Genomic DNA, 72,089 nt, shown 5'->3' with positions numbered 1-72,089 from the left:
ACAATTTTTAAATTTGGGAGGAAATGACTCAGTTAATCAATATGAATATAAAGGAGGCGTGTTATGTTTTTGCTGTAAAATACAATAAACGCAATGAAGAGTGCAGCTTCCTGCTTAAGTTTACACCTCCGAAACGTCCCGCAGTATTCCAGCTGCAGGAGAAGGAAGCTGCCAGTGTGTCCGATGATACCCATCACGGGGTTTTTGATTGATATTATTGATGGGAACAAATGCTGCTGGTTTTTAAATCTGTACAAGCACGACAGAAGTCTTTCCCCAAAGAAACTTTTGCTTCACTTGTTAAAAAAAAAACCCAAAAAACCCCACAAAGCTTTGTATCATATTTAAAAAGTGAGCGCTCTGCACATTTATTTAATGTTAAATGCACATTTTCAGCTCGATCTGACCCGTTTTCAGGCTTCGGTTGAGATCAGACTCCAGTTTTTTAGACTTCGTGGACAGATTTCAAAACCTGCCGGCACAGTTTCCTAAAATGTTTCATTTTCCCAGCCAGCTGCAGCGCGGGGACGTCTGTAGTTTCGTCTTTCAGTCGTCTCACTTTGAGCATCAAAGCTAATTCTGTGCAGAAACTACTGTTCATTACCAACAATGATCTAATGCTTCGATTCATCAGCATCAAAGCAGATGTTTGATTTCCAAACATATTTAGTAAAAGAACAGAAAAGGCCTTTGCTGACTGCTGCAAACACACCGAATAGGCCGCGCAGTTTCAATCTGAAGGGATGAGACAAAATGCTTTTACATTTATTTCAGATATTATATCTTTATACTCGTGAAAAGAGCAGAAAATTTACTGTCGAGGGCTGCGGGAAAAGCATAAAAGAGCCTAAAACTACAGAGATGCTGGAATTATCTTTTAATAGCAAGATGCAGTTCATGTTCTTTAGAAAACAAAATGTGGAGAGAAGTAGCACAAATAAGTGGTTTTAATGTAGATGGCCTCCGTTTTTGCCTAAACCTCAATGCAGTTTATTTCCATCCCCTCACACCTTCCTGATCACAGTGCAGTTACTAATGTGAAATGTAGTTAGTCATTAATTAAATGTATTTTTCGCCATCAGGTGCTAAAGCTCCAGAAAATGTCTTGAAATCCACAAGTTTGATCCTATCTGCTGTCCCAGTCTGAATGACACTCCCGAAAAATGTGTAAATGACAAAAAAGGGCAGTAACTCGACCTCTGACCCTGCTCCTCATCTCCAGTTCTTGTCCTGTTATGCCATGATAATGTGCCTTTTACACTGGCTGACTAGAATACTGAACTTGTGCTTTATGTTCATTTTTTTAACATGCGCTTAACCAAAACGCTGACGGGAAAAATCCGCCCCAAAATTTGCGTTCACGTGTTGCTGCTGTGATCTCAGCCATCGGCGGCTGTTCCTTCCCACGTTGCAAAGAGAAAAGTTGCAGCAATGTGACGTTGACACCCGTAACCGAGTCGAATCACAGGCGGCTGGTTTTAGAACGTGAAGCACGTCACGTGTTTAATTGGCCAATCAGCTTGTAGCAAAGCAGCTTTTCAGGTCAAAATGACCGCAGACGGCCTGTTTAGGGTGTGGCATTATGGGTCGCTGTATTGTGCACGCACATTCTTGTTGACTGTTTAACCCTTTGGAACCTGAACAAATTGGCCTGATTTCTTCAGAGAAATACAGAAAGAAAGAAATGAGCGACGGCAATGAGCGGAAATCCCAAGAAAATTTAATAAATAAATAAATACTTGTAAAAGGTAATCACTTGAAAATTAGCTTGGGCAACATAATTTGATATTAACAAAAAAGGAAACAAATGTCTAGAGAGCTATATTTATAGTTCTTGTAATTGTATTATATTTTCAAAATTATTTTACAGAAAAAAAAGAATTATTTTATTTTATTTTCACACTTTCTTAAGGTCATTTTCTTGCCTCTTTTGGTCTTTGTTTGTACTTTCTAAAATTAGTTTTTTGTAACTTTTTACTGATTTCTTGCTAATTTTTGGGCAATTTCTTGACTTGAAAATAAGTTTTGGGAAGATAATTTGATATTAACTCCCAAAACAGAAAAAATGTCTTGTAATTAGATATTTATAGATCATGTTACATAAAAAAATTAATTTATTTTTAATTAAAATTTAATTAATTTTTCTTTTTTGGTGTGCTTATTTTAATTTAATTTTAATTTATTCTCCTAACTTTCAGTAATTTCTTAGTAAAAAGTTGCTCACTGCCTTCTTCCCGTGTTTTTGGAAGAAATCAAGCCATTTTGCTCAGTTTTAAAGACTCCTTGAAGACATTTGGGGCCTTTAGCGTCTCACTTTTGGAGCTTTTTTTCAGTCCTACATTGGGCCATGATGAAAGAGAGACGTTAAAATTAAAACTCTTTTTCACTTCATGTGTAACTTCATTAGACGTCATACAAGTACTTCAAATTTCCACCTCTGTGTTAAATGTTTTGAAAATGGAAATGCGCTGTAACCATTGGTACCCGGCAGCGATGCTTGCATGAGTTGCACAGATTTGGTTGGTTTATGTTTCTGCTTCCGCAGTGCGATGCGTACGGCAGCGCACTCAGCGTCGCTGCTTTCAGCGCTCTTCCGCAGGTTTGAAAGAGCTGCGTTTGTTTTCAGGGGAATATTTTAATGCTGCGTGTTAACAAGAGCTGCTGGCTGATCCCACAGACACTGAGCTAAAGTGATTGGCTCTTATAAAATACCATCAAACAAATCAGCGAGACGAAACTAAAATTCCTCTGAAACCCAAACTCACTAACCGGCAAACTGAGGTCACAGCAGGAGCGTGCTGACGTCTGCGATGGGCGGGTTTTTCCTCCAGCAACACGTTTCCTCATTTTATTTAATAATCCTCCATGTGTTAAGAGTTTTGCTCTAAGTGTGTGTGTGTGTGTGTTTATCTGAAATTCATTATGCAGAGTTTGTACATTTAAAAAAGGCGCTACAGCTTTGCTGCAGCTCTGGAGTCTTTTTTTGTTGTTTGGAATTATTTATTTTTGTTTTTTTATTTGTTCCAGACCACAAAACCATCTTATCTCCGCTGTTCAAACAGGTTGTTTTTTTTTTAAATATTTGAGAGACATGGTATTAGCAGTGCGATTACACATAATGATGAGTCTTCCTAAAAATAAAATATTATTTAAAAAAAGAAAAACAACTGCTGGCTTTTGTGTGGTTTCTTCATGAAGCCCAGAAATACAAATTTAGATGAAAGTTGATGATGTTGAGAGTATTTTTGTTTCAGGAGGTTTCTGGGATTTTAGGTCATTTTTTAGTTTTTAGGACGCTTCCAGAATGTTAGAGCGTCTCTTGATTTTAGATGTTTCTGTTTTTTTGAAGTTTCTCAGATTTTAGAATTTCTCAGATTTTAGGACATATCTCAGATTTTAAGGACATTTCTCAATTTTAGGACATTTCTCAAATTTTAGGACATTTCTGAAATTTTAGGACATTTCTCAGATTTAGGACATATCTCAGATTTTAGGTCATTTCTAGGAGTTTAGGACATTTCTCTGATTCTAAGACATTCTTAGATTTTAGGACATTTCTCAGATTTTAGGGCGTTTCTAGATTTTAGGATGTTTCTAGGATTTTAGGACATTTCTCACATTTTAGGACATTTCTCAAATTTTAGGACATTTCTCAAATTTTAGGATATTTCTAGGATTTTAGGACATTTCTAACATTTTAGGACATTTCTGAAATTTTAGGACATTTCTCAGATTTTTGGACATTTCCCAGATGTGAAGACGTTTCTAGGATTTAAGGACATTTCTCAGATTTTAAGGACAATTCTCAAATTTAAGGACATTTCTCAGACATAGGACTTTTCTAGGATTTTAGGGCGTTTCTAGGATTTCAGGACATTTCTGTGATTCTACTCCCATTTCTCAATTTTTAGGACATTTCTAGGATTTGAGGACATTCGAGGGTTTAACTCATCTTTTTCACTCCTCTTCTTCACTCATTTCTTCCCCATCTCTATTTTCTCACCTGTTTTCTCCTCCTTTTTTATCCCATCGTTTTCCCACCTCTTCTTTCACCTCTCTCCCTCCTCACCCTCTTTTCTTTTCCAATCTTCTGTCCTCCTCCTTCCTCCTGCCTATTCTTCCACCTCCTCTCCCGTCCTCACCCCTGTTTTTCCTCCTTTTCCAATCTTTTCCTCATCTTCCAGCTCCGACTCCCCTCCTTCCCCTCCACACCTTCACATTCATTCCTATCTCGTTCTCTCCCCCTCCACCTCTCCTCCTCCCCCTCCCTCCATCTTTTTTTCCCAGCAGTCCCCTGCGGTGTTGCAATCACCTCTGCTGCTGTTGATTAAGCTGAGAGAGATTGGCTGTCCACGACCCAATAACCCCTGAGGGCGCCGGGCTGGGCGCCTCCTCCCCTTTTCTCCCTCCCCCTTGCATCTGAGCCAGCTGCAATCTCTCCTTTCATTTTAATTTCTTCTTTTTTTCTCTCCTCACCTTCTCTTTCCTCTCGTCCACCTCCCTGACCTTTTTTCTCCTTTCATCTCTTCCCTTTCCTCTCTTGTATCTTTGCCTCCTCTCCTCTTGTTTTCTTGTCTCTTTGTTTTTCCCTCCTGTTCTCGGTTTCCTCCGCAGAGATATTCTGTCATTTCCTACCTCTCCTCTTTTTGTCTCCTCCTCCAGATCTCATAGTATCTTCTCTCTCGCTGTCCCCTTTGAGCTTTTTCTTTTCTTTTTTATTTTTTTATGGACAGCTATTTATGCTACAGAACTTAAATCGAGGCAGTTAAATTTCACCTACTGTGTAGATTTTCTAAAATGTAAGAACTTTGTACAATTTGGGAGAGATAAAGTGTGCATGTAAAGGTTCTGTAAAATATTTTGGGAGGAGGAAAACAGAATAGCAGTAAGAATAAAACAACAAATTAAAGTCATTTATCCAATACCTACAAAATCTGTCCGTAAAGGTCTTACATATGTCGTACAGGATTATTTTCTATAACATAAATATCATTTATTATATCTATGCACTCCTGTAGTGTGGGAGGTTCAGGAAGTATCCAGCGCCTTCTGAGGGCTTTATTGCAAATCAAAATACCAAACATATATTTATCAAATCGCTTTGCCTGAAAATAAACACTCCTCTTTCATTTGCTCCTTATTTCCTCTTCTCTTCTCCTTTTCTCCTCTGATTTATTTCCTCTCCTCTCCTCTCCTCTCCTATTTTCCTCTTTTCTCTTCCTCACCCCTCCTCTGGTCTGCAGTCTTTGAGCTCTTGCGTGATCACACACCTGTACATTTATTGTGTGCTAAAACTGAAAATCAAAGGTCAGCTTGCTGCTTTTTTGGTCTGTTTGCGCTCACTGTGACCTCTGTTCAGTTACACTTCAAACAGTCTGCATGTCAAAGTCCAGGCATGTTTTAGATCTTTTTTTCAAATTTTAAATGCTTGTCCTCATGTTTTAAAAAATCAACGTTCATTTGATAACATTGTCAGAACGATCTTTGTGTTCATGGATCTGCAAAAACAACCGAAAACGCCGTACCACCATGCACACGTGCAAAGTGCAATCGTAACGTCACCGTACTCAAATGATTGGCGTGTTGCCAGTTTACACGGCGTCAGGAGGGGTTACGTATTCCAAAAATGACACTCTGGAACCCAAGCAGTCAGTGCATTTCCAGCTGCATTTGTGCCACCAAACAACGGTGCCTTTTAGTGAGCACAAGGCTGTTTTTTAGCCAGCCATTGCTGCATTTCAAGCTGTGTTTCTTCCCCAAACATTGGTGTATTTTAGTGAACTGTTGTTTTACAGCTGCGATTGTAGCACCAAATATGGGTGTTTTTTTTTTTCGGGAGCCGTTGCTGAGTTTCAAGTGACAAGTATGTCACCAAACTTAGATGTTCTTTCGTATGCCATTGCTGTGTTTCCTGCATTAATTGCACAACCAAACGTGGATGCTGTTATAACGTGTCATCACTTCATTTCTAGTAGTGAAAACCAAATTTTTATTTTTTATTTTTTCCTGAGCTGACTCTGTTTCCAGCTACGCTTTTAACTCCGTTTATACCACCAATCATGGGCGTTTAAAGCCAAAATATGATCTTTTCCTCACCATAACCAAGTGGTTTTTGTGCCTAAATGTGCTGACCAAAGCTTAAAGAAAGCAAAAGTTTCAACGTATCTGCTGCATAAAACCAAATGTTACATATCATCATTTACAAAAACACACCAGCGTTTATCCTGGTGATGGTTTGACCTCCAGGAACACAGACTGAGAAAGACCTCTGCTGTTGTCTCCTCTGTCTGAGCTCCTCCTCGTCCCGTCTCACCGCTCCTCTTCTCCTCTCTCGACCTCCTTATTCACTTCTTCCTTTCTCCTCTTTTTTATCCCTCCTGTTGTCTTCTCTCTATTCTGACTCTCACACCTCTCCTTTTTGCTTTTTTCATCTTCCAATTTGTTCTCGGATGATTTTGAAATATTTTCTTTTTACTGTCTTCTCCCTGTCTGGTGGCCCGCCAGCTCAGTGGGGGAAGGGCTGTTCAGGACGAACGGTGTGTGTGTGTGTGTGTGTGTGTGTGTGTGTGTGTGTGTGTGTGTGTGTGTGTGTGTGTGTGTGTGTGTGTGTGTGTGTGTGTGTGTGTGTGTGTGTGTGTGTGTGTGTGTGTGTGTTGTGGTGACTGCAGGCTGCTAGTAATTGAAAAGCCGGGACGCCAGCGCCTGCAACCCCGTGACCTCCTATTGAGAGAACGACCATTGATTTCTACACAGAAAGAGAGAGAGAGGGAGAGAGAGGAATGAATGAAAGAGAGAGAGACAGGACCCAAAAAAATTGGGAGAAAAAAGAGTGAGAAGAATGAATGTAAGAGGCCAGGGGGGAGAGGAGAGGCAGATAAAAATTAAAGGAATGCATCACGGTAAAACTGGGAAGGAGGAGAAAGACGAAAGGGTAGAGACAAAGGAACGGAGGAGGCAGACAAACAAGAGAGGAGGGGAGAGAGGAAATGGGGTAGAGAAAAAATTAAAAACTGAGGTAGGAGATAAAAGAGTAAGGAGAGATGATAGATGAGGGAGAGAGAGAGAAAAAGGGGTGAAAGGAAATAATTAAACAACAGCTGAGAAGAGAAAATTCAGGAGAGAAAAGGGAGAGAAAGAAGGAAAACATGCTAACTCAGCAAAAAAAACTGATAGGGAGCAGGAGAGAAAACTTTCATGAGGATACAAGGAAGGATTGAAGGAGGGAGGAATCAGTGTTGTAATAAATGAGGAAATTTTAGTTTAATGTCAACATGCATGAGGAAAGAAAACGGTGCCCGTTCAAAACGAGCCTGTTTGCCATTTTGCACTGTTTACATTTGCATGAAATTTTGTCATGTATGAATTCTTGACCTAATAATTTCATTGTTAAGTCCAAGTGGACGTTTGTGCCAAATTTGAAGAAATTCCCTCAAAGTGTTCTTAAGATATAGCCTTTACGAGAACAAGCTGAATGCGGTTGAGTGACCTGAGTGACGTTTGTGCCAAATTTGCAGAAATTCCTCTAAAATCTTATGCGATATTGGTTGAATTTGGCATTTAACAGCAATTTCAGTGTAACAACTTTTTAAAATTACAGTTTTCAATGTGAGGTTTACAAAAAGTGTCAAGATTTACAGGGTTTTACAATATTTTTTTTTTTTAAAAAAAACTGCACATTACTGTTAGAAATTGGCAGTATTTTTACAGCAATTTCAATGTTACAACTTTTCCCATAAAACAACAGTTTTCTACAGTTGACTGTGAGGTTTATATTGTAATATTGGCTGTAATATTGTAATAAGATTTACAGTGTTTTGCTGTATCTTTTTTTTTTTTTTTTTGCTGCAGTGCTGACCTGGATTTGTTTGTGTATGTCCCTGCAGATTTTGTTATGAGCGTACTCAGAGTAACCAGAATAATAGTTGTTTAGCAGTTTCCTCCGCGGGCTGATCTGTCACTGCAGGATCGTGTTAATGAACATTTTACAAACGTTTAACGCGAGTCGCTCTCTTGGTTCCCACCCTTTGTCCCCCTTATCAGGCATCTGACCCACAGGTAATAGAAAGACAATGTCACCAGATTAACGGCTACAGAATGGACTGCTGTTTCCATGGCAACGGAGGGAGGAAGAGAAGCGGGAGGATGGGATGGAGTGATTAAAAGAGGAGAGGGGGGAGGTTAAAGGGAGAGAGAAGTGACGAGGTGGATTGATGAGAGGAGATGGGTGCCGGGATGATTGCACAGAGAGAGGAGAAGAATGGAGGGACGAGAGACGTAGGAAGAGACGGGGAAGGTGATAGAGTCATTAAAGACAGAGACAGAAAAAACTAGATGGACTGACAGATGGAGAGGTTGAAAAGAAGAGAGGGAAAATGAGCAGGCGAGAGGAAAGACTGACCAGACTCAAAAAACAAAATACTGGATCACATTAAACTCAAAACATTCGTGTAGAACGTGTCTTGCTCGGGGGCCACTTATGCAAAATGACAGGAGGCTAGGGGCCAGTTGCAGTGGCCCCATACATGTTTTTGGATCTTAGGGCATTTATAGGGTTTTAGCATATTTCTAGGACTATTGAATATTTCTAGAATTATAGGATATTTACTGGACTTTAGGATGTTTCTTGTATTTTAGGAAATGTCTAGGATTTTGGGAAGTTTGCAGCACTTTAGGACGTTTATTGAATTTTAGGACCTATCTCGGATTTTAGGACATTTCTTGGATTTTAGGAAATGTCTAGGATTTTGGGATGTTTGTAGCACTTTAGGACATTTTTAGGAATTCCAAGATGTTTCTGTAGGATTTTGGGACATTTCTAGCATTTAGGACTTGTCTGCGATTTTAGGAAATATCCAGGATTTTGGGAAGTTTTAAGGACTTAAGGACATTTTTAGGAATTCCAAGATGTATCTGTAGGATTTTGGGACATTTCTAGGAGTTCAGGATGGTTTTAAATTTCCAGGATGTTAGGGCATGTCTATAGGATTTTCTGACATTAGATATATATGAAAGATCAATATATATATATATACTGTATATATCTTTTTTTTTATTGTAACATATTGGAGTATATGTGATTCTGAAAATGCTTCAATGTTTTGTGAATAAGCAACTAAAAAACTATTTAAAAAATGTTTTATATTTTATGTTTTGTAAGAACAGATGGACAGAGACAAAGGCTACAATTCAGCAAAAATGGTACAGCGACACTACAATACAATTAATAATACAATATAATAATTAATAAAAAACAAAAACAGAGGTAATAGAGACAAAAATAAGAATTTGAAAAAGATAAATTATCACATGGGCAAAATGGTCGGCATGTGATCGATGTTATTTACTTATTTTTGCTTGTAATATGTCAGTTTTAACTGTATTTTTGAACATGCTTTAATAAGCCAATGAAATCCCGTCATGACGTTATTACGTAATGACGTAGGCTCTGTTTCAAACGTGAAGCGCGTGATACGTTGGTCGGCGAAGCGTAAACACAAAACAGGAAGAGAAGCTAAAGGTGCCGCTTTACTGCAAATAATACCCTCTATTTCGACTTTTTTTCTCCAAAAAACAGGCGGAAATGTGCGGTTTTATTGTTGGGGGGCGCTGGGCGTTAATAAATGAGGAGCAAATGTCAACGGGGGACTCATTTAGATAAAACACCGGAGCTGCAGAGCTACCTGACCCCGATGCTAACTGCGGTGCTAACGTTAGCTCAAGTTCGCAGGAAGATGTTTTGGGAGAAAAATGCATTTGTGGACGGTTTTTGCGACTCGATACTCTTTTCTAAGATACCCAGGATTAAACACACAAAACACGGATGACGGAGAAACGCCAAAACCGAACCCTTGAATCCGACCTGGACCGGGATTTGGACTTTGAGGACTTGTCTTCGGAAAGAGCAGAAGAAAACCGGCGGTTCAGGTAGGACGTTTTTCACTGCTGTGTCGTGTATTTGTGGCTCTGTGCGATATTTTATGTTTATTTGGGAAGCTATTGTTTCATTTTTTGTTGTTTTTACGCTTTGCACGGTATGCACTTTTCATTATTTATTATTTCATTTAATCTTTGGGATTTCCAGCTCAGCTCCTAAAATAAAGCAAAAATACACAATGTAAACAAAATTGTTACTTTCACGCTGTTAAGTGCAAAAAATAAACAAGCAAACAAAAAAACTATTCTGCAATGTTTGATCCCATAACCATCAGAGGATAAAAACATGCATTATATAATTTTTTAGCGTCATTCTTGGCTTTGCCTCAGAGTTTGTCATTTTGACTATTTTCTGCCTGATAATATCTTTTATATTTATTATTGATTTTTTAATTATTATTATTTTTTATTTTTTTTTTTACCATATTTGGCATATGGAGAAAACAGATGCTATTTCCACAGTGTGCACTGTAACAATCAATGTTGCTGTAAATCATTGAAATCTCATAGGTTGTAATAATAATAATAATAATATTAATAACATTATGGTTATTATTATTATTATTATTATTATTATTATTATTATTATTATTATATTATCATAAATAATAATAATAGTAATAATAAAATAAAATAATTAATTTAAGTACAGAAATTAAATGTACACCAGAGGAATTCTTTCAAAATCTGATGAAACTGATGTTAGCTACCACCAACTTATCATTTGCAAGCTAACAAGTTACTCATTACAAAATAAAAGCAGCATGTCATTCTCCAAAAATGTATATGAATTTGTGATAGTGTAGGGAAACACTGAAGCAATGCCACTACAATAACTCAAGTACTGTATTAAAAATAAGTTCAGGTTTGAGATACTTCTACTTTAGTTTCAGTTTTATGCAATTTTCTATTTCCTTCCCACTACATATCAGAGGTAAAAGTTATACTTTTTACTCTCTATCAAAATATAAAAATCTGAAATCTAATCCTATGAACCTGCAATTTTGTTTCCCGTCAGGATATGCTTGTTAGAGAAAAAATAACAGGAGGATAAGTTGTACATGGATAAGACCATTGTGATTTCTTTATTGATTTTTTTTCTTCTTTTATACATAGAGTGGAACAACATTAATTCTCCAAATATCTCCTTCATGTTTGATCATTGTTTTATTCCACACCACAAGTTTTCAGTCACTTCTCTTTTTCTGTTCCAACCAAATGTCAAAAAATAAAAAACAAAATGCATCATTTGATTTTTGATTACTGTATGACAACCATGAAAAAATGGTTTAAAATAATAAAATAAAAACAAAAGAGAAAAAAGAAAGGGATGAAATATTGTTTTGGGTTATTTGAGCTTTTGGCAGGAGAGCGTATGATTAAATAAGTTCGTGTAGATGTTAAGCTCAAGGTTAGTGTGTTGTGAAGCCTCTGGAGGCCCTCACTAACTTATAACAGTGGACTGATTGTGAATTTGTTTGAAAACATGGATCTGCCGCTTTGACCTTTGACACCTAACTGTTGTTTTTGCTGATGTTGGAATCAAAACTTTTTTGATTTGTTCTGAATGTAACTCTTTCTACATGGAAAATACAGTAAAATAATGTTAATTTAATCAAATTGGTTTCGTATGGAGCCCCTGTACGTTCTGAAAGATACTGATGATGGTTTAAGTGTTGCAGCCGTGATGAGGCACCCCAAAAGCTGAATTACTGTCAACCTCAGTTTACAGAAAGCAAATTTTCAGTGTTTACTTCCTTAATCTTTGTGCCAAAACTCATCTGGAACATCTAAACTTAACCATTTGAAAAAGAAAACCTACAAAAGAAAAAAAAAGAAATTTGTAAGTTTTTAATTGTCAAAATATTTTCCAGTCAAAAAAAAAATTAGGCATTTCTGTTTTTAAAATTCAGATGGCTCTTGAGGCTCTTAAGCTAATGGGAACGGAAGACAAGTAGGACTGGAAGTGCTCTAAAATGTACTTTCCTTTAACGAACACTGAGTGGACTTAAATAAAAATAAAAAAACACTGAGACGTTTATTATGGCCTTTAAACACTGGAGTTCATATTATTTTTTTTAATACTCCTGTCTATTAAAACTCAATCTTGCTACAGGGTTCTGATGCTGAACCAACTCAAATCCACATAAAAACAAAATTATTGGTCATCCTGTTCATTGGGCAATTTGTTCTCTCACTCTTTCTGTTCAAAGATGGCGATCAGCTCATTTTTTTGGCCGGTTTCAACTGTATTTGTAGAATTCTGCATGATAAAACCCAGAGAATATTATTAGTCTGTCCAATTACAACTGAGATCTACGTTTTTCAACACATTCTCACTCCCAACTCTTCAAATACTGATGCTTCGTCATGACCTTAAAAATATAACGCCCTAGGTATCAGGTTTGCAGTGTCATACTGGGTTCAGGGTAAAGTATACCATGTTGCTAACTGAAAAACATCAGGTATATGAAAAACAATGAGTAAATCCTTCAAAACTTTAGCATTTTGGAGTGAACAAAAAGCTTCAACAGGCACAAATAAATGAATGTACATCAGAGCAGAGCCGAACTGCGGCTTTCGAGCGCATGTAATCACCGTCAGCCGTCGGCTTCCTCAACTCAATCAAAACCATCTGTACATCCTCGGCATCGTGTTGCATTTAACTGTCACCATCAAAGGAAAGGCTGGTGTCCAAATTATGTGGCATATTTACCCGTAAACTATCAGTAGCTCATGGAAAACCTCTTGATCTTTTCTCAGTGTGGACGCTGATGCTTCACCCTCTGAATTTAAACAGAAACATGGTTGCAGGTTTTGTATCAGCGAGTCAAAGGTCACACTAATGCGAGATGCAACGCAAAGTTGTGTGTGTGTGTGTTTATAGCATACAGTTTCGGAAATGAAATGAGAGGATGATAATGATAAGGTTAATAATAAGTATCACAATGCATTACACGGCTAGCTAATCGTAAATATACTCATGCATAAAATCTGGGCTATAGCACTGCTGTATGGATAATGTAACGGTGATGCTAGCATTAGAAAAGGAAAGGAAGGACACCAAAATAAAATGATGCATGAAAATGAACTTAAACGTGGCTGGATTTAAAACGAAACCCATGGATTTAAAAAAAGAAGCCGGTATTATTCTGGGCATCATCCAACAATGTTCCCAATCCCAAAAACTTGCACATAAGGGGACAATTTCCCCTTCAAAAGAACCAGAGACCAAAAAAAAAATAAAAATAAAAAATTAAATCCCTCAATCCTCGGCAGATGGGACAGAGAGAGAAAACCGCAATACATCAACAAGAAAGAGAGCATAGAAGAAGACAAGCATTTTTGGTTTTAGCGCACCTTTTTAACCATTACAAAAAAATCACAACTTAAAAATGTGTAAAGCTTTTTTCCCAACATTTTGTTTTAAAGTTACAGTTACCCAAAAAAAAGGAAGAAGAGCAAGTGAATAATTTATGACATACGCTATTATAACATCATCCTAACACTAGTGTCTATGAGGTATATCTGCAACAGTTTGGTAAAGAGAGCACGGTCTGCGCACAGCTCGCACACGTTTGACTCCGTGTTTTTTGTTTTTTTCATCATTTAAAGCTTTGCAACCATTTGAGGAAAGAGAAGGAGGATGGCGAAAGGGAAGGAGCTGCTTTTCCACCAAAGCTAGGTTCGGTATATTTAGACAAAAAAAATCTTATGTTTAATAAAAAAAAGTCAAATAAAACAGTAAAAATAATAAAAAAAATATTGTTATTTTGCTCATTTGCTGCTTAGACTAACTTGAAACAAACAAAGAAAAAAAATTCTTTATGAACTCAATTTCTGCTTTTCTGCACGTTTTAGTCAATCTAGCTGCAATCTCATTTTAGATCCGTGTACATGAACACAATGGGAAAAAATCTAAAATTATGATTAGATGTAGGACATAAAATGCTAAAAACACAAATCTTTTTTGTGGAAATACAGCTCAGACAAAAGAGAGTAAAGTAAAGCCTTTGGTATTCACTCTGGACTTTTTTTTTGCGTTGATTGCATTGCAAAGTACCAGAGAGCAGAGAGGAAACTCAGAGCGCTGAGGTATTTATTTTTCACAGGAGTTGAAAGTTTACAGCACAACAGAGAGGTCTAGACTTCGCTTTGGTTCAAGCAAGGCACTCATCCAAGGTTATCTCATACTTTGCAACTAAAGCGCTCTATTCGTCTTTGTTTTCAAAGTGGCCGGGGTTTAGAAGTGCAACAGCAGGAGTCTGAAAACTGGCTCCGCGAGCCACAAATTTGTCCCTCTGCCATTTGGCTTCCCTGGTTGATTTTTAAGCCAAATGCTTTTAAGAAGAGAAGCAAAATGGCAGCACTGGGTGTATCATCACAGTCGCCAGAATAAAATGTCAGAGTTGTACATTGATGCAAACCATGGGTTTGTTACATTTGTACGCTTTATCCATATGATGTAGTTGTCATGACACCAGCAGCAGATAAAAGCATGTTTTTTATGAGAGTTCAGGAAATGAAAAGCTGTGATTATAGAGGCAAAAGCGGGTGCTTTTTAACAACAGCTGTTATTTATGTTTACCATAAAAAAAGAGCATTGTGATTGGCTGTCAAACACTATGATGAACACTATGATATGAAGTAAACATTTTCTAAAATGTGATTGTTGGAGGCGTTTTGTATAGCGACAAAAGCAGGTGTTAGTAACTTTGGGACAAGTTCAGCAGTGTTTGTAACAACAAAAGCAGGTGTTTTTTAATGCAAGTTTGGGACACGTCCAGCCGTTAAAAATATGTTTTTGACGACAGTTTGAAGTATGTCTAGCGGTGTTTGTAATGACAAAAGCAGGCTTTTTTTTTTTTTTTTAACAAGAATTTGGGACATTTTCAGCTGTATCTGTAGCAATAAAAGAAACTTTTTTTGTTTTTTTTTTGGTCACCTCGGTTTTTAGTACCAAAAGAAGGTGTTTTTTTTATTACATCCAGCTCTGTTTGTAGCAAAAAAAGTGGGTGTTTTTGAAAGAGTTTGGGGCATGTCTGGTTGTGTTTGTAGTTAATACAGCGGGTGACTTATAAAGAGAGTTCGGGACATGTCCAGCTTTGTGTGTAGCGACAAAAGCAGGAGTTTGTTTTTTTTTGTCTAACATGAGTTCGGAAAATATCCAGCTGAGGTTGTAGCACACTGAGGCATTTCAGGCTGCATTTGTAGCCGCCAAACAAGGTATTTAAGGCAGAAACATGATCTTTTCTTAAACAAATGGTTTTGTGCCGAAACTTTTCCGCTACATAATGTACTAATTTAATTTATTCATGGTTTGCAGAAATGTACAATGCCATAATTTTCTCTGGCAATAGAGTTAAGTATATCGTTCTGGCTAACAAAGGCTATTTTTTACATTTAAGTTTAGAGTTCTTAATCTCCAGAAATCTTTAGTTGTTTGTCATATTGCTGAATTTGAAATGAAAACTTCTCAAAGGCTCATTTCCCAGACAAATATAGAATTTAGTATTTCTGCTTGCGCTTCCTGATGTCCAGCATTCACCTGGACCCCGCGCTTCACCTGCGTCTTCCCCCCTCACACTCACTATTTATAAGGAGAAGAGACAATGCAAAGAGAGAAGGTGGGAAAAGAGATAAAGAGGACAGGGAGGACAAAATGAGGCATCATCATTAAGAGGAGAGAGCAAAACTCATGGAGCTGAGCGCAGACCGTACTGAAGAGGACAAAAATCTTTGGTTTCTTTGGTTTCATCAACACGATTAAAAGGACAAATGGAAAGTCAGTGAGGTAGCCTCTCTGGTTCTCACTATTGAAATAGAAAGTTTTTTTTTTCTTTTTACACACACACAAAGTCAGTCTTGGAAGCAGCTAGCTTTAAGGGACTCCTCATTTTTCCTTCCTAACGAGTGAAACAAGTCGGTGTGTTTGCATTCACGCAGTCACGCACACCGATATTCGGGTAGCAAATGGGAAACACAGCGGGCATTTTCCTGTAGAGGTGGTGTGTGTTAACATCACGTTGTTTTCTCGACAACCTGGATAAGCTCTTACGGACGCAGAAGTTGGAGATGAGCAGATTTTTGTGAATCACACTAAATTCTCACTATTTTTAAGGAATGTTAAGAGGACATGCTAACTATTACGATTCACTCAGCTGATTTTTTCTCGTGATTACAGCATAATTGTTTTTTGTTGAGTTTTACATAGCCCCTAAATGTGCACCACAAACTTGTGCAAAGATGAAATTTTTTTAGGGTTGCACACCAGAAACCTAAATTCCCACTCCAGGGTATTTTTTTGAGTAGCTACACCAAATATTTTTGATGAATAATTAAATTTGTGCTCAAAGTTGAAAAAAAAGGGGGAAGTTGACGTATGACATCAGTTGAAGCTGCTGGTCATACGTCATCCTCCAAGCTTGAACAGGTGCACTGGCACTCTTTGCATCTGAGCAGAAAACGGATAAACAAAATTTTGAACTTTCTCGTCATTCTCATGAGCACTAAGCCACTCTGAGCCAAAGAATGAGACGCTCTTGTTAAGTGAGCTAACACAGTAGCACAAACCACACCCACTGAGCCAACGAACGATAGACGATTAGTGCTGAATTAGCAAAATGTACAGTCGCATGTGTTTATATGATTGTGACAGAAACAGGGTTGTTTCATTTTTCTTAAATCACCCAAAGAACTACGAGAATGACATGTATGTCTGCAGCATGCATGTCTGCGACAAAAGTGGGTGTTTTTTAAAGAGAGTTGTGACATGTCCAGCTGTGTTTTTAGCAACAAGTGGTTTCTTTTGGTAACAAGAGTTAAGGACATGTTCAGCTGTATTTACAGTGACAAAAGCGGGTGTTTATTAGCAATAGTTTGGGACAAGTTCAGCATTTTGTATAGTGACAAAAGCAGGTGTTTTTCATCCCGAATTTGGGACACATTTAGCAGTGTTTGTAGCAATAAAAGGTGTTTTATAGCGACAGGTCACCGCATTTAATGTGGTCTGTGACTGGACTGCATGGCGCTTGCTCTGTAGGCTGAGATGCCAAAGAGGCACCAGCAGTGTCCCCCCAAAATGCAAGACTTCGACTTTAAATATGGTCTCATTGGAGTTCTTGTTTTCACATACCTTCTGTTATCTGTGCTTATATCCATGCTTGTCGCCATTTAATCTATTTAATGATGCTGATCTTGACACGTATGCCTTTACGCTAACCGAAAACCAGGGCATAACTGGAACACAGATGTATTCAGAGACCTGGATACAGTGTTGAATGTGGGGGCCCATTAATTTGTATGAGAATTGCTCAGTGGCGCATGAAGCCAAAATGGTTAAACTGCCATGTATAAAATTACCCAGATTATCCGAGGAGGGTCTACATTACTTCTGCACTGTGTGGCCCATTCAAATGAGCTAGAGAATTGCAGCTAACTTTTAATTTAGCGCTCTGCTAACTTGAATGGTGATTATTTAACCGTACAGCTCTTCTAGATTTTCCAAATGTTCTCCAACTGAATAAATTATATACTGATAGTGAAACAAGTCATTTTGCAGGGGTTGTGATGCTTATAAAAGCGTATTCACTGATTTACAGACGACTCTCTCCCAATGTAAATTAATTTGAGAAAAGTCTTTTCGGTCCCAATTGCATTACATATCGGACTCAGGAGTTGTAATTATGCGGTTTGGCCTCTACAAATATTGGCTATAACGCTGAATGCGCTTCTTGCGGGCCTGGATTGAAGTGGGGTTTTAAAGAGAAATTTAACACTTAGTTTTAGCTTGAACGAATGCAAAAAAGTACATTTGATGCGCTGAGAGAAATACAGGATTTTCTCTGGAAAAGGGAACTTCTGTGACAGTTAAGTGTATAAAATAAAACCAGGATCAATAGACATCATAATAAGTGATTGTACATGTAATTTAGTAACTCAGAGAAGTGGTTTCAAGTGGGTTTCCTTTTTACTGTTTCTGGTGTGCACCAGAAAAGTTGTTGCTCATGTCTCGTTAGGGGGCTCTGTAATCTTTAAAGCGATACATTTTTTGTCATCATGAAATAAAAACTTATCTTTCTGTGCTCTTCAGCATTTTGTTTATGATATGAGATGCTTTTTAAAATTGTTTAATTTAGTTATGCACATGTTTGAGTCTAAAATGCAACAAATAGTTTTGTCTTGGAGAAAATGCATTTAAAAAAATCACAGAGAGCTGGATTTACCTGCCGTAATCTTGTTGTTGGGGTGCTTTGTGTTTACTGCACATCATTTTCTAAAGCCAATATACGAATAAGACCTTAACCAGGGTTTGAGCTGCGTGGATGTAAACACACACACTGTTTATTGGCCTCTCAAGGATTCCAGTTATCTTTGGTGAGTCAGTTCATGTCAACGTGTGGCCCTTACTTCACCTGATCAAGTGTCACTAGAACATCAGTCTGAAATTCATTGCTTGTTCAACAATGGTCGGCAGGATGCAAACAAATTAAAAAAACAAAACAACTGATAAATTAGCCATAAAAATCACAAGGAGGAAAAGAAAAACAGATGCAGTGCTCATCATTCAGTAGGCTATTATTTGTCATAAAGAGATTGTTTTCATTTTCTGAAAAATAAAAATCAGTACCAGGACAAAAAACTAGATTGGCTAAAAAGTGAGAGCAAGTGTTGACATTCAGCAGTACGCAGGTCTACTCTGACACTCCTACATTGTTCTGTCATTAAGTCTAAACATTCATAAAACAACATTGCATTTGCTTTTTAAAGTAAAGCTAACTAAGAATAAATTAACAGGCCTGGCGTAAGCACTGCATCTTTGATGCAACTAACATTCTTAAATACTCATAAATATTCATCAAAAAACAATTACACCTAATTAAATAACATTAAATTATTAAGTACAAAACTAGCGTGTTCTAAAACACCTCATAAATAAATACAGCATTGAACAGAAAGAAAAGGGAACGTACAGTGTAAACTTTGGCAAAGCTAATCATCAAGGGTAAAAGGGTTCAGAGGGAGATTTGGCAACAAAATTTGTTCGCTTAAATTAATTCACAATTAAAAAGAAAATTACATTAAATTAAAAAAAAAAATCACATATTGCAAAAACCTAGGAAGGAACATAGTAATAGTAGTAGACACATAAGTTTTGGCAAATAATTTTTAAGTACTTAAAAACAAACAAGCAATGAAAACCTCTTTGGGACAGTTTTTTAGTTTCATACCCATTTCTTTTTTGGTTTGGCAGGTTTAGCCTGTGTTACATCCAGACAGAACTGCAAGTGGGAATGGAAAATGGCCGCCACCCCCCTGAGCCACACGCCACGCCCCACCATTGGGCGTGGTCAGCAGGATGGGGGGGTCAGGTGGGCGGAGGATTTCTTTGGACTAGAAGCTTTACATACAGAAAGAGAGAGAGAAAACTAAGGATAAAGCTATTTGACCGATATTTTAGCAGTTTCTCTCAGCGGGCGTAGTGTTTTTTTTTGGTTCATTTATTGTTGTTGTGTATATGGAGCAGCAGCACAGTTCCTCCCCCGTAAAGAACAAGCGAATAGTTAACTTTGGACATTTGTTTGTCCAATCATCACTTTCTCTGTGAGGCTCCTCCTCCAGCATGCCGTCGTTAACAAACTGTGATAGTTTCGTAAATTTGCACTCCACCTTTTGAGGACTTTTCCGCCCAAACCAGCAGTGCTTTTCTTCATTAGCTGAAACACAACTATGCAGATTTTTTCCCCCTTTTTTTCCATTTTGGTCTAGTACGAGGACCGAAAAATGACGCCAAAGTGGAAGTGCCAAAAACTGCAATTCCTCTAATGGTCACTTGAGACTGGGTCCAAAGGCGAGTCAATCCCCATAGACCCCCATAGACCCCCATATTAAAATATGCCCAAATAAACATGTTAACGGCCTGGTACAAAAAACAGATTTGGTCTTTAGACTAATTTAACCGTTAACGACAACTGTACAGGGGTTCATTTTTATATAACTCACGTAAGGCTTAAAGTTACGCATAATCAAGGGAATGGATGCTTTGAGAGGAAAGTGAGAAACATAAACAGTATTGTTTTTGTTTCTGTTCAGTGTGGATCTTAGTTTCTTTTTGGATTATTAATGTCGTGATTGGTAAACAGTCAAAATCCAACTCAAAACAACCTGTCTGCTCAGCTGGTTTCTGCTGAATTTGGGTTGAAAAGTTAAAAACTCAGAGGTGTCGAGTTTAACAACACTACGAGTGACTTGATGTAAAAGACGTTGATCGATCTAGGTCGCAGATCCGGGATCTGTCCTAGGCTCTTGAAGGGGTATGGAGACAAAAGAAAAAGGTGTCAGTGTGCTACTGTTTGTACAGCAGAAAATCTTTGGTATGCACTGTACGTTTCACATAGCATTACATTGTCACTCTCTCCGCAGTAGGAAGTGTGCCGGACAACAGCCAGCGTAACGTAAAAAATCCCCAGACTGGGTGGAAGCAAAATGGAAGATGGAAGCATTTCAGTTACAGCTTTTGTGTCAAACCGTATGGACGTGAAGCAGGGGAAAAACAAACCGTGCTGTTGTCTGGCAGCTCTACTGCTGGAGATTGTTGGAGGTAGACTTTGTCCTGTGGAGCAGGTAATGACTTGTGGAGGGAGCGAATAAACAAAAGACACAAACAGCGACGGCAGCCATCGGAGAAAGTTTTTTTTTCTCGTGTTGAGCTTCATTAGTTTGTGGTCATGGGTGTGAGGGATTCATCACTATGATGGCTCCATGTGTTGACGCCATGCTGGAGGAATGACCAATCAAAATACTGGATTCATTTTAAGGTCTGGAATACTGTATAGACCAATATGGGTATGGAGAAATTAAGCCAGTAGTTTGCTATCTTACAAGCAAAATATTAGAACAATTTCAATAAAAATTGAGGAACAAAGGGAATACTACTAACTTTAAAGTTGAAGTTTTGACTGCAACAGATTTAGCACAATAATAATTGTTCATTAAAGTGAAAAGTCCAGATTTTCCTTTTCGGGGGGAGGTGGACTGTGACTGGAGTTAACAGTGAATCTTTGGTTTGTTAGCTGATGAGGTTTCTGTTGTTCTTTTAACCATTTTTTACTTTGAAAAACTGCATAGGCACACGTTAAAGACACTCTTCAACCGTGAGAGACACATTAATGTTCTGCCTTTTTTCGGGGGGTCGGAGGGAAGAAAATTGTCGACGGTATCATCCGTTGCTTCGTTCCCTCCTTCCCATGTGGTTTTACCCTTTTTCAGTCCCCAACTTGCTTCCCCTTAAAGATGGCCTGACGCAACATCAGGCAGAACAAAGCTACTTCTCCTCTCCCGTGATGTCATCCTTCCCTCTATCTTCCTCCTCGTCGACATCCTCCATCCTCGACATCGTCGCCGCCACTCTTTTTTTTTGTTGTTTTTTTGTTTTTGTTTTTTTTGGTAATAATTCTCTTCCATCTTCAGTTAGTTTTTTTCCGTTTGTTGGAACAGTTAGGTGCAGAAAAAGGTTTTCTTTGGTTTCGATTTGTCAATAAATAGAAAAAGTCTCAAGTGTCCATTTTTTATTTTAAATCGTTCTTAAAGCCTTTGGCTTGCCTCTAACCAGGCTGGGACTCAGCCTGGGGTTTCTAAGGAGCAGGGGCTGCTGACTGACGCCTTTCCTTTGGTTTTGTTTCTATTTTTGGTTCGATAGCTTGAGTGAGAGATGATTGATGAGGTGATAGCGGATGATAAAGGCTGTTAAAGTGGAGCAGGAGGTGGTGGCGGTTGAGGTTTTTTAGTATTTACATAATGTGAAGGCTGTACAGCGTGACGGTATCAAAGTAAAATCAGTGAGTGTTGTGAGATTTGGTAGCGCTGGATGCTTGGTGAAGTTTGTACGGACACTAAGACAGACAAATAATTCTTGTCTGTGAGTCTCCGTCAATGTCCTTTTTCCGCAAGCATCCAACTCTACTACGCTGCAAACAAATGCCATCTTGAGTTTGACAAAAACAACTGTTGAGTGGTAAATTTCACCAACACCAACAAGGAAACAAGTTCATTTACAAGTTGAAAAGTTACATTTTGCTCTATATATGACTTTATTTGCAGCGTAAATTCCTGTTTTCCAGCCCGCTGACCCTCTGGAAGAGACGGATCTGCCAGGCATCGTCTTTAGATTGTCCTCTTTAACTATTACAAAGGCCCTGATTCGCCTGGACAGTCCGTCCTCCGTGGAGTCACACGGTTCACTGGTTCTGCTGTTGTGTCTGTATTGTGGTAAAATTTGTGGATTGTTTTTTAAGATGGCAGCTGGAGGCTTCCAAAAAGCATCTTAGTTGAGCTGAATTTACACCAAAAGGTCAAACTTTAGGGCTTTGAGCAAAAATGTATGTTTTGATTATATCAGCTAAAAAAAAAGACAATAGTAAAGGTCTGTACGCTTCAAACAAACTCTTTCCTACATTGGAACAAAGAAGAGCTGCGTCCAACAATTGTGACAACTTTCCGAAAACAGATCTGACAATCACTCCCATTTTACACAGTGATTGGCCAGGTGTGCTGTAGTCCAACACCATGAACGCCTTCGAGGATAGATTGTCGTCATTTGTATGATTCATTGGACCTCACTCCAGTATGATGGGGCAAATGAGGCCATGTGAATCTGGTAGAAACAGTTTGGGCTTTAGATGTAGTCGGGAGGCATGTTTGAAGCATACCAAGGCCCTAAGTGTCAAACTACCTCTTGTTTTGTGCTCAAAACTTTGGCAGAAATAGCTCAAAAATCAGCATGAGCTACCATGTTTGGTGGCTTCTGCTGATTTATTGAAAGGAGCTCTTGAACCTCTGTTGGTTAACTTTTTCTTAAATGCTTTGTGAGGTATTTTTTGACTTTCTCTGGACGCTGTGGTTTCATTTCTTTGTGAACAGGGACTTTGTCCACTTTATTTCAAGGGAAAGCCACAGACGAAGCCCTTTGTTTTTGTGTAAATCCAGGCTGGATTTTGTCACTAAACGAGAGCTGTAAAGATGCTACATGTTGGAGTTTGTACATTTAAAAATATGCTTTCAAATCTCAAATCTACCTTTTAGTTTATGACGTTTTGGACCATAGATGTGGCTCGTATTTTTAAAACTCTACAGCTTTCGTCGTCAAAAAGCAAAAGTTTTTAGTGTGAAAACTGATGCTAAGATGCTTGGTGGAAACCGCTGCCCTGATAGATGAGTTATCATGATAACAAAAATGATGGGTGGGTGAAGCCAGGGTAAACTTTGGTTAGCTTTGGTTTCGCCGACAATGTTTCGGTCAAGGTGGAAATCCAGGGGAACGTTCGGGAAATGACTCTTTAAAAGTTGTGTGTGTTTCTGTAACGCAGGTGTTATTTTCTTGTCTGCAACAGAGTGTGTCTGAGTGTTACAGTGTGTGACGACTGGTGCCGAATGGATTTCAGCCACTGTTTAGAAAAAGTGGTATCCTGAGTTTTCTAAGATGCGAAGACCCACTCGGCTTGGCAGAGAGCCCCGGTTCTATTGCAAAGAAAATGTGCTTCAAGATTGTGCTCACATATATTCATATATAATACTTCACTGAACGCTAGAAGCTGAGAGAGAAAGCTTGTAATTCTACGTGTCGGTTCAAATCATGAGGAAAGCTGCATGTGCTGAATGTTTGCGTATCTGTGTGTGTTTGTGCTTGCATATTTTGCCATTTCCGAACTTAAAAAAAATCCTCACTGCCCCCTTTAAAGAGTCCAATCAATACATCTTTCCCTTTTTTTGTAAAATTGAAGAGTTTTGTCCATATCATCATTTTGTAGAAAAAAAAGTTGGTTACGTTAAGAAAATAATCCATCAACTTCAGGAGCATACTTTCTTGTTAAAAACATTTCGGAATCAACTCTTCAGTTTTTGTCTAATGGGGGAAACAGACTGTTAGTTTTGGTGAGTTTGTCGGTTGAAATCGGAGACTGTACAGCCAAATTAACACTGTTGTTGGACAGTTTTTACTCCATAATCCAGCCATAAATTAACAGATATATAAACTGACCAGTTGGACCCGCAAACTACTGATTTAGACAGATAAACCATTGTATGTTTGATGAAAAAAACATAAAATCCACTAGCTTTTCCCGTTTTCTTTCCAAGCTATCAGATTATTTTGACATGGTTTGTTTCAACCTAGGAATGTCCTCTCATGCATCTTTGGTTTGGTTAAAAAATATATATGTAATTCACAGTCCAATGTCACCCACAAACTGTTTGAAATCAAAATGCAGCCATGACTGCACAGATTTTGCCCTACAGTCTCCGAAATCCACCAAATTTTCATTATTTTTATCTTAAATCCCAGAGTTTCTAGCACATTCTGCAGTCTTTAAGCTTTCCTTGGTTTCTTGTTTGTTTGGTTGGTTCCTAGCTTATATATTGCATAATAGAAAACATATATCGTCTTCTAGTCTTTGGTATTTGGGCTAGTGTGTCAGCTTAGGGTTAGGGTTTGTCCTAAAGGAGACATCATCAGTTGAAGTCTACAATTCACAGGTTTTTTTTCTGCAGTGAGGTTTTTATGTTTTGTAGAGTTTACCCTTCAGCTTCGTTATGGATTCACGATGGATTTGCAAAAAGGCGGTTAGGCTACAAACAAGTCGTCGCAGTGAGCAGCCCCTCTCTCAGTTTGTCACCCTCGACAAAAAACAGACAAACAAACAAAAAAAATGTAAAAAGTTTGGTTATCCTCCTCGCTTCGACCGGACGAAACCTCGACCCGCGCCCTCCCCGTATCTCCGTCGCCCTGTCCCACCCGCAACCCCTCCCTGTCGCTTCCCCTCCCCCTACTCTCCGTCTTTTATCACGCTTTGGTACAAGTGCTGGACGCCGAAGATTGGGCGCCGGGGCTGGCTCCGTCGTCTGTCCATTTGTCCAGGCTCCGGCGGCGGGCGTTCATGAAGAAGTTGCTGACGGTGGTGAGTTCGAGGCCCAGCTGCTGCGAGATGGTGAGCTGCATCTCCTTGGAGGGCCGCTTGTTCTCCTTGAAGATAGCCAGCAGGGTGCGCCGCTGCAGGTCGGTGAAGACCAGCCGCGACTTCTTTGGTGTGTTGTTGCGGTCCTTCGCCGTGTCCTGCTCCTTTCGTTTGCACGCTGCGAGGAGGAGGGAGAGGGGGGAGAGACGGAGAGGAAAGCATCGGAGAGGAGGTGGGACGATGGGAAGAAGAGACAGAAAATAATAATGTTAGTGTTGTTTGTATTATTTGAACAACAGTCAGTATTTGAGGAGGATTTAGCAGCTTGTCTTATATGAAACAAACTGAAGGTCTTGTTAACAGAAGTTCAGGTTAATGTTTAAATGTGATGTCTGTTTCGTTTGTCTCTTTCACTCCGTCTTTGCTAAACTTTACCAACAACGTTCCAATATTTCAGTGATTAGGACATGACAGAATCATGAGAAGTGACATGCACTGCGTTTTACATTTCTGCACGCAAACATGTAATTTGTACGTTTCATAAGTATCATATCAACATTTCTAAAGTGATGTCGTGTATGAGCTGACTGCCATCTGGAGGTGGAGGGGATGGTGGATACCTACGCATGACGCCTGCCAAGCTGCAGACCACTGTTCAAGTCCAAAAAACAACAAAGCTGGTGTTTTTTTAGCAAGTCATACTGCATTTTCAGCTGCTTTTTAGCAACCAAATATGGTGTTTTTTAGCGACTGGTCCATGTGAGACCACTTAGGATAGTGCCACAAAAAGCAATTGTCTTTTACTGAGAAATTGCTGTATTTCACACCAGGAGAGTGCCATAAAAAGCGGTTGTTTTTTACCAAAACATTGCATTTCCTGCCAGGATAGTGCTACGAAAAGAGGAAGATACCTAGACATCACTGCATTTCCTGCTGGGATAGTGCAGCAAAAAGCATCTGTTTTTAATAGATGTTGCTGCATTTTCTGTCAGTATAGGAGAACGAAAAGCGTTTTTTTTTTTTTTTTTTTTGTTTTACCAGAACATTGCTGCATTTCCTGTTGTGATCATAAAATAAAAAGTTTTTGTTTTTTCATAGAGACATTGCCATATTTCCTACAGGGATAATACCATGAAAAGCAGTTGTTTCTGCCAACACATTATGGTGTTAGGATAGTGCCACAAAAAGAGGAAGTTTTTAACCTGGACATCGCTGCATTTCTTATTGGGATTTCTTGTTATTAAGATACTGCTGCATTTCCTGTTTGCTTTTTGTTTTGCTCTCTGCTTTCATGTTTTTGACAGAAAATCGAGCCAATTTCCTCTGGTTTTATGGGGTTAATATGTTGATCATACATTACTTAATCTGTTCTGAATAAGGTTTTTCTAAAAGTTTTTGTGCATTTGAATACTTTTGTCATGCTCTGTAACGTGTCTGCTGCTGTATCTCAGTCAGTCACTAAGGGGGGAAAAGGTGCGGGTGCGTTTGATTTCATTACCTCTCTGAATTGAGTATGCATGACTCTGAGCCCGGCTGATCAGTGCCAATCAGGTTAAGGACTCAATTCAGTAACGAAACTATTACGTAAGGCAAAACTATCCTTGTGTGCACAAATTCACACTCCTTCACACACACACACACACACACACACACACACACACACACACACACACACACTCGCGTCTCCTCTCAGCGTTTAGCGACCTGACGACAGATACAAATGAAAGAGCGCAGCTTGTTGTTTCCCTGCTGCTCTTTGTCTGATGATAAATGGTTGAGTAGTTTAAGAGCCTAATCAATACACATATATGATGTTTACACCGAGGGAAACATTCAAACCACAGACTCCTTATGTTTTTTTTTATGGCTGCAAGCCTACACCATTTCATCACATGGAAAATTTCAACATGCATTATTTTAGATCTGTGGAGACATTGTGATTTCCAGTCCAAAACATGATGTTAATTCTGAGTGCAATGAATGTACATGACCTGCTTTGAATTTGAATTTTGCTTTTTTAAACTCCACATTGTTTAGTGGTTGTGTAGTTGTGCATGGTGGAAAGTTGTTGGATGGACTGACTCAGACGTGCTGACGTCTCTGTTGCTCATCATTAAGATGGTTGTGTTTGTTTCTTCTTCTGCTCTCTGGAAAAATGAGTGAAATGTTATAAAGAATTCATGTTAACCCTCCACACTGTCAGGAGTCACACTGCTGTGGCTGTAATACAGTTTGTCACTGACAGGTGGTACTATTGATCTTTGAATATGAAAAACGCTGAGCCACAAACACACTGGGTTTAAAATGTATAAGCTGTGTGTGTGTGTGTGTGTGTGTGTGTTGTTGTGTGTATGTGTCACAGACAGAAAGCAGAAAAGACTCCCATGCTTTGAAACATCACACCACAGACAAGCCCACAGATAAATAAATTAAAGACTACTACTACTACTACTACTAATAATAATAATAATAATAATAATAATAATAAAACATCAAATTGTACACGTTAATTCTAGTATTTATTTATTTATTTATTTTAATTGAACCTATAATATACTACTACTACTCCTACTAATTACAATAAAAATAATAATAAAATAATAACCTAAGCCCTGGATTTTTATTTGGATAATTACAATTATTATGATGATATTGCCTTTTCTTTGCTTTTTGTGCCACCAATTGTGGATGTTTGAAAATCTTGTTAAAATCAAAAACAAAACAAAACTTCCTTTTTAAAAATCTTTTTTATAACCATAACCAAGTGTTTTTTGCCTAATTTTTTATTTTGTTCCTAATTTTACTATGGAGCTCTGGATTATTAATTTCAGCAACAATAATAGTAATAATAATGATAACAATAATAATATGATTAATAATATGTATTTATTTACGGAGTTGACTTATTACTAATGTTTTCATAGTTTGGACACAAATATTTTATTGTTAATAGATTGGACATATTATATAGTGCATACTAGATGAACGTCAACTTGGTGTCTCAATTTTGTTCTTGTTTATTCAAAGTCTAAAATAGACATGATCTTGAACTTTGGACCCGAATATTTACTGGGTGTTGAAATATCTGAATGTGAACTTAAATTTGTTTTTGTTAGGCTGAAATGTTCATGACTTTCATCACAAATGTTCAGTCAACTTCTGTTTTCTCTCAGACACCCAAAATCCTCTGTAACTGTGTCAAGCCATTATTTTAAGGTGTTCTTTTCACCACTAATTGTACTACCATTACCAGCATTACAGCTATTCTTACGTGCAAAACAACAACAAAAAAAACCCACATATAAAATATTCACAATTAACCGTCTTAAAAAAACTAGGATTTACTTCTAATAATGGATAATAATAATAATAATAATCTAGTAATTTTTAGGTCAAAATATGTCTAAATATCTAGGTTAAATCTGGGCTGAAATTGTTTTTGTTAATTTATTTTTTTGTGGATATATACATCAAAATTGTATCCAAAATACAAAATAGTGTCTTTACTTTTAGTAGTTGCATTTCTAAAGAATTGGAATAAATATTCATATGTACATAATTTTTTGTGCATTTTTGTAGTGTTTGTTTTGCACCTGTCATATCCTGACTGGCCGTGTGTTGATCATCATGAAGCTCTGGTAGCTGTGAGTAACTGGAGGTACTTCCACCTAACAGAAGAGAGTATACAGGTTTTTATTTTCAGTATTATTTCCATGCATATTACATGCATGCATATTAAACACTACTCCTGGTCTACAGAGTGACTGTAGCTGCCCAATGATGTTTGCACTTTGATAAACACATCTTATTTTGCATTTTCTGATGGCCAGTCACAAAAACTGTCAAGTACTGAAATAGTGTCAGGTCAGATTCATTTATTTTGTACTGCAGTATATATATAAATTTGGGGAAAGCTTCTTTTGGTAAATGACAAAGGACTTTTGTTAAAAAACGTCAATTCGAGTCCACTAAAAGTGCCATGGATGATCACCAAACCCACCACACTCCATGTAAATGAACAGTAATTATAGCGTAGAGAGCCAACATATTTTCACATCTAACTGGATGAATTAAGGTTTTTTTCCAACCAAACCAGAGTTGATGATTGTTGGAACAGTAGAAAGACAAACCAAGGCAGTTTTTTGAGTTTTATTTTGTTTCTGTGAACTTTGAATTATGTCTTTGGCGGGTTTGGCAATACTCTTTAAAAAAGATCTATCTCTGAAGGGATCCTTCCGCGTTAAAATAATAATCTGAGCCTGTCAGTGGCAAAAACAAGCACTTTTAGTGGATGTAAATTGACAGTGTGAACGTCCCCTGAATGCCTCTTGCTCTCACTCAGTATTGGTAATTTAAAAAAAATTTGCCTCCATCAGTAGCTTAGAAAACAAAAACATGAGAAAAAAGGTTGAAAAATAACAAATTAACCCTTTAGGTTTTGACTTATTAATTTGTAAGTATTTTTCTGGATTCTGAAAATCCATGAATAAAAATTTAAACCATAGGGAGGCAGTATGGGTTTATTGTAGTTGTGTATGTTTTTTTTTTTCCAATTTTACTTTTTTTACTGAATTGCAAGAGTGAAACAAATTATCTAACAACAGAACATACTCAAGAAACAACAATTTTTTAAACAAATACTTAAAATAGGTCAACAAAGAAGTAAAAAAAATTACTATTTCAGATATAGTAAAGAGATGTTCTCTGCACACCTTTCCCTTTCCGTTTCACTGTCTCTCCTTTTTCTGCTTAGTGTAGCTCGATGAAAAGCAGCTCGGCAGCAGTTCACCCCAGACTTAAAAAAAAAAAAAAAAGAAAAAAGTGCAGACACATTTACGTGTAAAAAGGGAGCAATCAAAATCACCCACCCACACACCAACGCAGTGTGCCGTCAATGGAGAAAGAGCACGCTCGAGTGATTCAATCAGGCTTTTTTCCCCTCTGGTCGAGGTTACAGTGAGGATCAAATACGCAATTATATTATTCAAAAGGGGTTTACCGGTTTGAGGAGGGGTGAGAGTGAGCAGAGGGGAGGGGTGGTTTTTCTTTAAAGGTAAGGGTTGAATCAATAGGATCAATAAAGCAGGGTTCCTCCGTCTTTCATCAGCTCTCTCAGCCTCTCGCGTAGACATCTGTGTGTTGCTAAATGCGTCTCTAACTGCAAACGAGATCAGCAGAAACACGGAGAACCTCTCGCCTTTCTATTTTTTGTCTCAGCGTGAGTCAGCTGTCACAGAGTGTCTTTCTCGTCCTTTTTATTATACACAATCATAGTGATTAAAACTGCAGTCGCAGTCGTCATAATTATTTCCCTAACGGCACAGTCATCGTTACGTCTTCATTTATACAACCATATATGCATATATATTTATGTGTAAATGTATGGGTATGTATTGATATGTGTAGTACTACACCCATGTATATAAGTATGAGTATAAATGTGTATACATTATATTTTAATTATTTTACCTTGTTTTCATATACTGTATAGTATTGTAAGCCTATTATGAAACACTTTGTGCCTCGGGTTTAGAAACAAAATCATTATTATTATGTGCACATCTCAGATTTAAAACGAGCAGGAATCATTAAAAAGTCAGCCAGAGATTTCTACCAACAAAGTGCGCTGTTGTGAATGCTAGCTTAGAAGCTGGATAACCACAACGGATAAAGTCTGCCAGTGACTTTTGTTTTAAGTCAGAAAGTCGTATTGAAAGTAATTCCTACATGATGTGAATCCAGCGTTTGGCCATTCACAACAGCAACACTAGACATTTTTAAATGACGACTTAAATATATCTGGCGTGCGTGAAATGTCCCTTTTTGACACATTAATAACCCACATCTGGTCACATCTTCTGAGAAACACAAGTTAACATTTAGAAACCCAATCGGCTGTCTCACAGCTGACCAAAAGGTCAAGCTTTCCAATATGGCAATTGAGAGGCATTATTCCACCTTAAAGCCTTTTCACTATTCACTTGAATGAGGCTGAGCCAAGTGCGAAGCTTCAAGAGCTGGTAACACTCGCGGCAAACACGTCAGCGTATGATACAGAGGTTTTAAGAGTCAAGAGCTGCTAAACGTCAGTAACAACATCAAGGTGATGTTTTATTGAGGCAGCCACTTCAAGTGAATATGGAGAAACTTAGAGGACAAACAGAGCAGAGAGGTTTGGCAGGGGCAGAGAGGAATGAAAGGAAAAGATGGATTGCAGAGGAGAAAAGGAAGATGATGAGGAGAGTGGAGATAAGGAAGACATAAGGAGACAAGAGGAGAAAATAGCAATGGACTCAGTTTCACCAAAAGAACAACTAAAGTCACTTTTGGGTAGTAAACAGGCTACTGTTTTGAGTATTTAAATTTAAGCAAACTTCTCTATTTCTGTTGTCTTTATTAGTTGTAACTGTAACGTATAATTTTAGAGAGTTAAACATGGTGGTCCGACCCGTTTGAGGTTTCTGTTTTGCCTTTCTAACATCTTTGATAAACCAAATCTACTGTTACCGAAGTGAATCAATGTTTTACTGTGGACGAGGCTGCAGCAAAACATATTTTAGCCACCTTAAAAAGATCAATGTCAGTTTAAGTATACACTACATTTTAATATTTCCTCCATTTTACCTCAAACAATAGCAGATTGAGCCAGTGGTAGAGCAGCGACTTTGACGTTCAGTGACGGAGTCTGGTGTTTTTGATGTAACAGCTTCAAATCTCCGTTTGTAAGGGCTGTCTTTTGGCAAAATAAAGCAGTGAAAATATTCTACATATAGGGTAAACTTAAACTGATATGGATTTTTAGAGGTGGCTTAAAACTTCTCAATTTGTTGATAATTGATTGTGGCCATGGGCAACAAGATAAAACAGATTTAATGGTGTCCCACAGGGCTATATCTCAGGCCCTTTTCTTTTTTTGCTTGTGGTACTCGCTTACTGGAAACACAGACAATACCCAGCTGTTATCTATATGTCTGAATGACAAGTTGAATGCATTTATTTGTGATATAAATCTATAAATAATAGAATTTCTTAAAGCTAAAAATAAGGAATAATATTAATATTTAATGTTAAGACAAACTTGAAAATTTGCTTTTTCTGTGTTTTTGAATATTTAAATCAATCTGTGTTTAATTTTAAAAAATATTTAATTATTAGATTAGACTGCGTATTCAATTTCTCAAATCCTTTTTTTGTAAAGCTTTTTTGCATTTATTCATTATGTGTAATACAGAATTAAAGTGATACTATGCAAGATTTCTTAAAAAAAACTATAGACTATATACGAAGTGTGTGGTGGTGTATTTATCTGTAGAAACCCTGCCCTCTGCCTGTATTTTCTTATTTTCGTCCATCCAAGGGGAAGCTAAAAAACATTTCAAACACAGTGCCAAATAAAAAAAAACACAAATATAGTGAACGAGATTGAATGTGAAGTTGAAGTCAATTTCGTTTACAAACTGTACAGACCATTACTGCATAGTATATACCTTTAAAGTTTATTAAAAGTAAAAGTTTATTGAGAGGAAGTGAGTGAGCAAGCAAGCTTTGGTTTCATTTTACAACAGAGAGAGAGAGGAGAGAGGAGAAAGAGGAGCTGAGCAGAGTCATTAGAGACTGTTTTCACCCTCACCACAAAGATAGATCACAGCCTGGCAGATTTAACAATACGGCCTGCAGTCCCCACAGTGCCGTGCATGAGTCCTGTTGCTGATGGACCGTTTCCCACAATGCAATATGCAATGGAAATGGAAAAGATACAAAAAGGCGACAAATATTTATAATGTTGGCCTAATCCCAGGAGGTCAAATGGTACAATGAAATACTACTAGACAGAAGTTGTGAGGCCTCAAAATGCAGATTCTCCTGCAGAAATAGAATCAGGATAAACAGGAATTCCTGTTTAATTCACTTTGTGCTGCATACACGGCCAAGTTTTATTTAAAGACCCTCTTTATATCAGTGAAATACTTATTTAAAAAGGAAATTAAGATAACATTAGTCTTAGTTTGGTGACAGAGAGAAATTTGGATTGGTTAAGGTTGATTTTTTTGTTTGATAAGAAAGATTATCGGCCAAAATTGAGTTCACAAAGTAGTGAGTGGGACAAACTTTACTTTAACATCAGTCTGTTTCCTTTCTAACTAGTCAAATTACCGCAACAAATGGTTGACTTCCACGTCACACTTTGCTACACGTTTTTGATGTTTTTTCTTGAAAAAATTAAGGAAAAAGTATGTTAAGCGGTCTGTCTGCACCTTTATCAGCTGTCAGTGTCATATTTAAACCCAACCGTATGTCACACTGCTCATCAAAGCATTGATCATAGAGTCTGACAAATAATCTAAATACTCTGTGAACAACTTAAGCTGCTTTTTCCTCATCAAGTTCTGAACAAAAACTTTCACCCACTTTATTAAATCGAATCAAAGGCTCGCACCAAATCACAAGATGCCGATAGCTAATTATGCACTCTGAGCTAACAGGAGGGTTTCCTTCTTAGGACGTTCAACATTTTCCTCATTTATCATTTTCATGGCCAGACGCAGTCATAGATAAAAGCGAGACATTGAGATGAAGAGGTAGAGGAGAAACGATGGACACAATGAGAGATTAAAACAAGAGAGCAGAGAGTTTGGGGATCAATAACAGCCGAATATAAACCACACAGATGTCTGTCAGGACATTACAGACAGACGGGCTTCCTTCTGTTAGAAAAAAGGATTTATAGCTCAAAGGTTCGCTTCAGCTTTCCCTTTTTCTCAACTTTCTTTGTGTCATTTCTTTTGTCTTTTATCACTACTTTCTCCATCTTTTCCTTTTCTTCTTTCATCCGTCTCCTCAGTCATTTTTTCTTCCTTTGTCGGCTCGTTTTTGTCTCGTCTGTCATCTATCCTTTGCATCCTCCTCGTTTTCTCCTTCATCGTTTCTCTTTTGTCTCCATTATCTCCCTTAACTCTCCATTGTCTTTCCTTTCCAGTCTTCCTCCCTAACTCTTTCTGCTTTTCTTCCTTCCTGTCTCCTTGCCTCTGTGTCTCCTTCCTCTCCTTCATCTTCCTGCCCCTCCTACATCTCTGTCTCTCTCTCTTTCTCCACGTCTCTCCTCTTCCCTCTCTCTCTCTGTATCTTTTTTTTATTGCACCATTACCACTTAAGCCTTGGTATCCATTACACAGAGGGCATATAAGTGCAGGGTAAGTAGTAAAGTCGCCCTTCAACATACACTTCGCCGCTCGTGTGTGGCGCCACATTTGGACGCTTCGACACTCCGTCATGAGCCGGCAGAGCTGAGCGATGGTTTGATGAAATCATCAATCAGCTGTGGCATGGTCACATTGTTACTGTGTCTGTGATGTCGTCGTGATGTCACTGGTGACTTTTATCACCCCCCAAAATAATAATCGTGGCGGTTAACTGTCGTTTAATTCTGCGTGCTGCCTTTTGACTGCGTGATCAGTAATGGTCAGCTGCTGAAAAGGATCTCTCCAGAAATAATAAAAAACAAATCCCAAAAACAATACCAAACATTTTAAACCGATTTAATTTAGAGAATTACATAAAGCCACTAAATTGCAAGGGCAAAAACCAAGCCCCTTTAAAAACCCTTACTGTGAAAAACCCTAAATTAACAAAGTGAGTAGAATATAAGAGGTGCATGACTTTACTGTAGTGTACAGCCATTATTTGGGGTAAATGTATTGATGAATTAATGTATTTTAATATATTAGGAAACTTAATGGTTTTTTTTCTTGTATTAACATGATTTAAAGGGAAAGGTTTTATAAGATATAGTTACCCCAAAATTTTGGAGTTACAATCCAAATGTGGACCCACATCACCAAATTTTGGTTAGTTATTAGAGACAATAATAGATTTTAATGAGTTTTCTTCATTGATTTAAATGTTTTTAAACAGGAAAAATGTTATATTTACATAATAACAGTATGTTAAGATTGGTTTTGACGAAAGATCCACATTTCCATAAAAACACCCACATTAAACTAATGAAAATACTGAATCTTTATGCACCTCTTTTGTTGCTTTACTGAAATGTCTTGATAAAATAGTCAAAAGGCGTTGCAGAGTTTTATGTCTAAGATCTTTCCATTGTTTTTTGGATGAGCAAACAAATACAAACAAACACGAAAGAGCTGAAATCATCTAAACCGTCTTTACTCAACACTCCACAGTTCTGGTTTTTACCTGTCCTGAAGCAAAGTCCTAAATTCTCTTTGTCTGAGAGACAAGAGACAAGACTGAGTCAAATCCAAGACGAGACTAAGACCTTCAAAAACACCAGTATTGAACGACGCACATAATCCAAACATAATTAAATAACATTGATTTATGGTAAGAAAATGTTGTTTTTTTAAATAATGGATGCTATGGAGTGTGGTGATGCAGTGTCAGTGTTGCATTCATGAAATGTCCACAGAAGTTGTATCGTTACTTCCTCGATTTGGGGTTGTTCTGTTGATTTTGGGGTAGAACAGTAAGCAGTTAGGCCTCAGTCTTGGCGTTTTTGTGTGTTAGCCAACTAATTTGTATTAATATCGGCCATTTTAAGTATGTTGTGCATGGTAATACCAATAGTAAAAGAGTCAACTAATAAAAGACGATCTTTATACTTTCAGGTCCTGTGGGACAAGTTTCCACTTCACGGATTCTACTTTGCGCCCTGTTTGGACGGGAGATCCTCTTTCCTCATCTATGGTGAGTTTTACTGATGATTCTGAGCTTAACACAAGTCAACTATCACTGGGCGGCTTTCCATTGAATCTCAAATTCTGCAAATTAAAGTTGCAAATATAAAATAGGTAAGTTTTTTCGCTAACATGAGGTGATATTTCAGGCGATTCCAAAAAGACATCTTTGGCAACACTGTGTCACTAGATATTTGGGTTAAAGTGAAGATGTTTCACTCTTTTCTGACAGCTTATGTTACAGTGCTCTTTACAATGACAGTAAGTAACTCACACGTTATCGTAACTGAACAATGACCAAAACTATGACAACACGATTGTAAAAAACAATATCCTTTCTAATAGCAGAAATATTAAAGCGTGCAGATTTTATGAGAGGCTGCAGCTCAGCAGGGCAGCCGGACAGACACACTTGATGCATCATATCTCAGCACTTAAACTCACACACACACACACACACACACACACACACACACACACACACACACACACTGATGAAGTACAGAGAGTCACAGCATTGTTGCAATCAGCACACCACTATAAGTGTTTGTGTGTGTGTGTGTGTGTGTGTGTGTGTGTGTGTGTGTGTGTGTGTGTGTGTGTGTGTGTGTGTGTGGTCGTGCTTAATGCACCACGATGCTCTCCTCCTTCTGTGTTGAGACGATAACCGGAAATGGAACAACAGACTAAAGACTGTCTCTCTTCCTGTCTCTCTCACTCACACACAGACGGAGCATGAATGAATCTGTGCGAATATTTATCCTTTAACATTACAGTATCACCTACAGATGTCTGAAAAACAAGGCAGCACTATCTTCTTGTTTAGCCTCAGAAATGTTGTAAAATAGTGGAAAACTCCTGTTGCCTCCAATTCCAGAGCTCAAACTTACACCTGAAGTTTGCTTGTGTTGTCCGCCGTCAGTCCGGTGAACTAATCAGCTAATGAATGATCCAACAATAGAAAATCAATATGTGACACCAGATGTTGAGATTATGTTGGGCGGCCACTAATAAATAAATGTGTGAGAAAACCTGAATTAGCATTTAGCTCAAACTATCACTGTGGCTGAGTGAGCTGTTAACATGGATTTATAGAAGTCACTGTTTGTGCACTATAGAAAAAGAAATGGTTGCACTTCCACTGTCTGTAAACAAACATCTATAATACGAACTTAAAAATGAAAATTGCTGCGTTTCATGCCCAATTTTTCATTTGCTTAAGATTCAGAGCACTGACACCAAACGTGTATTAATCCACTCCTAAAAATAGCCCTCATAAATACTACTACTACTACTACTACTACTACTACTAATAATATAATAATAATAATAATAATAATAATAATAATAATAATAACCAGATGTTTTACAAAGTGCGATAACAGACAAAGCAAGGCAGGAACTCTGGGAGTAATAAAATAAACGTCCACAAACATGCCAAACAGAGAAATTCAAACAAAAGCACAAGAACAAAATGTGAACACCAACCACCGGTGATCAACAAGAAAAAAACAAATACAGGAATAAAAGTTGTAAAACAGGAAGATCTCAAACAGGAGTTTAAGTAATAAAGAGTTGTAAGAATAAAAGCAATTACAGATTATAAAAATAATGTAAGAAATAACATAAGAAGACACTCTTTTTTGAGTAACATTAGCTAAAAACTACATTCCCCAGAAAATTATTGAGTGTTTTCAACAATGAAATAAGTATTTGAAAACTGTTCTCTAAAGATTTACATCTACAGTAGAATAAAACCAGCCTCAAGGTTGAAGCCCTTAATCATTAATAACAACAGACAGTATTTTGCAAGTAAATTCCTCCAACAACATGCAAACTAAGTGCTAATATGAATGTTTCAAAAGGTGTTTTAATGTAAAACATGCAGAGTTTTTGCACATCTACCTCTACATCACATCCAGTCAGATGGATAGATCTGTGACTGATTATACGGAGGAACAAAGAGGAAGAGAGAGCGAGTATTCAGTGAGTGTGTGTCCAGAGAGAAGCTTTATCAGTGTATAATCTGTATGTCCAAACGGTCAGTGGTGACATCACCGGACAAAGGTCTCCCCGCCCGTTTACACACACACACACACACACACTCACACACACACTCACTGTAATGTATCTCCGGTTGTTTACCAGGAGAAACGGGTTGGCCAATCGCAGCCTATGGGGGCTCAGTGATGTCATTGAGCTGATGAGGAAATGGCCTCAGAGGAGTTTGATGTCATCCACCTCTCTCTCTTTCTGTCTTCTTCTCCCCTTTTCCATTTTGTCTCATGCAGCTTCACGCAGTTTCGTTTTAGCCGTCCATCAGCAATTCTTAAGGTTGCTAAACAAACATCCGTGCTATAAATTTAACAACAGTGACAACAATACGCATGAAATACAATCAAAGCAATACGTGAGCAACGAAGGGTTGTTTTACAGTGCAGCTATGTTCCCTGCCAGCACAGTGCCACGAAAGCAAGTAGTTTTTCACCGAGGCGGTTATTTTTTACCAAGACATTGTTGCATTTACAGTTTGAATAGTGCCATAACAAGTGTTTTTTTTTTTTTTTTACCGGGACATATCTGTGTTTCTTGCTAGTGTAGTGCCAAAAAAGTGGTTGTTTTCTGCTGAGACATTTTTGCATTTCCAGGGGGAGAGTGCCACAAAATGTGATTGTTTTTTAACCTAGACATTTATGCTGTTTCTGCTGGTATAATGGCCCAAAAAGTGGTTGTCTTTTCCTGACGCATCGCTGTTTTCTCTGCTGTGATAGTGCCACAGAAAGTGGTTGTTTTTACCCAGACATTGTTGCATGTTCAACTTGAAAAGTGCCACATAAAGTGGTTGTTTTCTTCCAAGACATTATTGCATTTGCAGCTGGGAGAGTGCCACAGAAGGTGGCTGTATTTTCCCTGAGATATTGCTGCTTTTTCTGCTGGTATAGTGCCCTGAGTTACTGATACATTGCTGTTTTAGCTGCTGAGCTGGTGTCATGAAAAGTGTTTGTTTTTCTTCAAGACATCGCTGCATAATCTAGCTTAAATTACGAAAATTTGCTTTGACTCTTAAAATCCCCCTTGACCCCATACCTCTCTGTTTGTTAGATTTTTTTTTGTTTATTTGTTTGCTTCGTGTGAGACTCCTCAAACTCCTCCTCGACACCAAAAACATGTAGCAGGATTTAGGGTCAACTTTAATTTCATTTCTTCCTAAACCACATTTAAGAAAAATGACAAATAAATCTACCTTGTACCTTGCTCTTTTTTTGTTTGTTTTTCTGCCCATTGTACCTATAAAGTAAAAAATATTAATAAATAAAAAAATATACTGAAAATAAAAAAGACATTGCTGCATTTTAGCCGGCATATTTTCCATGGCTTAAAAAAAAAAAAAAATTGAGGCATCAGTTTCCAGTGGCTTTTTAAACCAGGTATTTTATGCCAAAACATCTTTTCCCAACCCAAACCGAGTGGTTTTTGTGCCTAAGTCTAACCACTAGTTAACCACAGTCATTGAAACATAACTTTCCAACATATCTGCTGCATAATAACATGCAATCATAACATTGTTGTTATTTTTGTATCCATCTTAGTTTTTTGTGGCAACTGGGTTATGTCATGGGGTCAAAAAAGGCTTTTTCTCATAGAATTACACTGACATTTTGCATCACAACCACCTTGAAATGATTTGTTTCAATATAAGAATTTGATGAATTCAGTCTGATAATTTTTTGAAAATTTAAAAGAGTTGCATGGTTAAATCACCCAGTTCAAGTTAGTAGAGATCTAAACCAGAAATTAGGCTCTCAGTCAGCAGGGGACTCTAGTGCACTTGCTTTTTCGGCCCATAGATGAAGAAGATTTGGGTGATTTCAAACCTAGGAAGTCCAACTTTAATGCACCTCGAGCAATTTTTATAGTAAGGAATGCAGCGTGCCGATTATGCTGTACCTAGTTCTCTTTTGACATCTATGGTGGATTTCCAAAGTAGAAACAGAAGTAAAATCCCAGCAAATTTAAAAGAACTGAAAATGGTTTGAATTAAAAAACTAAACAAAACAGGGAAATAAAAGTTTGGTGTCAAAAGCAAAGGTAAAAAAAAAAAAAAAAAATCTGAATGTTCACAAACCTTTAACCTGCTGAATGTTGACAGTGAGGATAAGTCAGAGGGAAGCTCTGTTTGGACATCAAAACACACACACACACACACACACACACACACACACACACACAGTGACAGACTAATAAGTGATGAGTTAACCGGCCTCTCAGTACCTTTTTCTTATCAGTGGTGTTTTTTGGCAGCCCGAAGCCATCGCCGCTCAGTCTCACAGCTCACAGCGCCAACAGTGAACAAACATGGGAAACAAAGATAATATTCTCTGATCAATAGATTGTATTGTAATCGGTGATTGATCAGAAGGAGGCTGGGCAGCTATAAACGGACATCCTGGCAAACCGCTCACCGCTGTGTTTGTCTCCAAACGATCAGCGGCAAGTGATACGAGTTGATCCGATTTCCTGCTCCGAGAGATAAAAAGAAGCTCAGACACAGAAGACTGAGATTGTCCATATACTTTTGGCTATACTATACTGTACTGTAATACTTTTTTATACCCTTTTTCTTACCCAGTTTTATTTTTTTTTTACTTCTTTTATGTCCATAGTTAATATTTGGGTTTTCTTTCTCTGCTGTTAGGAATTATTAACTTTATTTTTTCTATCTAGTATTTTTCTCCGACATGTTTTCTTCCTCTCCGTTCTGCTGAAGCTGTCTCCATTAAAGGCTGTAATATCTACAATTGGATGCCATCCATCCAATATGAAACATAATCCAATAACAGACAGATTCAGCTTAATGAATCCAGTTATGTTGGCACAATCAAATCGAGGAGGATTCCCTTCAAACCCATCTGTCTGATACACATCACACCGGCTGCTTTTAATGCTTTTACCACCAAATCTGCAGGAGGTGAGTGAGAGGGGGAAATAAGACCAATCTGACCGTCAAACTGTTATCTTAGTTTAAACAAAAAAAAAGGTTGGATTTAATCAGGACAAGCAGTACCAAAGATAAGACAAAAAGTCAACAAAAAAACACAAAGTGTGTTTGTGAGCTAAAGAAACTCGTAAATCATTCAGAGAAGATCTGAAAAACGGAAACATTCAATCATGTTTTCAGATGAACATTTTAACAGGAATTTTACACAGTTGGAGTTGGTTTAAGGTCACTTTTAATCTTTTTGTTTTGTTTATTTAAGATTTATCCAGTGGAACTCGTTTGAGCTCGCTCGACTCTTAAATGTAGTTTCTGCAGTCCAAAAATACCCTAAATTTGCGTGTTTCATATGCATCATGTTAATGTTTCTCAAGCTGCAGACCACTGAAACCAGCAAACAACAAAAATGCTTGTGATTTGGTGAGTCATTGCTGTGTTTCCAGCAGCTTTTTAGGCACCAACTGCAGTTTTTAAGGTGCATTGTTGCAGTTTTTCCCAGCAGAGAAAGTGCCACACAAAAAAGTCATTTTTCGCAGAGGCATTGCTGCTTTTTCAGGACAAAAAACAGGTATTTTAAGCCAAAACATGACCTTTTTCCAACAATAACCAAGTTGTTTTTGTGCCCATACCTAACCACAGTTAAATGTAACAAAGTTTGATTGGATCTGCTACAAAATAACGTGCAAATGTAACATTTCCGTGCTTTACAGAAACATACAGTGACAAATTAACACCAAATTATGTTGTGTGTTTGCTCAGCGAGAAAGTGTTTGTTAATGAGTCATAAGACATCATAAATCATCCTAGAAGGAGTAGTTGCTTCATAAAATTAAACATAACAATTTAACATGTTTAACATTGTTAAACAAAAAAAAAAACATCTAATGCATCGAAATGGCTTTTGCGATGCAATTTTGGTTTTCTGTCTGAACACAGTCGCCTAGATTATCTCTTCTTTACACATCAGGGCATAATGAATAGAGATTTGTTGTCAATATTCTTGTCGTGTTGTAGACATCATCAAATACTTATCAAAATTTAAGTCCGGTAGAGCATAATTACAAAGCTGTTGACATGTAAAAACAAAAGGATGTTCTGTGGAAACGCCTGGTCCACAGGAATTTAATTTTGCAGGGAAATCTGTTCAATGTAATGAAATAATCACACTCAGCAGACCGCTCGCAAGGATGAAATAAATAAGCTCAAATCTGTTCTATCAAGCTCAACTTTTCAAACAGAGGAAGCTATTAGCTGTATTACACCATCCGCCCCTAAAATCCCTGCTCTGATAGAACTGCATCATATTCTGTGAGACCGGAATTGATGTTTCAAAAACATCTCTTCAACAAACTAAAATGAACATATCACACTTTTAAAACTCAACAAGGTGACGTACGGCCTCGCACATCGAGGAAATGACTGGTACGGTGGCCCCGAATGCTCAGTTTACACGCGGAAACCAACAATGAACCAAACATTTTACCACTTTCCCAACACATAGACAAGAGACGGTCTGGTAGATAGAGAGATAATGTTTACTAAAAAATATATATAAATAAATAAAAAATTACAATCTGACCTTAGCGTTGCCATGTGCAGATATTTGAGAGAGAAAATCAGGATTTTTTTTACAATTGTCCAACGTTTTCTCTGGTGATGCGGTTGAGTTGCAGGATAATTTGTGTCCTTTATAGATAAAACTGGTACCTTTCAGTTACCGAGTTATTAGTTTAAATATAACAATTTAATTCAATTTTATCTATAAAGCCCATTATTGCAAATCACAATTTGACTCAAAGGACTTTACAGCATACGACATCCCTCTGTCCTTAGACCCTCACATCGACTAAAAACTCCCCCAAAAACCCTAAACGGGGGGAATGGTATTATTGCTCATAAAAGCGGATGTTTATCATCATGACCCAGTTAGATGCAGCTTCTCTTTTCTCCTTTTGTCTCTCTGTTGTATAAAATCAGCTCTCTCTCTCTCCCCCTCTGTCTCCGTCTACCCCCCTCCCCCACCTCTTCCAGGAACTGGTCTGGATCAGGTTCCTGCAGATCAATGGAGATCTGGGTCCGCACCGTTTACGTTATCGTTGCCAGTATTAATGCTCTTTTAATCTGCTCGGGATTACAGCCATCGATCCACATCATCCATCCGCACGCACAGTGGAGCCCAAAACTGCTGTTTCACACACACACAGACACACACACACACACACAGAAAAACACACCGACTCCCAGACAACAGAGGGACAGAAACCAAAATAACAGAAAACACCAACATGAGCAGGGACAGGAGCAGGAAGGACAACAAACAGAATGTGCGTCCACTTCCTTGTTTGTGTTCGGTCTCAGTATCTGACCAGCAGAGTATTGATCCGTTATAGATACACATCAGCACATTTACATAGAGAGGGCCGTCAGCTGCAGCCGCAAACACACACATCACAGAGCAGATAAAAGTAAGACGGATTTAAATAGTGTTTGGTTTGTAATTTGTGAAATATGATGAAAATAATAATAAACATAATAATAACACATATTATGTTATTAATATTATATATTAATAATAACATGTAATGTTTTTTGAGCTTAATAATAAAAATGACAACAATAATAATGGATTTGTAAAAGGTAAAAATATATCTAATCTTTTTTTTATCCCCATAAAATTTGATAATTCTTTACATTTTATTAAGTCTTGATTAATTAATTTTTTTTATATAATTGTATTTATTTTTGTAATGCTAAATTAAATATAATTGATTTCTGTGAATGTTTTCGATATATAATAACAATTATTATCATCATTAATATATAGAATAATCTTAATTTTAAACATAATTTTTTTCCCCATCTCCATATGATATTCTTTTTCATTCATAAAAAATAATAATTGCCATTTTGATTATTATTGATTTAAATTTTGTATTTTATATTAAATTGTCTAATTATTGCTGATTCTATATGTCAAAACTAACAATGATAAAATTATACCAACATAGGAATATCAATCAAAATCATACCAATAGAATTTTAATGTATTTTTTTATTTCTGTATTTGTTTGTCCTCAGAGGTAAATGCAGGTTTCTGGTCAGACACAAGGTCAAACCAGACCTTGTGTTTATTTCCCCCCTCTTTTTTCTTTTTTTTAAAAACACTGTTTGTCTTTCACTATAAACCCTCCGGCAGCCTGACGGGTCCGTCCCGCCTGTCGTCGTTCATTACGCCTCCGGACAGAGTTATTTCAGCAGCGCTGTGACACCAATACTAATGAACCTGAGGGAGGGAGGGACAACGAGAGGGGTCAGGGAAACGAGAGCGCAAAGACAGAAAGAGTGAGCGAATTCAAAAGGAAGAAGACATAAAAACCAAAGGGAACAAACGAGCAGCGACAGAGAGGAATTAATGGGATTGGGGAGTGACGTTCTGTCGGCTCGGTCTGTTTAAAGGTGCTCTTTGTGCCTCATATAAACATCAATACATTTACCCCACATAATGTTTGTGACATATTGTAAACAATTTATCAGGCTGTGCTCTACTCGTCTCCTTTAAACCCAGAACGACCGAAACAAGGCCTCCGTTCTGGGTCAGGTCTGACCTAAATTGCCACCAGTCTCTGGTATTGATTGGACCTGAGACACTGTGAGCAAACATACGCTGTCGAACAAACCTGAACATGTTTTATTGTTTACACGATAAAAGCCTCTTGACATGCGTCAATGACAAGTCAGGAGGGTCCTGAACATATCACACATATGTGAATTAACAGAAAACCACGTCTCTTTATGTGAATTTGTCTCACATTAAATGTTTCTTGCTGTTATCAAAATAATTTTAGTCAAAAATAACAAGCAATAAATAACAGCAAAACTCCATGTAAAGACAGACAGGTGTTTGATCTGTGGTGTACGCAGATAAATTTAGTTAATCAGAGTAAAAGTGTAAATTAACAAGGACGCGGTTAATTGAAATTCAGTGACTTGATGCTTGAATAAGCGGTCTAAGGACCTACCTATACCTACTCTTCTGGCTCAACCACCAAATACTGGACATAGGGTGCCAATGTTTTTATGGTTCGTGGAGAAAAATCACGGTATCGTGGTCACAGATAGGATGGCTGAGTTTTGACACAGACAGATATTTAATTCCTCTTCTTACCAACTGCTGAGGTGTTTTACATGTCAGATTGCAAATCTGAAGATGCCTTTAGAGAAGACTATAATTAAAAATATATATTAATCCTATTAAACCTGTATCGTCGTCACTTTTCTTTAGGTATTTAAACCTTTGAACCCAAAGCAAAATGGTTTATTTAATTTTATAAGAATTAAAAGACAGTGAAGAACTAAGAAATGTTCTACCAATCTGCAAGATATAAGTAATTTAGAAAATAATTTTTTAACAAGAAATGACCCAAAAATTAGCAAGAAATTTGGAGAAAATGCCAAGAAAATTGCCTGAAAATTAGCAAAAAGTAAAAGAGAGTAAAACAAACAAGGAAATGAGTTCAAAAAATGTAATAATATTGCTACATACTTTAAAATATGTAATTATGACAATTATAAATATAGTTTTCTAGACATTTAAGTAAAGCTAGTTTGCTCAGGTTTCAAAGGGTTAAACGATGCCACCTGCCAAAGTGGCTGGTGAGAGTGCCTCTGTTACCCACATTTGGCAGGTGGGCGGTTGTTAATTTTCAAGCCCTGAATACGCAACATAAGGGTAGCTGAGCTGACGCTGGTGCTAGCAGGCTCCTCATCTGACTCTGCTGCAGGGCAGCATCCAGATAAATCAGATGACGTATGCAGATAAGGATTGCAGGTGAGGAGACTAGAGAAGTTTTGACGTGACCAAAGCAACAAAATGAAGGTTTCAGCCTTTATGTTATTCATTGAAAAAAAACTGCATCATATTCATTCAGCAAAGCACCAAGCTCCTGATCAAATCTGTAAACTCCAAACTTCAGCCCCGTGTGCTCAGCCTCTTAGCAACCTTCACTGTAGCGTCCAATAAGAAAATCAGAGGAATAGCGTAGTGATTTTTTGTTAAGTCTGTCCGCACCAATTACGGCGGGACGGTGGTTGTTGGAGAGGTAGAAGTGTTGCAGGGGCCAACTGAGCGGCTCGGGTTCAGGGGAGAAAATGGTCCTGTCGCCGCTTTATTACGCCGGTCAAATCAAACGTGACACCTGGACTCTGAGCTCATCGAGGCGGAGCGCATAGAGAATACACACAGCACAATCACTGAGAGCTACACACACACACACACACACACACACACAGGTAAGAAGCAGCAAGGAGGACAGCAGCACAATTTTGAATCATGCTTAAAGGACCGTATCAGTTTTTTCACATCATTTTCCCCCGATGCATTCTGAATGCAGCGCATTAGTGGTCATATCTTACCACAGCCGCTTTGTTTAAAACTCGTCTTTCTCCAATTAAAGACTACATTTCCAATAAGTCCACCCAAAAGACAATGAACATAAGTAATTTTTCTTTTTTCTCAGCCATCAGCTGAATCCTCAAGCTGCTGTTTCGTAATATAAAGAATTACCTTATTAAACCTTGTAGATCACTACTGAGTTGTATATTAGTACGCCGCTGAAAATAGTCCCCAACACATGCACTATTGACTTGAGTTTGAGTGATGTTTGCTGAAAGTGCTCAGCTGTATTAGGATATTACAGTTGGCTCTTTTAGGTAAGCCCGATGATGTCATAGTGATGGCAATTGATTTTTCATTAGCAGACATTATGGGAAAAGTATGATCGCGTGTTTTTGGAGGTTGACACATACTCGTGACTCAAAGTCAGGAAGTCTCATTCTCGGTTGCTATTTTACCATCTTTTATTTAAATCAGACTCTCTCAACTGTACAAAAGTGACAGAATAAATCTTTGGAGTTTAATTTGTCATTTACAAACTTCAGTGTGTGGTATCCAAACCCAACTGGGAGAATAAATGTTTGAATTTTCCGTTTCTGTAAACCACGGATATGTTACATTTGTACATTTTTATGTAGCGGATATGTTGAAACCTAACAGGGCTGTGTTAAATGTGTAGTATGTTGAGGAAAATAGCATATTTTGGTTTTAAATACCCACATTTATTGTCACAAAATTGCCAAGATGTGTTGTTATAAACACCTATGTTAAGTGGCACAATTGCTGCTGGAAACACAGCCATGGGTGGCAAAAATAACGCGTACAGTAGCACAAACACGAGTGGAAATGCTGCAATGTGTTGTCAAAAATACCCACATTTGGTGGCAGGAGCACCAGTGGAAATGCCAACTTGATTAAAAAGTAAATTACGTAGATTCAATAGTTATATTTTCATTGATCTGCATATGAAGGCAGATACATTTTTAAAAAGTTTGTAAAAAGCCCAATCATCAATAGATGATAGCCAATCGATGCATTCCTCTTTGCTCGAAACGGACTGTTTACCTGCATGCAACCAAAGCCCGCTCAAACGTGATTGGTCAATAATTATTGGAAACGGAAACCAGAATGCTTCTAATATCATTTGCTTTCACATAAACATATATATTTTTTCCTGATGCAGATATGATAGCCACATACAGATTCATTATTTTTATATTGTTGTTCACTGACTAAAATGTAGCAACATTTCCTAACACCTAAATTATAAAATAAAGGACATTCTTCCAAAAAAACACGAGTTGAGTCAGAGATTTAGGTCTGTTAGGATACTACTAGCCACTGATTTTCTTATGCAGCTATTTTCACATTTGCAGATGCACTCCACAAAACCTGTAAACACACTTAGTCATCACGTCTCACTTTTCCAGCCTCAAAAACTGCTATCGACAGAATAGGACAGAGATAACGGTGTCTGTCAAATCTTCTCACGCTGACACACAAACAAACATCAAAAGTCTCCTCTCAGCAGCCCGAAATCCATTATTACAGATCAATAGCTGCCTGTGAATATGCAGGAGGTCGGAGCAGAAACCCTGAAAACGGACACAAACTGTATTCCCACAGTCTGAAACTGAAAAGCCAAACACACACACACGCACGCACGCACACACACACACACGCACGCACACACACACGCGCGCGTGCACGCACACAGAGTAACTGCTGGTAATCTGTGTCATAAAGCAGGGTCCGGCTCATAAATAATGCACTGTGTCTGCTTGCAGCAGGATGCGTAAAATGGAAAATATTTAGGTTCAGTCATTCAGATTTTCAGCACAATTTGACTCTAAGTGGTCTCGTTCTGTTCTGTGACTGACAGGACATTATCGGAGAAGTCTGGTGTTTTTCTAGATTCTCCGGAGGTCAACAAACCCCATGAAAATTGCATAATCCATCTTCGGGAGGCTTTTAATGTGAAACATCTTTAGTAAGGGTCGATTTTCAAAAAACGGCAGCGTAGAAGTGTTTGAATTGATGTCAGTGAGAACAGTATTTGTGTTAAAATGAGTATGACATGACTCTGTTGGTGTACTGTTGGAATTAGTGCTTTTAAAGTATACATTATACTGAATTAACCACGTCGACTATTAGAGTACTTCTCTCGTGTGTTTTTTCGTTTGTGCTGACTATGGCTCCTCTAAGAGCTATTCTCTTCTAACACTGATTTGAGCATCGTTGCCTTTTCATCCATAATTCACTTGGAGTCATAGGCAGGCAGCATCCTCCAACCAAACAATGGACTCCTCCTCACTCTCCCTCTCTCCCTCTCTCTCCCTCTCTCTCTCTCTCTCTCTCTCGCTCCCTCCATTTTGCCTGGTTAACCCGGCTGCGAGGTGAAGAAGAAGTGAAGTGAGCAGACCGAGGCGGGTCACGCCGAGATTCCCATCAATAATTCATCGGGCCGCTGCTGCCTCTGCTCTTGTGTTCAATTCCCCCGACGATCACATAATACCTCCCCCCAAAAGGGAGAGAGAGAGAGAGAGAGAGAGAGAGAGAGAGAGAGGACAGAGATGGCGAAAGAAAGACAAAGATTCACAGTGAAGGGAGGAGAAGGAGGCACAGAGGAAACACTCCAGAGAAACATTTAGACAGAGATTTGTGCCTCTTTTATCATAGTATACTGTTTAGTAATGTGCATATCATTTGTTGGCATTTTTCAAAATGCTGAATTTTTACAGTTATATTGAAAAGCTTGTAAAACTGCTCGGTTGCTAGAAGAAAATTTTGGAATTGTACATTTCTGCCAACCACAGATATGATACATGTCCGCATTTCATACGTGTCATATCAACATTTCTAAAGTGATGAATTAAAGGAGGCAACTGCAGACCTCTAACCACTGTTTGACACCAAAAACAACAAAACAAACAACAAAAAACAACAAAACTGTTTGTTATTTTGGAGAACTATTACTGTTTGTTCATCAGCTTTCTAGGCTCTAAAACAAAGGTGTTTTGTAATCTGTCTGTTTTAGCGACTTTTTAAGCTTCAAACATGTTGTTTTTTTTTTGTAGCGACAGCGTCTGTTTTTCCAGCTACTTATTAGGCTCCAAATATTAGTATTTTGTAGCAACCTGTATGTGTTTTTAAAGTGTCCAAATATAGGTGTTTTATAGCAAGCATCTGATTTTCATGCTCCAAACGTGAGTGTTTTGTCATGAGAAGTCTGTGTTTTTCCAGCTACTTATTAGGCTCCAAACAGTGTTTTGTAGCAACCTGTCTGTGTTCTCCAGCAGCTTTTTAGGCTCCAAACATGGGTGTTTTATAGCGACCTGTCTTTATTTTTCCATGGGGCTTTTTAGGCTCCATTTGTGGGTGTTTTGTGGTGACCTGTCAGTTTTTCCAGCAGGGACAATGGCACAAAAAGCAGGCTTTTTTTACTGAGACATTGCTGCTCTTCCAGCTGGGATTGTGCCCGCAAAATTGGAAATTTTTGTCAAATCACGATCTTTTACTAACCATAACCCAGTAGTTTTGTGCCTAAACTTCACCACACATGCACTACTGTTAAAATGTAGTTTCTACTAATCCTGACTCTAATAATGTGCAAATCTATGGTTTGCAGAAACCAATGCCATTTTTTTTTTGCTGACAATGTTGTTGTTTAAAACCTACTTTGGCAACACTGAACTGAGACTAAATGGCTAAAAGAATGTGGATTTATGTGGACTTAAACAAGACTTTCTAAAACAATAACATAGAAATGCTGAAAGGGAGCGTTCAACAATGCATTGAGTCCTTGGTTGGCAAAAATCACCCAAACATAACACCCATGTGTGATAGTTGAACGTGTTATTTCAAAATGATGAACAAGCTGCAGGGCATGTTCTGGTTTTGCTCCGAGCAGTCAGCAGTGTCTGATGGATTTGTCCCACCATGGACATCAGAAGTCAACACAGAGGCTGTGATAATGCTTTCTAGGATTAGGTAACTTAATGTTTTTTGCAAAAATGTTGATGCAATAGTATTTCAGCAAGTCGACTTACAACATGTACAACTACGTCCAACTCATGCACGTTTGTTGACTTTTTGAGATTTTGGTGCAGATTTTGGTGCTAGTTTTCATTGATGCAACTAGTGGGCAATTATTGGAAAATGGTCATTGTTAATTCTGCCTATTGGTATAGATTTCAAGGGGGACGCATCGGGCATGTCTCCCTCAATGTTTAGACCATTTATATTTGTTCCCCTAAATAAAAACATGAAAGTACCAGAGGACTTTAATTTTGACAAATTTGAAGAATTTCACACCATGAACTGATGCATAACGCTGATGCGTAATTGTTGCATAAAAATCATCACAATGCACAAAATTGAGTATTTCATGCTTAAAATTTTCTTGCAGGCATCCTTGATTCTTTCTATAACGCCCTGACTGGTTTAATGTTTCTACCTTGTGTGATAAAACTCTAAATAATTATTTATGTCTTTAATGGTATGTGCTAAATACTTTTACTATGAATCACTCTTTGAATGTATATAAATAACTCTTAGAGTAGACCTTCAACTAATGATCATTTTCATTGCTAATTAACTCTTTAAAACCTGAACTTTTTAACTTGATTTCTTACAAAAACATGGGAAGAGGGCAATGAGCAACTAACCCAAAATTTAGCAAAAAATGAAAAAAGAATTACCAGAAAAATAACCTGAAAATTGCACAAGCATGAGGGAAGGAAAAACAAAAAAAAGAAATTACTTGAAAACATGCTCAAAAAAAGCTATTATTCTGAAACATAACTTTAATGGTAATTTTCCAACTTTTCCCCCAAATCTACTATTGTCTTGCAATTTGTAGGACATTTTCCAGCAAAGTTGCTCATTGCCTTTCCCCCACCGTGTTTTCAAAAGAAACCAATTTGCTCAGGGTTCAGAGATTAAATACCCGTGAAAGACGTCTGACAGCACAAAAACAGTGATGTTTCAGCTTTTAAATGTTTAATCGATCGGCCATTATGATACTCAAAACAGTTAAAACAGCCTTTCAGTTTCCTGAAGCTCAATCTAATATCTTGTATTGTCTAAGTGACAATTCAAACCCACAAATAATTGAATTTAGTAGAAGAAAAAATACATTCTCAAGGTTTAATTTGGCATTTGTGTTTAAAAAATGACTTAAACAAAAGAGGCACTATTTGAGTTTTTGATGATCTAGTAGATTTAGAAGGAAAAAAGTAAATTTAAAGAACCAAGAGAGAAATTCACCACATGATTTTTATACTCATGGATTTGTTTGTTGTGAATGTGCAGAACATGAACGTTGGTACTGTAACAGCAAAAGAAAATAGCGTTTCTCCTTGCCTTCACATCTCTTCCTCCCCCTGCATGCTGCGCCTCCTCTCTCTCCTCTCTGCTCATCTCGGGGTCAGGGGAATATTTGCTCCATCTATTGTCTGAGTGTTGCAGCTCTGACCTTTGACCTCAGCTCTATTGGTTGCTTGTAGCGTTGTTGATGAAGGAATTGAGGCTCCTTCTGTTCGTACAACCATTTTAAAGTCACCATAGAGAGAAGTAATGCCTGGCTTAGAAAAAGGGCAACTAATTTTTTTTTTTTCCACAAAAAACAGATGTGTTAGCATGTTTTTGATGTGCAACCTGGACAATATTGACCCGCTGTCTGTGAAACCACGGGACGCCAATTACAGTTCCAGAGACGAGCTGGAAGACAGAAAACAATCCATTTTCTCTTCTTACCTAAAAATATATTAACGTGGAAGCGCCGTGACTCCAACAGCGTTAAAGCTGTCTGATTTACATGATTAGCACAAATACTGGAAGCAGAAACTCTTTGCTCAATCAAAAGAGAAAAACTACTCTAAGACTGTCTTAAAATTAGTTTTTTGTAGGCTTATAGTCACAAATCCTGTAGTCAGCTGGGAGGTGGGTTTAGTCTTTTTTGGGAAGTTAGCCAAAACAGGCTTTGTTCGAATGCTGTGCGTATGATGAAATATATCATCTGAGGATAAAAAAATAGTCTCATATTATGTTATATTGTTTATTTCGTTAATGTCGTTTGATGAGGCTTTGTGTCCGTCCGCGTGGCTGAGGGGGCGTCTACACCATGCACGTCACCAAAAACCAATAAACACGGAGGAGCTGGAAACTTATACTCAACTTTACCATAAAAGTACTTTATTTAACTTCATACTTAAGTGTATTTAATAGTGTTTTACTAAACATTATTATAACAGTATGTAACTTTATTTTATGGCATCAGCTACCTAACTGTAATTTTTAAAAATTTTATTTAATAATTTTGCATTTTAGTAGTTTACATTAGTTTAGAGGAGATTTAAAACTATTGAAATAAATACTGTGTATCACGATATAACCTAAAAATATTGTGATATTATTCTAAAGCCATATTACGCAGAACTTCTCATTGTGAGAAACAGAGTTTGGAGCTCTTTGATCACATATAGTAATATCTTATTAGCATGGATGTATTATAATGAACCATAAGGCGGCGCATACTCAGTCCAATCAGAATAACTCACCTGGTGCATACAAGAAAAACGTTTCTAGCTTTTGGGTTCACTTACTGGGTATGTGGTCCACTGAATATGTGCAGTCATGTTTGAGTCATTTTTCCCACCATTTCCAGTCTTTATGCTAAGCTAAGCTAAAAACATCCTTAATCACACACACAGGATTTGTTCCTCTGGATAATGGCGTGATTGTGTATTTGTCTTTGACAAAATATACTTGATAAGTGTCTATAACATTTTGTAAAGTGACACGTTATTATCTCTTATTTTTAATTGACCTAAGGTTAGCTCAGGCTGTAGCTCCTGGCTTTATGTTGCAATAAATTGGTGTCAGAATAATTGGAAATAGAGAACGCCTCTTCAAGTCCCAACAACTTAGAAAGTTACATAGCAGAGGAAACATAGCAGAGGAGAGTAAATGTTTGGTTGATAGTCTGAAACTTTGTATTAATTGATTGCATATTAATTTTTTTGCCTACAAATAATTTGTTATATGATATTGGATTGTAAGCATTTCTTGCTGTCCATGCAGAGTGACTTAGTTGGTTAGAAAAGTTATTTTTTTGCATTAATAACAATATATATCATTTATTTAACCAGGTAAAAGACTCATTTCGATATAAAATACCTTTTTCAAGGGCGACTTGGCCAAGAGGGCAGCAAAAAACATCATTACAAAATAAATACAAGCAGACAAATACAACCATCACGCATCACAAAGAACGAGCAAAACCTCCAGCTGAAACCAACACAGAGCAGTCAAATACATTCATAAGTTAAAAGGGAACGCACTGGTGCAGAAACAGCTGTCAAAGTGTGGTTTAAATAATCTGATCAATAAAATACAGCACATTTTCTTTGTAGCATCCAAACAACAAAACTCTCGACTCTTAAACTGGTGACTAGCTTAAAGTTTACTTACTTAAATGAAACATTTTTGTAGAAAAATGTGTTTATTGCTTCATATGAGGAATTGTCACAGTATCATTTACTACTGGAACTAGAAGCCTATCAAAAAGTTCTAGTTACCCAAACTCTAATAATGAATTCAGGTTTGATCGGTGGATATTTGGGCTTTTAAAAAAGAAATCATACAGCAGCCAGCGAGTATTTTTCCTAATGAGAGTGAGAGCAGATGAGTGCAGCTCCATCAGACAGCAGTATGAGTACGAAGCTGTTCACTGTGTTTCTGCACGCTGACGTTTTACAACACACAGGCCAACACGGCGTAACATGAACGCTCCCCCGGCTCTCCTGCAGCTCCACCCTCCACCCGCCGTCACTCATGTCATTTCACACTGACATTTACCGTCAAACACCTCAAAATAATCAAACAACCCCCTCCTGATGAAATAACAGTCAAACCCTGCAGAGATAACCTCACCCACGTTAGCATGTGCACACGCTTAAAATATGAGCCGGACCAAATCCACTCACTGAATCTAGGCTAATTAAATGCAAAACTCCAATCAATGTTTTTGGGAGAATCAGCTGTCCATGCTGTGATCTCCATTAATTGGGGGGAAAAAGAAAACACCACTTATTTGGACTCATTATTCCTTCTTAGACTCCATCCAGGAAAGACTGTTCAGCCACTTGAAACCATGTTACATTTACACCACAGAGACAACCACAGAAAACCTCTGAACAATTCAGAAGGATACGGAGCAGAAATAACGAGCAAACACTGTAATATGATGCAGCCACCAAATATCAGACAGCACATTAGGACGTGTCAGATGAAACCAAGGCAGATATATGACTTTAGGATACAGCAAGGTCTCCATAAACTCACCAAAACACCACAAACACACTGCAATCATTAAGGTATAATGTAGGAAAAATAGAAAGATATGATAGGAAATAAAGTTATTGTGGATATTTTGTTAGGAAAAATATTGTTTCAGGAATAATAGTAATATATGATATATATTATTGCTGAAAATATTTGTTTTATTCACTGGAGCTATTATTATTTTAGGGAATAAAGGAGACACACATTTAAATATAATTATTAGTTATAGTTATACTGAATGCAATCAAAGACACCAGGAGTTCATTAAATGTATCGATTTATAGTTATTAGTTATTTGGGTAATATTTTAAAAGTCCCTATGCAAAGATATTGCAGTAGTATATTTAGTATTCAATTCTTTGCAAAATAAAATTTTTGCATGTAAAAATAAATTTAATTAACCCAAATTTACTCAAATATTGGAAAATATTGCATGTGCTTTCGCTTAATTGTTATTTGTATATAGTTTTTCTTCTTACTTTGATCTTTTTATTTGTGAGGCTGTGATGCTAGTTGTTTTATCTTGATACAAAAATGAATGATACTTTATGAAATACAATGGCAGCATTAAAGCTGAGAAATTAGGCAATTCTCCTGTTATTATAGAATCATTGTCATTTGAATTAAAGCATAATTACCCTCCATTTTTAACATTGGTAGGATACACAGTTTTTTCTAATAAGTAAAAAACTTATTAGAAACTTTATTTAAGTATTTATATATATCATTTAGATATGTCATGTTCATATGTTGAATGAATGAATAAATAAGTGGAATAATACTCAGTTACTGTAACATTATTATTTAAAGCAAATTACTGTCAAATAAAAAACTGCATATCTCCATAATGTAAACTTGCCATAATATTAGAAAAAACTGCTTTATTTTAAGCTTCATGGCAATAAAAAATCTTTATTTTTTTTCCCTTAAAACATAAAATTAAATTAAAATTAAATAAATAAAAGAATCCAGTTTTAAAGGGTTTTTTCAGCAAATGAAGTACAAGAATGTTCTCAACTCATAAGGGAACATTAAGTCTTTCATTTAAGCTAAAAACATTGTTACAAAATCATTGTTTTTTACTGGATGATGATTATAATAAAGTTTTCTCATTTTACATACTTTCAGATGTTCTTTGACAAAACGTATACTATTTATACCAGCATTGCCACACAGTCGAATCTAGTTTCACCTGTATCTAATCTGTACATTTTTTTTGTCCAGATACATTTTTTTAAACCTTTTTTCTGTTTTTAGAGTTTCTGACAGCTACAAATTAATTTAGTTCTGAAAACACATAAAATGTTGTGAGGCTCTAATAAATGTCACATTTATACAATTTTATACATATTTCTTTGTTTTTCATGCCATTTGCCTAAAGATAGGAGTATGGAGAGTTGTGTATATTGATGCTCTGTTGTTAAAAGCCAGTGCATGTTAAATACTAATCCCAGTAAACTGTACCGAAACAAAGTACATAAAATAATGATAGTGAAGCAAACTGATTTTAAACTGGAAAATAATTTTGAGGCCTGTAAATTGTTATTTCAAAATATCCCAAAACCTCTCTCCTCTGTGTCATTCGTGAATAACTAAAATGTATGTGTTACAAATGTTATTATTGACTACCTCTAAGTAATTGAATTAATAGACCTCATACATCTTATGTATTTATGAGATAGAGCAAATAACATTTTTCGCTGTCAGTTGAACATCTGCATGTGATGATTTCGATTTTTTTTCTTTTTTTGGAGATAAACTGAATTGTCAAATGTTAATTTATGGGCTAAGAAAGGTCTAAAAACCCAACATTTCTTCTGTTAAAAAATGTCAAAAGATTTATAAAGCTCATGTTTATCTTGGCTCCTGAAAAGTTTTGGAAATACATGATTTTCACAAGAAAGCGACAATATCCATTTTAATTCCAGAAACTTAAATATATGAACTGTTTTAGCAACAATTAGCCAAACATTCCTCTCTTTCCTACATACACACACGATCACCTTCTCCTCATGTTTTTATTATCTGTGCTACCTAGTATATCTGCTTTTTTTGATTCTTTTAGTTGTTTACATCCTAAAAAAAAGAAAGAAAGAAACTGAATTGCGAAAACTGGCATGTTAAATTGAACTGAACTCATGTTTTCTTTATGCTAATTTACAAAAACTCAATACAAAAATCCCAAATAAACCCACTAAATCTTTTTAGCCAATTAATTTAAACTCCAACAATAATGCAGGTGGTTATTTTTTTTCCTTTACAGAATACCAAGTAAAACTCAAACATGCTCTCTCTGCATGTCATTTTTGTCTTAAAGAATTAAAAAATGCATAAAAACACTTCAGTTAAACATCACCCCAGACACCTCACAGCAGCATTAAGCTCTGCTCTTGTTACAATAGATAATAGAAACTGGACAGAATAAACTCCTGCTCCTTAAAGCCACCTGATCCGGTTTAAGTGGCTCTGCTGCTGCTGCTGTCCCCTGCAGACAATAGAGGCGTGTTGTTGGGACAGAAACCAGCTTCCTCACTAGAGGGGGCACCAGACCCACTGATGCTCCAAACCTTCATGTTTATGTCACAGCCTTGTGATCACTCGGAGCTCCTCGTAATCAAACACAAATCCTCTTTCTGAGCCGCTCCGCCTGCTTTCTCACACCTCTCTCCCTGCTAATGCCTTAAGAATACAGTAAGCCTCTAACAGGTTAATGATGGCAGCAAAAAATCAGCCAAAAAACAGAGTCCCTGTCACCGAAATAAAAGCATCACACCGCTAAATAACACTAAGAATAACCACTTCACCCTTGATTTAATTAAAAGTTAACTTTAATGTGTTTGATGGATGAAATATTTCCTTAAATTTTGTGTAGAATTTGCAAATGTTGAGAATAATTTTAAAATGAAAGCACTGCCCTTTGCTCTTCTTCTCCTTAGGTCTTAATATGGGTATTAATGCTGGGTATAAATATGACTACTAGCAGAATTAATAACTAATATTAAGTTTAACTGACGTATTTTTCCAATAACATGCAGGAAAGGGAAATAAAATCAACAGCTGAGCAACAGAGTCCCAGTCAGCAAAAAAAGCATGATGCCACTGAATAACACTGAGAATAAACATGTTCACCCCTTTATTTAAATAAGCTGAAACAATTGACTTTAACACATAGGCCAATAATCAGAGAATTATTTCTTAAATTTTGTGCCAAATATTAACAGTTATTTTAAAATGGAAGTGCTGCCCTTTTCTGTCTTTCTCTTTCTTTAATATTCAGTCTTATTTTGGGTAAAATTTAGATTTATTTAGTTAAAGTGAAGTGTTTTTCCACTAAAATGCAGGAAAGGAAAATAAAAATCACCAGCTGAGTAACAGAGTAAAAGCATGGTGCTACTGAAAGATACAGAGAATACGCATGTCTGAACAGGTTACTGTAATGCATAAAAGTGAGGAGTTATTTCCTACATTTTGTGCATCTTTTCAAACGTTTAAGATTTTTTTTAAACAAAAGCACTGCCCTTATCGGCCTTTGTCTTTTATTACGATAAAGTCTTAATTTAAGTAAAATTTAGAACAAATCATGAAGTGTTTTCCCACTAACATGCAGGAAAGGAAAATAAAATCAACAGCTGGATAACAGTGTCCCTGTCACCCCAAAAAAGCATGATGCCACTGAATAGCACTGAGATAAGCATGTTCACCCTTTAATTTTATTAAGCCTGAAGGTTACTTTGACGCATATAATTGATGGATTATTTCGTACATTTTGCGTAAGTTTTCCAAATGTTAAGATTTTTTTTAATGAAAGCAAAACCTCTTTCTCTTTTCTTCTTATGAAGTCTTAATTTGGGTAAAACTTAAGCAAATTATTGACCGATGTACAGTCAGAGTGAAGTGTTTTCCCGCTGACGTGCAGGGACAGGAAAATAAAATCTAGGTTAGTGCACTGTGCACAGAGAGGCGACTGTTGGAGGGAAATCCCGTGACCTTGTCATTTCCCATCGATCCCTTTTTGTTATTGATCAATAATGGTAATCATAACACCAGTGATTCTAAATAAATTTCATTCATCTAAATTGGAGTGCTGTGCAGAAGGTGAGCCACGAGGAAACACCAAAACAAAGCCAGAAGTAAAGAAAAAAAGTGAAATTAGGGATTTTTTTCCCAATTTAAATTCCTCTTCGCGTCAAGACGCACAAAATAAACCCAAACAGCAGCGTGTTTTTCGGCTCCTACCTGCCAGTCTGAGGGCCGACATCCTCTGAAACTCGGGCTCCTGCAGCCACTTCCACATCCTCCTGAAGGTCTCCCGGCCTGACTTTAGTTTACTCCATGGTTTGGGGTTCCTCAGGAGGTCCGACAGGGTCCCCTGGGAGCGGCACAGCACCCTCTGGGCGAAGATGGCCTGGGGGATGCTGTACCTCTTGAGCTCCGCCGTGATCCTCTGCGCAACCTCCTTGGTGTTGATCTCCTCAAGCTGCCCCGAGCTGTTCACCCCCTGCGTCCCCGAGGAGGAGGGCGGTCTTTCCCGGGTGGAAGCCAACACGGGCCCGTGGGATGGAGACTGGAGGTGGGGGTGGGGGTGGTGGCCCGCGGAGGACACGGCCGGGTGCCCCGGGTGATGCATCCCGTTCAGGTGCGGCATCATCCCGGCCGTGTGGCCGCCGAGGCCTCGGTGCTGGTGGTGGTCCCCTCTGGCCAGCATGGAGGCGGTGTGGTGCGCTTCAAAGTTGAGCATCTTGTCGTGGCCTCCGTGCGTCGTGGTGCCGTAATTGTGGAGACCCTGCTGGGTGTTGTGTATGGACCCCAGACCGTTCCCCAGCACCGGGGAAAGGCTCTGACCCATCCCGGACATGTGGTCCTTGTGGTAGGGGCTGTAGAGGTTGTTCATGCCCGGCAGCCCCCGCTCGTCCCGCATCAGGGTGAAGCTCCCGCTCACGTTCCCGGAGAGCCGCTGGTGGTGGTGGTGATGGTGGTGAAACTTGTCCGACACGGTGGAGATGGGGGGCAGCGGCTGCAGCGGGGTTAACGTGGTGTAGGTGCCGCTCATCCCCATCCCGGGAGAGGACGTGTCGCAGGGGACGCTCATGGCGTGGTGCAGCGGCAGGGACAGCTCCGGCCGGTACTCCCCGCTGCCGTCCAGGATCGTGGCCATGCCGGACACCATGGCCGAGCGGGATGACGCGGCGGCGGCGGCCAGGTCCTGGTGTATCCGCAGGGTGGCCGCCGCTGCCGCCGCCGCCCCGTGTCCCCCCGACGAGCTCCCGCGGCCGTGATGCGGGCTGTGGCCGCTCATCAGCTCCGCGTCAGGGACCACGGAGCTCACGGCCACCCCGCCATGCAGGCTGCCAATGCTGTCCATTGTCATGTCCGTGTTCATGGCATACGCGTCCAGGTCCTTGGCCAGGCATCTATAGGCGTTAGTGTAGGCAGTCTTCATTCATCTGTCCTCTCAGTCCATCAGGTCGAGCGGAATTATGTCTCCTTCTTCTCCTCCTTTCTCTCGCTGCTTCTCCCCTGATGCGCCGGGATGGGTCAGTAGCCGTGTTCCCCCTTTCCCTTCACTTCCTCGGGTGTTTACTCGTCCTCCTAAGGCCTCTCCAGCTCGGTGTCTTTGTGTACTTTCCCCGGTAGGCGCACATTAAAAAAAAAAAAAAAGTGTTTTTATCTCGATCGTACGGGCCTGTGCGGTGGCTCCCCCATATCCAGCCCTCTCCTCCTCCTGCGTTACTCTGCTCCTCAGACGGGAGCTGTCCACGGTCCCCTAGCCGACCGCTCAACCCAACCTGCTGCGGGGGGAGGAGGGGGAGAAGCGGGCTCGGGTGGAGAGGCGTCACCCGCCGGACTGACGGTGCAGCGGTCCAACCAGTGGGGTCGGTGGGGATGTGGAGGGAGTGGCGCAAAGGCCAGCTGGCAAATCCACATCATGGTAACATGCAGCGGTGTGTGCACGGTGGAGCTCCTCTGGGTGGGATTTGAACGAAAAATCATTATTGTAGTAATCCTTTGAAACGATGCTAATATTACTACAGTGACTTTCTGTAGGGCTGAAGTGTGAGTGCAAGGTGTCTTATTCTGCTCTGCTCTGTGGCATTTATTCCCCCCTTTATTAAAAAAAAAATCAGAGAAGATATGCACACAAATTGGCTGAAATTATCAATTAAAAAAGATGAATAAACTGTGGATGTGGGGCCAAATTTGTTCTTATTTAACTTTAACTATTTAGTATTATGATAGTCATAAAATATTTTTGGCTTTGTCTTGACACAGCAGTTGAGAAAACAGCTTCACATAGTCCAATATAAGGTCTATTTAGTAGTTTTTGGAAAGCTTTCAGTCATATTTCATGATCTTCATTGCTTTGATGATTTTAAGATAAAATGGATGAAATGTGAGTGCAAGGTGTTATATTCTGCTCTGTGGTATTAATTTTTTCCCTTTGCAATAATCAGATAGTATTAGAATTGCACACAATATGGCTAAAATTATCAGTTAAACATAATTAAAGATGTGGGACCAAAATTCAGTTCAACATGTCCTCATTTAACTTTATCTTAGAGACAAACTGTTTAGTATTGTTATTTTTATATAATTACAGTATGTTTTGGCTTTTTCTTGACACAGCAGCTGAGAAAACAACGTCACAAAGGTCATTATAGGGTCTATTTAGTTGCTTTTGAAAAGCTCTCTATCATATCCTGATCTTAATAACAAGATGGAGATGTAGATGGAGTATTTGTTTTTAAGATAAAATAGACGAGATGTCCTTAAAGTGCTCATAACAGATGAACATTTTTAAATCTTCACTTCTCATCATGAAATATGATCAAAAGCTCCAGAACTGCTACTAAATGGACCATGTGGTGAGTTTTTTTTCCTCAACTATTTTATATGGACATTATTGGTTTTAACTCCACGGTGTCCTTATTAAAATGCAATGCATTAAAATATAATATGAATAATTTCTATTTAATTATAAATAAAAAAGAAACAAAAACTATTCAGAAAACTAAATATAGATTTTCATACCAAAAAAAAACCAAGAAAAAACAACCCAAAATCCACAACAATCACTGTAAAATCACTGCAAAACAGCTTGACGAAAAATGTCCCGCCTACTTTAGGGGTCAAAGGGAAATGAATGTGAGATGGTTTCATCTGCTCGAGTCCGTGTTAAGAGTCAATGATAACTTTACATCCTGCAGATTTTCACGTTCGCTGTACTCGACTCAAACTGAGGATGTTGGTTGTTCTCCTCTACTGCCGCTGCAAAGAAGCAATTTGCCCACAGGGATCATTAAAATTTGATCTCATCTCAGCTCTCATCTCATCACCTGCTGCCTCTGATTGTTGAGATAAAGTAAGGTGACAGGAAACAACACACGATAAACACACGATAAAACCAGAACTGACTTGATAGGCAACAAAACCTACAAAACCCCAACACTGAGGGCGTTTTGTTTTATTTTTCTTTATAAAGCATCACTTGCCTTTTTCCACAAAATGCAACACTGGTTAATCTTGAAAGTATGACTATCAGATTTCTCTCAGCACATAAACATAGCTTAAAGAGTAAGAATTTATTATACAATTAACACATCGCAGCCCGACAAGATGCAATATAACAGCATGCCTTTGATGCAAAATAGGGTCCCGTTGCAGAGTTCCCATGGTGGAAAATCACATGTGCTGTTGCGTTGGTTAAGGTGGAAAAACCTTGTGTTATTACGCTGGTAAAGGTGGAAAAGTCACGCATCATATTGCATTGATTAAGGTGGAGAATTTTGTGTTATATCGTGTTGTTTAAGGTGGAAAATCACGTGTTATTACATTAGTTAAGGTGGAAAACCACGGGTTATCACGTTGTTTAAGGAGGAAAATCAGGTATGTTATAGCATCAGTTAAGGTGGTAATTTCATGCGTTATAGTTTGTGTTAAGATGAAGAATCACATGTTATATTAAGGTGGAAAATCACACGTGTTATTTTGTGTTGTTGAGATGAAAAATCATGTGTGTTATGTTGTTTAAGGAGCAAAATCACGTGTTATCGCTTTGTTTAAGGTGGAAAATTGCGCCTTATCGCATTTTTAAAGGTGGAAAATCACGTTATTGGTTGGCTACTAACCTTGTTTGTCTTAAAGTTATACTATGGCAGGACTTTCAACCACGAGCCTGCTGCGTGTGTCCTGTTTGAAACCAAAGGTTCACATAGATGCATGATTTTATGGACTTAAGGTAACTAAGAAAAGTACCTAAGTTTACCTCAGATATCTCCCACATGTAGTTTTTTACCTGAAAACGCAATCTTTTCCGAAACTTAACCAAGTAGTTTTTTTCATCTAACTGCAAGAATTTCACAACAAAACCACAACAGCGTGTAACGGACTTTGATTTTTTTCATATGTAATTTTAACATATATCTTGCCCACAACTTTGTAATGTGTTGTTTAAAAGGTTGCATCCATTTCATATATTTCTATGGCACAAAATGATATGATGTGACATGACAGAACATAAAAAAATCGATAACACAACATAAGGTCATGATATGTTTTGTCATGTTATGGCGTGACATTACGTAAACACGACATTAAGTAACATCACACGGTAAACTGTAGTAGGAGAGGAGCAGCGATACAGTAAATGGACACAGTTCGGTGTGCTGTGTTGGACAGACGTTTGCAGCCGTGTGGCTCGCAGTGTTAGGTGCAGACTGATGCAGTGTAAATGATGTGTTGGTGTGTGTGTTGGGATGTTATCGACGGTCTCTGGGTGGAGTGATGAGCGTGGGAGCTGCATTGAAAGAGCATTATGGCCTGTAGCTGGTTCACTTTACAATTCATTACACTTCCAAGGACAAATGACTGCTAAATAACTCTGTCTGCCTCTCCTCTCTGTCTCTCCATCTGTCTCTGATCCATCATCATACCATAACAAGAGAGGGGCAAGAACAACAGCGCACACAGACGCTTATTTTATAGTAAATTACTAATAATTTTACTCCCTTTCTACATTGTATATTATGATAAAACAGAAAAAAATGCAAAAAGGGTTGATTTTAATATAAAAGTGCTTTTCCATACAAAGCTGCAACTTGATGTTTTTCAGTTCTGATCACCACCAATTAAAGAGATTTAGTAAATAAAAAAAAAATCATTTTCAGTAATGAGTAGGATAGTCTTGGTGGTCCATTTTTTCCTTTCAGTTTTTCTTGTTGCTCTTTTTTGTGCTTGGTGCCTTTTTCTTTTCTAGCCCAATAATCAGAACAGTGTGGTTATTTTGGTGGGCATTTATTGCAGTTCTCTGCAGGCATATAATATTGCATTGCTCCAGTCTCAATTTTCTGTCTTTTCTTTGAGACTGTAAAAAATACTTAGCTTACAGTAAGAACAGTCAGCAGTTCATTTTATAATTCTGGCAGGCTACCAGAAGTGTAATTTGTATTTGAAATAGTAATATTTTGTAAAGGAAACACAAAAACTATCAAATTTATCGTTAAAAAGTGTTTATGCTCGCATGAGGAGGGATTGCATGCAATATTTTGCAAAATTGCGATGGAAACACTTCAATGATGCTATGTCTGTGTGCTTGTCAGTATGAACTGACTCCTTCATGATGCAGCAGGAGCTACAAGAGCTGTTTTTGCATCACATAACTCCTCAAAAGCTGAGTGGGTCATTTTGAAGTTTACAATCCACAATTCCTCTGTGAAATCGTGGACTATCAGCTCCCAGAAATCCCTCATACATGGTCGCTCCCACGTATAAGGAGCTTGTCTTTCGATTATTGCTCCCATTAACACGCCTACAACGCCTTGGATTGGAAATAATGACGGATAGTTCGATGGCTGCAATAGAAATAAACCTGCTGCTGTTTTGAACATCCATCGCCATGCTTCTTTGGATGTTTAGTTTAATAACATCCCTCAGTGGAAATGCAGTCATCTAATTGTCTTTTATTGACATTTCAGAAATACCAAGTTTTGCACAAATCTGTCTTGGAAACCCACCTACTGTCAATATTGTCTGCCTAATTTTAACATCTCTTTCTTGGACATTTCTTGGAAATTTGTGTTAAATTTCAGACCCGTATAACATTTCGTTAATGATGAGAGGATGTAAGAGGCAGAAAAGGAGGTGGAGGAGATGGCAAAGGAGGAGGTGGGAGGAGGAGCAGGATGGGGAGTTGGGCAGATGTTGCTTTGTTTAAAGACTGTTGTGTAATTAAGGACAGAAGAACAGAAGCCTGACCCATTTTCTCCTTTTGATCAGCTGTCAGGGAGATGGGCAGGGGGTCTGCTGAGGGACGACCTGTCTCTCTGTCTCTCTGTCTCTGTCTGTCTGTCTCTCTGTCTGTCTGTCTCCACTTAAAACTTTTAGCTGTCTTGCTGATTTAAGAGACAACTACCGTTTTTTTGTTTCACCTGATGTTCCACAAAACTGATAGAGGAGGTGGTAATAAAGAGGAGGAGTGGGAGGTACAGCTGGGTGAGCAAGAGGAGGTGAAGAAGGGCTGGATGAGGGAGGGGAGGAGAACATGAGGAGGAGGTGAAGATGTAGGATGCAGATGATATAGAAATGGACAAGGTGGAGGAAAGGAGGGGGAGGTTTAGGAGGTGGGGGGAGGGACTGTAAAGGAGCAGCTGCAGGGGGAGGAAGGAGAGGCGGAGGAGGAAGTGATAGAGTTTGTGGTCAATATGGCGGTGTAAACAAACCGCTGACATCACTGCCAGGTAGGGACTACAGCCCCGCCCCCTAAAAAACCTTAAATATGCAAACAGTTTCAAGCACTAAAAATCAACTTTTCACTGTTTAAATCCCACGAAAGAGGCAAAAAAAAGTAATTTATTTCATAAAAGAGCTGCACTTTTTAATCAAATGCTACTCAAACAAGCGGAAGTCGTGCATTATTTTGGGACTATTTCTTTGGTTTATTAATCCACGTTTGGCACTCCAGTGAGTATTTTGTGGCAACTGAATCACCAGAATAAATGTTGGTATTATGCAAAAAACAGATCTGTTACATTTGTACAATATTTGTTACGTGTGGTTATGTTCAGGCACAAAACCACTTGGTTACATGTGGGAAAAAAGATCATGTTTTGGCTTAAAATACTCGGTTTTGGGGGTTTTTCTTGTTGAAAAACAACTGCTTTCTCGTGGTGCTATCCCTAATCGAAAGACAGCGATTTTGGCAAAAAACGCCAAAATTTTGCGGTTAAAAAGCTGCTGGAAATGCAGCAAAAAAACAACCGGTTTTGCTGTTAGTAGTTCTCAAACAGTGGTCTGCAGAGGTGTCGTGCCATTGTAGTGCACAATATATTATATTGTGTACACTGCAATTTGTGCATAATGTAGTCTGAATTAATGTTTCACAGGCTCATACTGAGGTTTGTTGATGGCTTCTTGTGTACTTGCTTGAAATGTCTTTCCCATAATCATATTATGAAACGCTGAGTACATGTACTAATGTGGAGAGGGAAAACTGTTTGGACCTTTTATTTGAACTTTTATATACAATGTTAAATATGGAAGTGAAGGTTAGTCACTGAGTTGTTTGCAGTATTATTGGCATCACAGTAGCACACTGACTGACTGACTGACTGACTGAACTGACTGACTGACTGACTGCTGAGGTAATCATTAGCCTGTTTTATCTGCTCTCTGAGCGGAGTCATGTTGTGTCAAACAGCAGGAAACTACATTCTCATTTTGAGGGTTGCAACAGAAAGAAAATTTCATGGTACGATAACTGTCCCAGTATATGGTAACAAAGTCTTTATTATAATTTAAACTTAACTTTTTTTAGTGAAAATACTTGTAAAAAAAAATCTCCCTTTAGAAAAAGATACTCAGTCTAGTTACATATATTTATTAACATTTTACATATTTATTTTAATATTCTAATATTTTATTTTAATATTGTATAACATTAACATTTTTATTTACTGCATGCTATTTTAGTTTTCACTGGTATGTTTCAAATATATATAAATATTTTTGCATTAAAATAGCTATCAGAAAAGCTGTATATTCATTTCATTGTTTTATTAGCTTTTTAAGCTGCATTTCAAAAAACAAATGTGTTTTTGCCAATTTCTTTTTAGATTTTTAATAACAAGTCAAAAATACTCAATCATAAATAATAAAGCATGCTAAAATTTCAGTTCAAATGTATTTTTTAATGTGTTAAAATGCCCCCAAAAATATGATTAAATTAACAATAGTTTTATTTTAAATACGTTCCTACAAAAATAACAGCAGCTCAAGAGTCAGAAGCAAGAGCAAAAAGGAAAAAAGGTAAAACAAAAATACAAATTAGATAAAAATTATATATAAATTCAAATAAAATCTGTATACACTGGATACACCTTTTACCTTATGTCCACCGTTAATAATTTCACATGACAGTTAACGCGTAATAAATAGTAATGGTGTGAAGCATTATACTGTAAAAATATAAAAACATATAAATAAGCGTCATTGTTAAAACTGTGCTTTACTAATTAGCACTGCTTTAGAATAGATTGAAATGAAGACATTAAATTAAAGTAGTAAAACATTAAATTATGTTTAATTAAATGTTATTATAAGGGATTCGTTTATTTTGATTTTCGCTCATTCAGTTTGACCTTTGATGAAGAAAAACAGAGAAAAAAGGATTTTTTTAATCAAGTCATCTGTGTTCATATATATCTATATATATATATATATTCAATTTTATTTTAATGGTTTTCAACAACATAGTAGTACAATAGCAGTACAAGCAGCGTGGATTATCAAAATATAAGAGCTTGCATATTGTCCCTTTTTTTTAATCCCCGCCAGAGAAACTGAAAGACAAATGATAGAAAATTAAAATAAGAAGTAAACATTTATGTCCACATTTTAGACATACATAACCATCAGAATGATAAATGTAAACACAAAACAAAAAAAAGACAAAGGCAACAAAAGAATACAAACAAAAAAACAAACATCAGATTCATTTAAATTTTGATCAGTTATTATTATCGTTGTTATTATTATTATTGTAGTGATATACAGTTGTATGAGAGTTTGTGAGGAAACAGGCCGGAGCTGTGACTGAGCAGGCTCCTCTGCTGTGAGTCCTGGCGAGCTGCGTTGGCTGCGTTTGAAAGCGAGCGTCAGGCTGTAAAATGTGAATAAAGCTGCAGAGCTGCAGGTTGATTGGGACGTTTCCTCCTCCTGCTTCCTCCTCTCTGTTCTCTCTCTCTCTGTCCCGGGCCATCTGCTGTGAACAGGGCAGCAGTATTGATCTGCAGCTTTGTGCTGGAGACCACATGCTAATCTATAGCGTTAGTGACAAACACTGCTCCGCTTTGCCTCGCATCTGTCCCACTGACTCTCTCTCTCTCTTTTCTCTCAGTATAACCAGTGTCATCCTCCCTCCCTCCCTCTCTCTCTCTCTCTGTCTAAATGACCCAGCAGTTTTTTGAACGGGGGTCCATCTGTCCGGCCGTAAACTCTTCCTCCTCCTCCTCCTCCTCCTCCTCCTCCTCCTGCAGTGGTTGGTTGCTGGTGAGTCGTGCTCAGTGTTTTGGTGTTTCGTGGCAGCCATATTTAGAATTAAATATATAAATAATGTTTTGACAAATACAAAGAAAGAAAGATGCAGAAATAGTGAAAATACACATATATTTTTCGTAGAGATATATGTAGATAACATAAAGATAAAGTAACGTACAAGGTAGATTTATTTGTCATTTTACTTAAATGTGGTTTAAGAAGAAATTAAATTAAAGTTGACCCTTAAATCCTGTTACGTCTTTTTGGCGTCAAAGGAGGAGTTGAAGAGGAAGCTTGGGAAAGAAGATATATTGTTTTTCATAGCGTATATAATTAAATACATAAAACTGTATAAATAAATACATAACACCACAAATATAGAAATATGGACTACGGATGAAATTTAGCAATTGCGCTAATTTTGGCATATATACATTGATGCTTACTGCTGATATGTTGATTCATGTGCACTGTCCCAAATTAATGAACTAAATAAATTTTAAAAAATTAATTAAAAAAAAAAAAAATATATATATAATATATATATATATGAGATTTATATAGAGATATAAACGATAGTGTAAAGGTATTTTCTTTAGACAAAATGATGACGATAGTAAAATGTGAAGAATCAGAGATAATTATTTTTAGGTGAAATATGACAGTAATGCAGACAGCAAAATAAATATATAGAGATAATGCAAAGATTTGAATAAACATGGAGAAGAGGTAGTTATTTATAGACACATATTCTGGAATAATACAGAGATATTTGGGGACAGTACATAGCTGTAGATTTAGAGGGTGTTTGTAGGGGAAATACTGCATATAGTATACTGAAATAAAACTGAGCTTTGGAGATACACAGAGACATGCAAGAGTCATATTAATATTTATTAAATATGTAGAGACAGGGAGAAATTTAAATTTGATTTAAAAAATGAATAAAGAGATGACAGATTTATATTTGGATATCAAATCATAAACAGATGTTTAGGTAAAGTGATGTATTAAAGGATTTAAATGAATACATGAAGATGGTAAAAGATTTATAAATGCGGAAATTGATGGAATTTATATATAAATACATAGTTACTACATATAGATAGAGATAATATAGATATTTACATACATTTATAGATATTAAAAACATGGAGAAATGAAGATAATAGAGAACTACACACTCAAGAAAATCATAAAACCAAGATTTTTCTAAAACATGCAAACACACATACAAATACCGTTATGTTATGATAATACTGCAGTATCTTACAGCATATTCTTAGTCATCCATTTGGAAGAAAAGTGAAAAAAAGTAAAGCACACTGCTGACGATCTTCCTTCTATCTCCTCTCCTTTTTCTTCTTCGTCTTTCCTCCTCCTCCTTCTCTTCCTCCTTTATTCTCCTCAAGTCTTTTCAAACTTTTCGGACCTGCTGCCTCTTTTGTTGCGGTTCTGTTGGCCGTGAAATCGGCTTTTAATGGGAACACAATGGCCGCGTGCGGAGCCAACCCGCTGTATTCAAATGTGACGCACGCCACTATCATTGCATTTCCAACTCTGAATAAACACTCATTTAACAGCCTTTCATCTCACGCCTTTATGAATTTATATATTAGTCACTGTTGAACTGTTACCAAACCCCAGCAACAAAACAGACATTAAAAATCTAAATTTTAAGTTTTTGCGCAGAAAATTAAATTCTTATATCACTTATAATAAAAAGAAAATTAAAATAAAGATGCAAAATGAATTGCTTTGAATGTTAAACTGATGCTGCCACGCATTAAAAAATAAAGGATGTTAAATTTATCAGCATGCGATATTTTATTCATTTCATTAATCAAAAAACAACAAAACAAAACACATTAATCACTTTTTTTTGTGAATGTGTCTGCCGGCTAATTTTTCAACCGCAGACATTTAACGAGATGCTCTAAAAGTAACAAGTTCAGAAAAACAGAAATAAGATGCTAAAATGACAACAAAAGCGTCAAAATCAGCAAGAAAGCCACACAGAGCAGGAAGACATGAATAAAAAGAACTAAAAATATCACACACTTCAGCACATAAACCATACAGCACAGTACCATAAGTATTTGTATAAATATCACTTGTTAGCAGAATAAAATGCAATATTTTAGTTGTAAAATATGCTTAATTTAGATTGTAATTCTGTCTGATTTGGGAAATTTACACTAAACTCTATTATGAAATGTGTACATGTAAATATTAAGGGTGTCTACAGGTATCAGACACTTAAACTGAAGGCTTTTAAAGACCTTTTCAAGATGATTTTTAACCAAATTTAAAATTTAAGATGTAGAAATATGGATTTAAAGGGGGTAATGTTAAACTGCATTTTGCCAACAGTTTCGTGCAAGTGTCCAGTTAGGAGGTTCAGCGGTTTGTTTAATTATTATTATTTTTTTAAACTTTTTTATTCCTTCAGCATAAAGACAACACATACAACATGTAACGATTTGTAAATCACAAATGTGGACTTTCACGCTGAAAAGCTTCACTCCCTTTGCTATTAAGCAAGTAAAGATAGAAGAATGAAATTACATTAAAAAAAAAATCATTTTGTGGCAATTGAGACCTCACAAATTCAAATTTGATACTGTGTTTTATTATTTTTTTGATTTTTTTGATTTTAAGAATCTTTAAGGACTGCAGAGACCCTGATAATGAATTTTTTAAATGAAGTTTTTCAGGTTTTTGAGGCCGAGATTTTACAAATACTGATGTCATCAGTCCAAGTCTCCTTCGTTTGCCTCCCCACCGCCGTCAAAACGTTACCAAAAAGAGAGTCAAAGTTTTAATTGTTTGGATTTTCACTTTTATTTACAAAATCAACTGTTCAGTTTTATTTTGTCAAAATTATACTTATCATGCATTTTATTTACGATCTTGGAGACACATTGAGGGAGATCCTTAATTTTCAGTAGTGCTGAGGTACATTCAATAAATACAGACGCAGTTAAAAACAAATAAAAGTACAAGGAGAACACGTGGCTATGTCAACTTAAAAAACAAAAAGACTGGGAACAATGACTGTTTCAATCAATAAGATTAGCAATCGAGCAAACTGAAATTCCCTTAGCGGTATTAATGAGGTCAGCCAAAAAAAAACTTTAAAAGTTATGTCAAGTATGTTTGGCATAATAAGAAATCGGCCTAAATTCCTAATCATTTTTAGAGCCTGTGAGGTGAGCCATGTCTGTGAGCGACTAAAATTCAAGGAAGATGGGCCGAGCGTAAACAAGCTTTACAAATATGTAACAACAAATGCTATTTTTTTTGTTTGCTTTAAATTAATCAGAAGAAGTCAACTGAGTATAAATATACTCGAATCAGACAATAATATACCCACTGATTATGAATTACAATTATAGAATGTATGTAAATTTTTCCTTAACTTACTAAAAGCCCAAATTCCTCTTGAAATAAAAAAAAAAAACACTACATATAACCTATAAAAAGATAATAATAATAATAATAATAATAATAATAATAATAATAATAATAATAATAATAATAACAATAATAATAAATTGGATATACGTTTAAGGTACCCAAGGCTGCTTAACAGAGTAAGAAAAAAAAAAATAGATAAAATGAAACTTAAAAAATAGAAATAATATTTCGGATTTTAATGTTTTTAATACTATAACTATTTTAAAAAAAATCTAAAATAAACAGCACACCTTTAATGTGATGACACATTTTATCATGGAGAGATCACAGTATTATTCAGTAGCAAATATACAAATAGAAAAATTAACATTGAAACTTAAAAAAATATATTTATATATTTTCCGTAAACATCCGAGATGAAACAGCTGTTAGATAACATGCAGGTGAGAAAGGCAAGAAAATATATTGTGAAATTATATTTGTATTTTTTAAAAAATTCACATCATTAAAGGGCTCATCGACTTCCCTCATTAAACTCACTTCTGACAGTTTGAGAGCAAACACACACTATCTCTCTCTCACACACACACTCAGACACACACACACACACACACTCGTACATGTTTTAGCAAACATCAGAGGGAACATGGCCACGGGCAGAGGCAGCTCATGCTAATTCAGATCAATATTAGTGATAAATTTCCATGTGAGCTCAGTTTCCTCTCCGAGAAGCAGCGCGGTGATCTGAGGGCAGCTTTACTTCTCATCTGTGAACATTAGTTAACACTGCTGCGCGTGTGTGTGTGTGTGTGTGTGTGTGTGTG

General features: G+C 37.5%; 1 protein-coding gene across 1 annotated transcript; it reads right to left on the bottom strand.

The window, feature by feature from the left end:
* Positions 1 to 24,769: 24,769 nt before the first annotated feature.
* On the bottom strand, positions 24,770 to 60,019 carry onecut2 (one cut homeobox 2). The gene is made up of 2 exons (XM_042509089.1): positions 58,552 to 60,019; positions 24,770 to 25,059 (listed from the first exon to the last, which is right to left on the bottom strand). The coding sequence occupies exons 1-2, from the start codon at positions 59,753 to 59,755 to the stop codon at positions 24,770 to 24,772; spliced, it is 1,494 nt and encodes a 497-aa protein (XP_042365023.1). The 5' UTR covers positions 59,756 to 60,019.
* Between the last annotated feature and the right edge of the window lie 12,070 nt (positions 60,020 to 72,089).

The sequence above is a fragment of the Plectropomus leopardus genome, chromosome 20 (assembly GCF_008729295.1).
Source record: "Plectropomus leopardus isolate mb chromosome 20, YSFRI_Pleo_2.0, whole genome shotgun sequence".
Classification (NCBI taxonomy): domain Eukaryota; kingdom Metazoa; phylum Chordata; class Actinopteri; order Perciformes; family Serranidae; genus Plectropomus; species Plectropomus leopardus.
This window is presented reverse-complemented; position numbering and strand designations above follow the sequence as displayed.

Bases quoted from the DNA above. Each gene is read 5' to 3' on its own strand.
- onecut2 (XM_042509089.1), bottom strand. From the start codon at position 59,755: ATGAAGACTGCCTACACTAACGCCTATAGATGCCTGGCCAAGGACCTG. The intron at 25,060-58,551 runs GTAGGAGCCGAA...TCCTCCTCGCAG, and splicing joins GTCGGCCCTCAGACTGGCAG to CGTGCAAACGAAAGGAGCAG.